The 72,089-nt window shown below is 39.2% G+C and overlaps 1 protein-coding gene and 1 long non-coding RNA gene across 7 annotated transcripts; one reads left to right on the plus strand and one right to left on the minus strand.

Moving 5' to 3' along the window:
* Positions 1-17,669: 17,669 nt before the first annotated feature.
* NDUFAF6 (NADH:ubiquinone oxidoreductase complex assembly factor 6) lies at positions 17,670-46,029 on the minus strand. 5 transcript variants are annotated; one of them, XM_069466206.1, is made up of 10 exons: positions 44,977-45,193; positions 40,003-40,102; positions 37,147-37,269; positions 36,259-36,383; positions 31,909-31,965; positions 28,392-28,494; positions 26,856-26,989; positions 25,730-25,831; positions 21,993-22,049; positions 17,670-18,586 (listed from the first exon to the last, which is right to left on the minus strand). In XM_069466206.1, exons 4-10 carry the CDS (start codon positions 36,313-36,315, stop codon positions 18,458-18,460), a joined length of 639 nt encoding a protein of 212 aa, XP_069322307.1. In that variant the 5' UTR covers positions 36,316-36,383; positions 37,147-37,269; positions 40,003-40,102; positions 44,977-45,193; the 3' UTR covers positions 17,670-18,457. The 5 variants fall into 5 exon arrangements, with proteins under 5 accessions (XP_069322307.1, XP_069322303.1, XP_069322304.1 ...); XM_069466202.1 differs by lacking the exon at positions 36,259-36,383 and having other exon boundaries at positions 44,977-46,029; XM_069466203.1 differs by lacking the exon at positions 36,259-36,383 and having other exon boundaries at positions 39,999-40,102.
* Positions 45,972-60,462, plus strand: LOC138381742 (uncharacterized). Of its 2 annotated transcripts, none has more exons than XR_011233170.1 (3): positions 45,972-46,036; positions 46,503-46,617; positions 60,023-60,462. It is a non-coding gene; the product is annotated as an uncharacterized lncRNA (long non-coding RNA). The 2 variants fall into 2 exon arrangements; XR_011233171.1 differs by lacking the exon at positions 60,023-60,462 and adding an exon at positions 50,459-50,612.
* The last annotated feature ends 11,627 nt before the right edge of the window (positions 60,463-72,089 follow it).

Genomic DNA, 72,089 nt, shown 5'->3' on the forward strand with positions numbered 1-72,089 from the left:
AGGACGACTGTACTTACAGGCCTGTGTTGTACCTGCTTCTTTTCTCATTTTTCTCTTCCCAGACCGTAAGCCCCCTGTAACAGTTTGCTAGGACTGCCAAAACAAATTACCATAGACTGGGTGGTACAAACAACAGAAATGTTTTCCCTCACAGTTGTGGAGGGTAGAAGTCTGGGATCAAGGTGTCTGCAGGGCTGGTTTCTTTCTGAGGCCTCCCTCCGTGGCTTGCAGATGGCCGTCTTCCTCCTGTGTCATTACAGTCTCCCTGTGCTCATGTCGGCGTCCTAATCTCCCTGTCTTACAAGGACACCACTGGATCACGGCCCACCCATATGACCTTTTTACCTCAATCACCTCTTTAAAGGCCCTGGGGCTAGGACTTCAACAAGGACAAAAGCCATGTGCTCTGAGTCATTTTATACCCAGAGCTCAGGCCATACATGGCACACGACGGGCACTCAATTTTTTTGAAGGAAAGAAAAGAGAGAGGTGAAGAGGAAGAACACAGGTGGGAGGGATGGTTCAGAGTCAGCAGCTTAAAGCAAGATGTGGAAAAGGAATGAGTATGAGCCACGTATGGAAATACAGAGACTGGCACGACCGGGGCTGAGTGTTCATTTCGGAGAGCTACCGGAAATGAAGTTTGTGGCGAAGGTCAGGCCCAAGCCTGAAGCCCTGCTTGGCTTGTTGGGTGCTCTGCTGAGGCATTTAGAATTTACATGGCTGCCCTCAGAAGTCATAAGCAGAGGAATAACTTGAGGGAAATGACATTTGAATGTCAGTGAAAAATCTAGCATTGAAGAACTTCCACCTAGAGATACACAGTTTTATACAGAATTCCAGAAAATCGTGAATTATACAGGGAAGGGCAGGAAACTGACTCCAGGTTGATTTTTCTAATGATATAACAGTAAGTAAGAGGACCATTGAGACTTCGTTTAAACACTGATCCCTGTTATGATATAACCAGGTCAGTATTTAGGAGGGGTGAGTCACCACCATTGGTTAGTGCTTTCAAAGAGCCAGAGTCAGCCCACCAGCCTTCTGGGTGACCCCAGCAAGTGGCTCTCTCTTCTTTTATTGTTTTGATTGTTGTGTGGTTACCTAGGTCCCCATGCACTATCACTGATCTGTATTTGTCAAAAATTCTCTTATGGTAATTCAAAATAATGCAGGGAGGAGTGGGAGAGGGCTGGGATGAAGCAAGATTGGCCTAGAGCTATTAAGCAAGAAGATTTCTAAGCTCTAGAAGCTGGAGGGGTGGGGTGGGGGTGGGGCTGGCCTCAGGCAGGCCTGGGACTGAGGGCTCCAGTCCTTCAGATCCCTCTCCCAGCTGTCTTTGTTTTCTCAGGCTGGCTGAGACGGTGTAGGACTCACATCCTGGGTGGCTGTATCCCTAATTTCCTTTGAAAGGGAAAGAGGACCCTTACCTAACCAACTAGAAAATTCTAGGGAAACACTGATGGGGTCATTTAACCACCCCTGCCCCAAGAGATGCTTATGGTTGATCTGGCTGGGAGATAAAACGCAAACTTAAAGGAGGGGCGCTAATCTAGGCTGATAAAATAATAAATGACTGTTTGGGGACATCAAATAAATTGTTTTCATTCCAAGCATTTTAAGGCTGACCCTGATGACCTGATAGCCTTAATTTTTCTGGATGGTCCTAATTTTATTTAATGTAATTTTTTCTCAAAAAAGATGATTTTTAAGTGTATAATGAAAAATTATTTATTATTGTATTATTATTGTACACCTCTGTAAACTTCATATGAATGAATGAATGAATTCACAAATATGAGAGTCATTTGTCAAATCTTATGTCCATGGTTTAGAAACCTGGTGTATTGCTCTACTTAGCATACTAGAAGAATTATCAGAAATGTCCTGACCTTTCTTCCTCCATCATTTGGGCTCTTTCATTTGTCTGTTGACCCATATGAATGGGATCCTTGTGACCGTGGGTTCTGTTTGTCCACTGTCCAGGTCTCGGGTGTTACTGACCTACCAACAATCATTGGAGGATGTGTTTGCCTAACAATTGAGAACTAATGTTTCCTATGTTAGACTCTATTTGAGGTGTGGAGTTGCTGGCTGCCTGATAATCATCATTCCAACTTGCTTTCAATGAAACTTTTGGGACTGTAAGGGAAGGAATCTGGAGTTTGCAAAGCTTAATCATAATTCTCCCCTCTTTTAGCTTCAGACTAAATATGAGGCCCTAGATCCAATGGCTTTCTCCAAAGGCCAGGGGCAGGTAGGGTAGCTGGAAAGAGGACATCAGGGCAGGAAACTGGTGAGGAAATAAATGCACACAGAGAACACCCACATCTGGGATCAGGCAATAGCAGTGAGGGTGCAGAGGAAGAGATGCATCTGAGAAACACTGTGAAAGAAGAATCTATAGAACTTGGTGACGAAGTGGAGGTACAGAGAGAAGAGGAGGGGAAAGTCAAGGATGGCCAAATGGCTTCTAGTTTGCGATAGAGGCAGAGGAAATTCTCTGCTATTAAGAGAAATGGGGAAGTTAGGGGTAGAGTGTGGAGCTGTACAGTTTTAAGACATATTGAGATTGGAGGAGATGGAAAACCATCTTTAGGTGGTTGAAAGTCCAGGGCCACTTTTGATTAATGTTCAGGAAGGTAAGTGCAGAGGGGTAGTGATAAGGAAAACCCCCATCTATTACTTGGCACAGCAGCCACCAGAGATCCCCACCCCTCACCGAAGACTGGGATCAGCATAATACTAACCTATTACCTGGCCCATCAGCATAACATTAAACCTATTACCTGGTGCATCAACATAATACTAACCTATTACCTGACACCTGTATCATCATAATACTAACCTATTACCTGACACCTGTATCAGCATAATACTAACCTATTACCTGGCCCATCAACTAACCTGTCACCTGAGACCCCCACCCCTTGGACCACCTCAACTTAATAAAAGTGGAGATTCTCCGACTCTCCAAGTGCCGCTGGGTTTGTCCTTGGGACCACCCGCTGTAACACTTGCTGTAACAATAGAAACCCCAGCCAAAAGTCAAACATGTCCCTGGCCCCAGATCAAAGACCAATCTGTTAGTGGTCAGAATTTAAAGCCCCACAAGCCAGTAACAAAAAGGACTCCTAGGTTATTTTGGCATACTCTCAAGGCCATACTTGTATGTGGCCCTGAAAATGTTGAAACCAATCAGCTGGAATATATCCATTTTTTCTTTTCTTTCTCTTTCTTTCTTTTTTAAACTTACTATGGAGAATTCTAAAAATATACAAAAGTAGAAAGAATTATACAAAGAACCCCATGTTTCCGTTATCCAGCCTCAACAATTATCAAATCATGGCAAATCTTGTTTCATCTCAACCTTCCCTCACTTCTTGCATTATTATTTGGGGGCAAATTCCAGATACCGTATCTTTCACAGTAAATATTTTGGTATGAAATTCTAAAGATAAGGATTCTATTTTTTTTTTAATAAGCCCTATGCCATTATCATGCCTTAAAAATTAACAATGATTTCTTATATTATCAAATATCAAGTCGGGTTCAAACCCCCATTTTTAAAAACAGCTTATTTGAATCAAGATTCAAATTAGGAACACAGATTGGGATCGGCTGATAGTCTTTTAAGTCGCTTTTACTCTTTGGATTTCTCCCCTCCCCCTTTCCCTTCTCCCTCAACTCCTCCCCGCCCCCCGTCTTGTAATTTATTTTTTAAGAAATGGAGCTGTTAGCCACACTGATTTTCCCACCCGCTGGTTAGGAAGAGTTCCCCATACTGGATCTGGCCGGTTGCATTCCTTTGGTGTACGTCAACATGTTCCTCTGCCCTCCACATGTCCTATAAATTGGAAGCTGTGATCGGATTCAGATCCGTTTTTATTTTAAATGCTATGCAGAAAGATACCCAGTGAAGATGGTAGAGGGAACGACGGCAATGATGGCATTAGCCAGGAAATCGCAGAAAGTGAGAAGCGTCTGAGGATCAACTCCTGAGGAAGGGCGACCTTTGAGGGGCAGGCTGAGGAGACGCCTGGGAGGAGGGGCAGCGGCCCGGGGGCTCCCGGCGGAGCGCACTGTCGCCTTCCCTGCAGTCCCTGCCCGGCCCGCGCAGGGGCGCGAGCGCGAGGGGAGGCGGCGTCGCCTGCCGGGCCTCACCTGCTGAGAAAACCACGGGGCGACCCCACCTCTCATCTCCAGAGACTTCTGACAGCCCCGGGAAAGCAGGCGGAGAGCGGCTTTGGCCTCCTGAAGCGCAGAAACGCGCCTGGCTGCGCGCGCGAGGGCGGGAGGCTCGGGGACCCACCCTCGCGGCACCGTCGGGGCTGAACGCCGCACTCGCGCACCGCCGGGCGGCCATCTGGCATCCCTCGGCCCGCGGGGCCCCTCCAGGGGACCGGGATGGCTACACGCTGGACGCCCTCGGTCTGGCGAAGCTAGGCGGTGTCCTCCTGGCCCTCAGCGTGCCCATCCCTCACTACAGTCCCGCAGCCGCCTTTGCAATTCCGCCCTGCCCATCCGCCTGCCAGCCTGGCGCCTCCGGGTAGAGGCGGGCGCTGCCGCAGCCGCCCGGCCTCCGCTCCCAGGCGCTGGAGACAGCCCAGGTTGGCTCGCTTTCCCCCACCACTTGGCCCGCTCTTCTCTCACGTGCCCGCTACCCACTACCCTCCCTGCCATGTGCCACTTTCTTGCTGTCAATGAAGGCATTCGTAGTCGCTCCTGTGCGGGGCCTTCAATGATAACTTTTGGACTTTCCCATCCAGCAGCACCGGCCTGAAAAAGCAGTGAGTTGTACCACCATGCAGGCATACCTGGTCTCAGGTGTGTGGATTAGGCCAGCTTGGCCATGGTGCCCCAGCAGTGCCCATGTGGCTGCTCTGCCCAGCCTCAATGCAGAGGCAGGAGCAACAAGTATTTCTTTGGAGAGTTCTAGAAAAAGGCCGAACACACCACAAAGAGGTCCCTTCACAAGGAAATACTGGTCAGGGCTTCTGAGCTCTTATAGGAAACTTGCCAGCTGAGAAACAACTCTGCTCCCTTTCTCTAACTGCCCAGGCGACCAAAGATCTCAGTGTCAGTTGCTGCTTTGGTTTGAAATCTAAGGCCTCTGTTACGGGGGTGACTAAGATGAGTACCAAGAGATACCCAATGCCACTAGTAAACACCAAAATATAGATTAGTGTACAGGATCCCATGGGCGCAAGCTTGCAAAGTAAGGCTTTCAGGGAATGGAGCAAAGTATAGTTAGGGTCTAATGGGGACAAGGAGGGTGCTGGGTGGGGGGGCGTAAAGTAGAGCACCCCAGTATAAAGGCCTTAGGTCTTAGAAGATGTCCAGGATGGGGAAGGCAGGAGATAAGGAAGGAAAGGAAACTAGCATTTTATTGAGCATTGAGACAGTCACTGTGCTGGTGCTGAGTATGTGCACAGATTAACTTCTGGGAATGGGTGAGGCTGGGGTTAAAATGATTGAAGTGAAAACCAGCATCTTTTGTTACTCCTCTCTCCCTAAGATAGAACCAGTCTGTTCAGAATGAAAGATTTGAAAGAAGCAGATTGAGTGGAAGGAAAAATCCCAGTGACAATGCCAACACAGCTCAACTTCTCACCAAAAGCCTCCCAAGAGGATCTCAGCCCCAAACAAGGCACAGAGCGTACAGGTGGTGCTGACGATGCAGCTGGTTCCGAGGGGCCCCAGGGCATTAGAGGGCTGAGCCCTGGAACCGAAATTACTTCAGCCTGCTGCCCTCAAGATTCCCACAGGCCACATGGCCACCACTTCTTAAAGTAGGAGGGACACATGTCCAGCACCATCCAAATTATTATAGGCTGAGGAATTTTGCCAAAAACTGCTTACTGCCAAATGAAGCCAGGCTGGGTATTTCTAGGACATGAGCCATTTTCACGGTGCCCACTAAACAGGGTGCAGCTCCCCTGAAGCCCTCAGAGAAGCTGCAAAGGTTGTGGGGATCAGCCCTGGTGAACAGCTGACCTCTTAAATCCCGTGGCAGACACAGGAGTCCCCAGCGCAGCCCTGTGGCAGTGGGCAAGTCTGCAAGGCTGGCTGGTAATGGGGGCCCCTGTGGGGGTGACGTCTGCCTTTTGCGTTAAAATCACCATATGGTGCTAACAGATGCAAAGCTAGCTGGTTTTACTGTTTAAGGAGGGTAGACTTAACTTCTACGTGATCTGGGTTATCACTAATGTTGTTTCTCTGGTATAGAAATAGCTTTTTACTGTTTGTTGTTTTTCTAAAATTATTTTCTGCCTCTGACTAATGCACACAATAAAGGGAAGGTGATTAGAGTAAAAAAAAAAAACATGGGGAAAAATCATGGGAGATGTGCTTCAAAACCACAAACCTGAGAAAAGGGGAAGTGTAGGATAGAGGGTTTTTCTGTTTTTAATTGCAGTTGAATTGCACAGCAAAGACTCATAGAAGTGAATTATGATAACAGAAATTCTCTGCCCAGCTTGTAGTTATTGATACATTTTAATCCTTATGTGTGACATTAACAGCTTTGGTGTATAATAATTATCTGCCATCTGGCCTATTTATTTCAAATAGAGCTTCTGAATTACATGGATTTTAATGTGGTTTGTTTTATGTATGTCTTTTTTTTTTTTTTTTTGAGACAGAGTCTTGTTCTGTTGCCCAGGCTAGAGTGCCATGGCATCAGTCTAGCTCACATCTCCTGGGCTCAAGCGATCCTCCCCTCAGCCTCCCGAGTAGCTGGGAGTACAGGCATGCGCCACCATGCCCGGCTCATTTTTCTATATGTATTTTTAGCTGTCCATATAATTTCTTTCTCATTTTAGTAGAGACGGGGTCTCACTCTTGCTCAGGCTGGTCTGGAACTCCTGAGCTCAAGTGATCCTCCCGCCTCGGCCTCTCAGAGTGCTGAGATTACAGGTGTGAGCCACCGCACCTGGCCTTATATATCTTTTTTATTTCACAATCCAAAATGGAGAGAAACTCAGCACTCATTTTTAGCAGTTTATTCTCTGAAGGTAAAAGAAATAAAAATGTGTTTCTTCTCTTAAAGTTATTTGTTTGATAACCTGAAATCATTAAAGTATCCAAGATAGAAAATATTAAAATTCAAACCTTAATGTTAGCAAGATTCCAACAGATAAAATCTGGTGACTTGATTTTCTCTGAAAGTGGCACAAATATGTATATAAATAGATTTAAATGGCAAACAGGCACGTACACTTATGAAGTGCCAGTCACTATTCTCAGCACTTCACAACTACTAACCCATTTAGTCTTCATGACAATTTCTAGGAAGTAGGCATTACCCCATTTTATGGATGAGAAAATTGAGGCACAGAGAGGTTAAATAACTTGTTAACAATCACTAGCAAGTGGAAGAGCCAGCATATAAACCCAAGCTGCCTGGTTCCAAAGCCACATTCTTGTCCCATATGCCATGCCTCTTAAAAAAATGGAGGCCTCCCCTTGGGACACAGAGGTAATCAAGGTACCTGCCTTGAGTTGAGTCCATGTCTGGGTAGGCAGTTCACGAGTTAAGGAGTATGAATAACCAACAAAGGTCCAGATGGGTTAGTAACCTGCCCCAGACTGTGCAGCGGTATGTGGTTAGACAGGTTTCAAATTCATTATGTAACAACAAGAACATTTTAAACTGCTCTGAGGTATTTGTAAATAAAGCTCTTAGGGGAAAATTTATATTTTATATTTTTAATTCAACAGGATTTTTGAAGCACCAACTATGTGACAATACAGTTTTAAAGTCAACCATCATACAAAGAAATATAAGGTGGTAGTAGCAGTCTCATGTAGATAACACAACTCTTACACTCGGTAATTTTAGAATCTAATAGGTAATTGAGATTATGCACACCAAAGTTTACAAGTTTGATTAATGTTGTTGAAATGCTATATGGCTCCATAACTGATTTATTGTCTTGTTTGTTCACTGTCTGTCTTCCACTACAGTATAAGCTCCATGAGAATAGCCAACTTGTTTACCTTGTTCACAGTTATGGAACAATGCCTGGCACACAGCAGGTGCTCAATAATTGAACAGTGAGGGGCTGGGTGAGTGTATTTGCCAAGCTGGTTGAGCCTGTGAGCGTAGATAAGCTCTCTGAGAATCAGATCGTGCACAATGAAGAGAAAGGCAGAATTGTGAGGAATTCCACCAACTTGAGGATGGCAGGAGAAAGACAAGACAGAAAGCAATCAGGGAGACGGAGGGCAAATCAAGAAAGTGGGGCATCATGAAAGTCAAGAGCAGGAAGAAGTTTGGGAAGTGGAGGATAACATCAGGAAATACTGAAGAAAAACTCAAAAGGACGAGCATTGGGAAGACACTGTTGAATCTGGTCTTTGGGCTCTGCAGAGAGAAATTGGAGAGGACCCCCACTTGCACAGGAACTATGGAGTAATTAGGACACTGGGCAGGAAGCTTGGCAGTGAACAGAAGGAAAGAGAGAGGACAGCGCTGGGCGTCTGCTTGCAGAATGCAAGGACATTCATTCTTAATTCAGTAGAAAAGTTTCACGTTGTTACTGTCTCAAGTGGAGGCTCCCTGTCACTCATCCTTTGTCCTAAGGGAACAAAAGAGGCCTTGAATTTCATGAGTGCCCCAGTGATGCTTTTGAGAGCTCGAGCTTTGGAATCAGACAGACCACATTCAAATCCCAGTTCTTCCTATTATTATACTAGCTGTGTCACTTAGGGAAAATTACTTAATTCCTTAAGTTTTCTCATCTGTGAAGTGGGGATTCAGTCAGTCACTGAATATTATTAAGCGCCTACCAGACATTGTTCTAGTGGGGGATTTAGCATAGCAGTGGTAAACAAATCTCTGCACAATTCCAAAAACATGAAGTCAATAGTATTTTTAAGTTATATCTTTTTTTTTTTTTTTTGTAGAGACGAGGTCTCACTACATTGTCCAGGCTGGTCTCCAACTCCTGGGCTCGAGCAATCCGCCTGCCTTGGCCTCCCAAAGTGTTGGGATTATAGGCATGAGCCAATGCGCCTGGCCTTTAAGTTATATCTTGACTCTGCTTCCAGGAAGGTGGAGTGAATGTACTTTTCCCTATTGCTCCCACTAAGCACAACTAAAAACCCTGGGCATTATGTATAAGCCAAACATAGGAAGACTCTGAAAGGTGGAGAGAAAAGGCTGACGGGCTAAGGACTTTGGTATCCAAGGAACAACCTAGAAATAAGTTTCTTGAGTTTTTGTTTTTATGTTTGGTTTTTTAGCCTCTTATACCCCAGACTTGGAGTTGGCAACCCAGAAATGCCAACAGGAGCAAAGAAAAAAATCCTCTTAAAAAAATCTGTCTAGCCAAAGGACCAGGAAAGGGGCAGCCTAACAGGACAGAAACATTTAGACTGTAACTACTGTGCAGCTAAAATGCACTGAAAACACTGCAGCCCGCACTCCTACCTACACTAGCCAGTGGGGAGTGGAAGTCCAAACTTCCTCCCTCACAGGCTGTAACAAGGGGTGACACCTGCACTGGCGTGGGATCAGAGAAGGCCACAGGGAAGGCACTTTCATCCCCACCAGGCAGTAAGAAGGCTCCTGCTCCCATGGTGTCAGAGGGGACCACATGGGGCTTCTGGACCTCCTGGCAGCAGCTACAAAGGCACTCCCTCCTCCTCCCTGCTGGCGTGGTGTCAGAAGAGGCTTAGTGGAGAGGCAACACTTTCACCACTGCCCAGTGACAATGAGGCCACCTCCCCAGCAGTGTCAGTGGAGGCCATTTGGGGAAGAGTAACGCTGCTCCCAGCCCGGTGGCACGGGCGCATGGCCAGTGGGAATCCAGAACCCCAGCCTGCATAGCGGTAACCAGGAGCCCCTCCCTCCGGTGTGGACAGAGGCAAGTGGTGAAGCTGGACTCCGCTCCCCATTTCCTGCTGGATTGCTCTTGGCATGAGAGCCAGCTAAGGCAGACGGTTTAACTAAGACAGCCTAGGAAGACAGTGCCCTGAGCGGGGAAAACAACCCTCACCAGCACCAGCTCCACCCACGTTAAATGAATCTTGAAAATGTATCTGAATGAAAATTAGTTTAGAAGGAGCTTCATTATTAGTCTGCCTCACATTCCTTGGTTGAGCCCTGGGCCCAGCATAACACTTCTCTTGGTTATTATGGTTCACGTCTGACCTAACCCCTGGGGAAACTGGACAGGTCAATGAATTAAAACTCCTTTTTTTATTTTGGACCTGTCCCAAACCAAGAGAATAAAAACAAAACAGATAGGATGATTTAGAGCTGTGTAACGTGTCGTTTTTGCTCAGAGGCATGCTAACTTGCAGTGTGGTTTTACAAAGGCCTCTAGTTTATCCTTTTCCTCTCTTCTGCTGCCTTTTCACTGTTTGAAGAGGTCAAAGGAGGAAAAGAAGAAAAAAAGAGGAAATCAAAAAGAGAAAATACTCTTTTTTTCTTGTTTTAGTAAAAGACAGTGAAAGGAAAGCCGAAGGCATTGAGTGAAATTTGATTTCTCTAACCTCTAGACTACCTGACTTTAGACAAATGTTTTAAAAAGACAAATTTATGAAAATCAAGTAGAGAGTGACTGCCCACTTCTCAAAGAGTTTTTATTTTTAATAAAATGGATTTAGGGGAACATTTCTTTAAAAAGTGAACTCCTCAAATTTATTTAAAATACTCTTCAGCCTCAAATACATATGGAAATTGAATACAGATATATGCTCAAGATGGCTTTTTAATATGATGCTATTGGCTTAACTGGGCAACCACTTGTGGATCCATACCTCACACTTTGCTTCAGATTAATTCCATGTGGATCCATATGCAAGAAATAAAAACCTAAAAGTACTAAAAGAAATCACAGGAGTAAAGTTTTCCTAATCTTCACAGGAGCAAAGAATATAAAGAATTAAATCAAAGGCTAAACAAATGGCTTTTAAATATATTAAAAATGCTCAAATTCATCCATAATAAATTAAAGGCAAATGAAACTATACTGAGAAGTGACAGTACATAAGTCCCATGTTTCATTTTACCCTGGAAATCCTAATATTGACAAAGGTTATGCTGGCTTTTCAGAGAATATTACATGTGATGGTGGCTTAAACGACTTTATTTAGTTTAAAGGCTGAGCTCAGACGGCTGGGGGCCTTAAGCACATTTGAATTGTAAGTACAAAATAAATAACATATTCCCACTAAATTAAAATAATCTTCTATAGAATAAAAATTAATAAGAATAATTTTCTTTCTTTTTAGAGACAGGGTCTTGTTCTGTCACCCAGGCTGGAGTGCAGTGGCATGATCATAGCTCACTGTAAACTTGAGCTCCTAGGCTCAAGTGATCCACCTACCTCAGCATCCCAAGCAGCTATGACTACATGTGTGGGCCACCATGCCCGGCTAATTTATTTATTTTTCACAGAGATGGGGTCTTGCTATGTTGCCCAGGCTAGTCTCAAACTCCTGGCCTCAGGCCATCCTCCTGCATTGGCCTCCCGAAGTGCTGGGATTACAGGCATGAGACACCATACCCAGTCTAAGAATATTTTTCTAATCTCATTTTTTCACACTGTATTACTAAGCTAAAATGCAGACTAAAATAACAATAAGCAGAATGTGCTATTTTTGTGTATATGTATATACACATATGTATATGTATGCTAAGGGAAAAAAAAATGCAAGGACATAGACCAAAATGTTAATGGTGGTTGTCAGTGGAAAAAATATGAACTATGTTATTTCTATGCTTTCACTCAAAAATCAACATAGAAGACTTCTGTGACCCCAAAATACATGAGGATTTCTCCTCAAAAGCAAAGAAGCAATCAATTCTGCAGCAGACATGTCCTCCAATTTAATTCCAACACTATCTACTTGGAGATAGTGTCAGATGCCACAGGTTGAGGGCTCAGTCCCCAAGACTGGCCCTTTCCACTTCCAATGCCAATCACAAGGCCCAGGTTGTTTAACCTGTGCTTCTGACTGACGGCTATAAATCAGGATTCCCATGAGCCCCTCTTTGGGTTTAATTTGCTAGAACAGCTCATGGAACTCAGGGAAACACTACTTACATTTATTGGTTACTATAATATAAAGGATACACATGAAGAGAAGCATAGGGCAAGGCATGGGGGAAGGGGTGGGGAGCTTCCATGTTCTCCCTGGGTGCCACCCTCCTAACGTGTTCCAAATCCTGTTCTCTTGGGCTTTTCATGGAGACTTCATGATTGACAACTGTGTAGAAATGTGACTGGACAAAAAGAGTATCATCTAACACCAACAAGCTAAGTGGGGAAACCCAGCAAGGCTTGTCTGTTTAGCTTTGTCATGGCTTCTCTGTAGCATTCCTTCACCCAGAGTATGGGCAGGACCCCATCTGACACAGGGGTCTTACGACCCTCAATCAGAAGGGTGGGGAAGGATTAGAGTCCTGCCTTGGGAAGAAAAAGGAACAAGTGAGAGGAAGGCAGAATAAGGTCAGAGAGAGAGATTCTGTTTACTGAGGCCTGCTTCTGAGGCCTAAAGTGCCTCAACATTATACAAAAGACTATAACAAGAGCTATGGGAGGCCGGGCGCGGTGGCTCACGCCTGTAATCCTAGCACTCTGGGAGGCCGAGGTGGGCGGATCGTTTGAGCTCAGGAGTTCGAGACCAGCCTGAGCAAGAGCGAGACCCCATCTCTACTAAAAATAGAAAGAAATTATATGGACAGCTAAAAAATATATATATATAGAAAAAATTAGCCGGGCATGGTGGCACATGCCTGTAGTCCCAGCTACTCGGGAGGCTGAGACAGTAGGATCGCTTGAGCTCAGGAGTTTGAGGTTGCTGTGAGCTAGGCTGACGCCACGGCACTCACTCTAGCCTGGGCAACAGAGTGAGACTCTGTCTCAAAAAAAAAAAAAAAAAAAAAAAAAAAAAAAAGAGCTATGGGAGTTATGAGCCAGGAACATATGGACAAAAATCAACTATATATATGTATATATATATATATAAAATAACATCACAGTGGTTACCACTTACCTTGTGAAATTATGGGTGATGTAAAAAATATTTTTCCTTTATACTTTTGTGTTTATTTTCCCAAGATTTCTGCAATGAACACATGCAAGTTAGTTGTGTAAAAAGAAAACAAACATATTCATTTTTTTAAAATGACCTCTTAGGAAAGAGTGTATTATATATTCCCCCAAAGCAAGATCTAAACAGATCTATTTTTAACAACCACGTGGGAAAGCCACAAGAAAGGGGTGGAAGCGGTGTCTTTATGTTGATTAATTTGAGAAATTTCTCAACTTATTAGTCAATTTAGAAAATTAACATCATATAAAACAACTGCAGGAAGAAACAAATATAGGACATCGTGAAATAGCTTCTCAAATCATTAATGTTGCATCCCTAAAGAAACCCTGGAGCACCCACAAAAGAGATCTTGTGGTTTTAAAAAGCTCTTGAACTTGCTCTCTGAGAAAATCATTATGTGGGCCCGTGTCTAAAACACACTGGATATTATTATATAACTAAGCAGCTGGGAAGATTAATCGTGATTAAAAATAAAAGGGAAAACACACAGTACACCAAGGCAGGACTGTTTAATGAGAAAAGGGTGACTCAAAGGAAACAGTATTTGTGCAGGGGAATAAAAAGTCAACCCATGGATTTATCAAACAATAAAGACATTCTGTCTCATATCTGATTTAAAAGGCACTGCTTATCCAACGATATGATTACATTAGAAACAATGTAAATAATATCCATGAGTATATAGACACAAAATGTATGTGTTATGAACCATTGTGGGGAAGTACTTGTTTTCAAATCACATACCATTCTTAAAAATCCAAACATCTTAAGGTGGCCAATGATTTATTTGTCTTTCCGGCCTCATTCTTCCTTCCTCACACCTTGTTTTCCAATCATACTCTCAAACGTCATACGCATTGCCCAGATGCCACATCTTTGACAAACACTTCTGGTTTCATCCTTCACATATCAGCCCAAACTCTAATTCACATTTCCTGGGAGCCTCCTACCCCACATTATACTACAGCATGTTCATTTGGACCACAAAGATTTTTGGAACAGCCATCAGGATCTACGGCATGTTCTGGACATACAAAGATGAATAAAACATTTTATTATACTCAAGTAACGTAGCTAAGTGAGGGAGAAATGTGCAAACAATAGTTATAAGACAGCATTTTGGGAGAAAGCATGGCTGTGCTTCATGAAGCTAGCCCCAAATTGTTATTAATCCACCATCCACCAACTCTCCTAAATTACTGGTCATGAACTCAAGCATTTATAGAGTAAGTAACACTAATCTATGAGTCAGGCTGAGTTTGTGGTATTAGCTCGTGCTGAGACCTGTGGCCAGTTGGAGAGTACACATCCTGTCTAAAGGCATTCAAGTTCTCGTTCTTTTCCAAATGCCATGCCTGCAAAACAAAATATGCCTGCAGGCCTAATTTGGTTCAGGTTCAGTTTGGGACTTCTGCATAATAATGTTAACACGTGTTGTTTACTACTGCTCTAAGCACTTTACATGTAGAAACTTATTTATTCCTCACAAACATTGAGGTTGATATGATTTTGCCTATTTTACAAATGGAGCAACTGAGGCTTGGGCTAACTTGCTAAGGTTACACAGCTGTGAGGCTGGCAGAGCTGGGAATGAGCCCAGGGGACAGTCAGGCTCCTCCAGAGTCCACACTCTTAAGAGTGCTTCACAACACTACACAGTACTCTACTGCTCTGTACGTAAACTCTTTCAATATCTTTCTTTTCAGCTTATGCTACAGAATGAGTAATGTATTTATTGTGCCAAATATTCCTTTCTGTTGTTGAACAAACTCTTTTAGCTGGTATATACAGATTTGATAGAAAAATTCACGTCCACCTATCCATTGTTCCATAAATTTAATCACTTTCCCTGTCTACCACCAGCTCTCTCACCTGAAGGGCCCTAATTTTTAAGAAATAACTTAATAGTTACCCAAGAAATATATGCTCATTATAAGAAAAAGTAGGTAAAGTGAAGTGTCCAAATTATTTTAATGTATTCCCCCCACCTCCTCTCCCCTCCTTCTGACCCATTTCCGATACCATTCTCAATTCTGGGTGTGTGTGGTTTCTTGCCCAGTCCTCTTTACTGGAACAAACAGTAGGATAATGTTTTGCTTTTATTTTCAATAGCTGTCTGCAGAATGTTTACAACTCTGTGGATCTTTCTGGACAAGGCAATCGATTAGGCCAGTGTCTTCAGAGAAGTCCAATTTATATGAGCGAAAACAAATCCAAGGGCACCTAGAGATTTGCTGAAATGGGAAAAATATACATTCCCAAGTCTTTGATCTTAATTCAGAGTGTTTCATTGGACCAGGGGATGTGGCCACTTTTGATTCAAAGTTTCCTAAGAACTCTGGACATTCTGTTCTTTTTACTTAAATAAGTTAAAAGCAAAAAAAAAATGAGGAGTCTTGATTTAGAGTTTAGACCATCCGCTCTGCTTCCTGGCCTTTGTACACACTGCTCTTCGGCCAGGGACCTCCCCGCAACATCAACACCCCCTCCCCAAGCACTGGCTCCTACCCAACCTTCCTGACACCATTCACATGCCACCTCCTCTGGGAAACCTTCTTTGACCTCCAAGGTGGTTAACTTCCCCCTCTTGTACGTGCCCAGTGACCGGCACTTAGTATCTGTTTCAATTGCCTATTTCTCTCTCACCTAATTTGTACTTGGAATTTACGTAGTAATCGCTTTTTTTTTTTAAACTAATTTGTACCTGAAATTTATACAGTAATACTTATTTCTGAAAAAAAGTTGTGTCCTTCAGCTTTTAAACTTCGCAGTTTATTTTACAATCTCAATAGTGGTAAAAATAATGTGCTCTGGTACTGAACTCATGTGGGTTTGGCATCCACTTCTAGTACTAATGGCTGTGTGACTTTAAACCTAACATCCCTAAGACAGTTGTATCCTTTGGAAAATAAAGACTTACTTCAATGTGAGGTTTAAAGCATAGAAGGGCAAAGTATACCACATGTTTAAGTTTGTGTTAGGTACTGTTACATTTCTCAAGAACAATTTAATTTTATCAAAAGGAGAGCTTTAACCAAAAGGAAAGAAAAAAATATTGCCAATTAACTGAGAACTACCCAAACTTATTTCATAATGATATGCAACCTACCTACATTGAGATTAATCTGTAATTTATATTTAATATGGGCTATCTGTGGCTGTCCACCCATTCTGTATCAAAGTACATCTAAATAGTTTGAATATGTATTTGACTCCTTTAAAATACCCTATTTATTTATTTTGAGACAGAGTCTCACCCTGTTGCCCCAGGTAGACTGCAGTGGCGTCAGCCTAGTTCCCTGCAACCTCAAACTGCTGGGCTCAAGTGATCCTCTTGCCTCAACTTCCCAAGTAGCTGGGACTATAGGCATGTACCACGATTAATTTTTCTATTTTTAGTAGAGACTAATTTTTTTATTTTTAGTAGAGACTAATTTTTCTATTTTTAGTAGAGACGGGGGTCTCACTCTTGCTGAGGATGGTCTCGAACTCCTGAGCTCAAGCAATCCTCCTACCTTGGCCTCCCAGAGTACTAAGATTACAGGCGTGAGCCACCACACCCGGCTTAAAATATTCTAATAAAAACTCCGAGATTTGAAAAATAAAAAAGAATGTTGGCACCCTCTAATGGAGTATCTTTTATGCCAGGAAATTAATAGTACAGTAAATTTCAATGAATAAGACTCTATTTTAATCTTCAGGAGATTGGTAATTTTAGTTCATCCAAATCTCTAAGCATCAAATTTAAAATGGCTTAGAAAGTATTTTGAAATGATTTACTTAGTAGTAAATTGGCTTCTACTCCAGTAAAGAATCCATAATCCAGTTTAGTGTTTAAACCCTTCTTTTTAAGTCCCTTAGACAGGAACCAAGATGCTTAGCAGATGATTGCTGCCAAATTTAACCTGGGAAGACCTGCAGACAATACTCCCTAACAAAGACTCTCTCTAATGAACTTTTCACCCCTGGAACATTCAGAATCCCAAGAGGAAACATGTCCCATTTCCTTGTACTTGCCTTTGAAGACAAGCTAAATGGCTCTCTCAAGCTTTAGAATTAAACAGGATATTCTTTCAGCATCAGTATCAACTAAAAGTTTACTAACATACACAACCACATTGTACATTCATTCAGTTATACATTTATTAATATCTACTTGCTCTAAATCAGAAGCCATTCTAAGTACTAGGGGATGCCAAGATGAATGTACTCTTGCCCTCAAAAAGATCTCCATTTGAATTTTATTTGCAAAAATGTAATATTTTAAGCTACTCACAATTTAAGTAGTCACTAATTCATAGCTGAAACCAAAGACTTAAGAGACATGGGATAGAGGACAATGGGCCAGTCGACAAGACCTCCAAAAATGCAGGAAAAAGAAAACTGTGGCATAATCTTAGTCTTGGGAGTCAGAAACTCATTTACATTCCAGATTGACTAACTACCAGCAATGTAAAGAATTTTGGTTTTTGTAATTGGTATGTCCTTTATAATTTAAAAGTTTAATGAACAAAATCATGCCTTATTTCATAGGGTTTTCAGGAAACTCAAATGAGAATATCAATGAAAGTATACGCACAATGTATATTAATTTTTTAAAAATGTAGCATCCTCTTAACAGATGTTCAATACAATATTGTTAATGTAATTTATACTAATACAAATTTTGTCAGTACAATTTTGTTCATGATCATGGTAATGCTGAATGACAGACTGAAGCAGTGGTATTAACAAAAAAAGTAAAAGCTTCTAGATTGGCCAGAGCTAAAGTCAAATTAAAGGTATTGCCAGTCACTGCCTTACCTTAAAGAAATGATCATCATGGATAAATTTTCACACTAGATTGTAAAGATTAAGTGTTAGGGATATAAAGCCCTCAATACAGTGACTGATACTCCTCAAATACTAACTTCACTCTTTGTGACCGTTAAATAAATGCATTTTCCAGCTGTGCTGAACACCTGAGTTTCAGCTGCTCAGCATGCAAACCCCCGCGGTAACTTGAGTCCTTTTCCCTTTCCCTCCCAAGGTGAAGGGAGGATGACAATGTTCTCTCTCCCTCCCTCTGGCTGAAGCATGGCTTACTGCCTACGCACAGCTAAACTAAGTTTCCCTCCTAGGGTCCAACTTCCCAGGGATGGCTTGGCTGACATCGTCTGGGCTGGTGGTGCCAACTGTGGGGCCTGTGGCAGAATCTCAGCAGTGTCTTGGTACCCTAGTCCCACAGCAACTTCTTAATTCTGTGAGCTACTCCACACCCATCTAATAAATTCATCTTCCCCTTAAGTAAACAGAATCAGTTCCTGTTGTTTCTAAACAGAAACAATCATACTTTTGTAAAACTATTAGAATAAAAGTAAATGAGTATCAGTGCCATGAAATTATTTTAATATCTTTTTCTCCAGGACTGAATATACAAAGACAGTGGAAGTAATGTATTCTTCTGCTGTAAAGATGGGTGGAATATATCAAAATCCACTCGTTGAATTTTCTTTAAATAGTCCTCTAGAGAAACCTGGAAAAAGAAAGTAGTGGTCACTAGATCATAAAATGATCAAATCTTTCAAAGAAACTAAAGAAAAACTATAAGTATTAAGGCTATTTTAGTTTCCCTGAAATGGTCGTCTACATAATAACAATTTAAATGAGAACTTTAAAAGTGGGATAGAAAATAAAGACATCACCTAAGAAGTTTCTATTAGGCCAATAAAACAGTATCAAGAGCTAGTACTAGGAATATCAAGCCTTTTTTGGTCCTAAAATATAATGCTCTGGTCAAGATGTAAAAGATTAGAGAGATTATGTTTGCCTGGTGTTATTACTAGATTCTCTGGAATACAAAAAGGAGGTTTCAATCAGGGAAAATCAAACATCCTCCCCACTTTTACCCCCAAATGCAGTGTGCCATAAGAGGGGAGCTCAAGGCTCAAGTTGTCTTTTCAAAAAATTACTTTATTGTGTGAAAAAGTTGAATGGGTCTCTATGTTCTTGCTAGAACACACAATTTTCAACCAGGGAGAATAATCACAGGTCTCTACAAACGTCACTCCATCCTTGCCCTTCCACATAAAGGTTGACAAAGTTTTCACCAGGATAGTGGCAGGACAGAAAACACCAAAGATGTACAGTACTCTTTATTTTTTGGTTGTATCTTTATTCATTTATAAATTTATATTTTATTTTAATAACTTTTTAGTTTTGTACTCCACAGTTCTCAGAGGCAGCACTTCCTTCCCAGTCCATGTGCACAGTGCCCCCTGGAGTTCTGCAGCACAGAACCAGAGTGACCCAACACAGGGATTATGTGTATAGGTTTTTTAGAATACACAGATGGAAAGAAAGAAAACAAAAACTATTATATTTTCTTCCAGCCCCTTGTCCTATACATTTTTAATATAGCCATGTACATCCAAACAAATTCATTATCTATGTTTTAAAACACTAAACTTACAGATAACAGGAGATACATGCATGAATGTGCACGGCTGCCTTATTTTATATTAGCAAAAAACTTGACTTGGAAACAATCCAGAAATTCTTTGATACAAAAAGATAAATTGTTCATACAATGAAATATTATGCTGCAGTGAAGAGAACCTACTACAGCTAGATGCAACATTTGCACAAATCTCAGAAACATTAAGAGTGTGTTATATGTTCTAGAAGACAAACAGAAAATGATCCCTTTTTATAAAGCTCAAAAACAAAACCAAGGAACATATTGTTTAGGCATATATAAAATGAAGAAAACTTCTTGGAGTAAAAGCAAGGGAAAAGGGGGGTGGGGAAAAAAAAAGAAAAAAAAGAAAAGCAAGGAAACAATACACACAAAATTTAGGATTCCTACCTAAAAGAGGCAGGGGGATAAGATGGGGAAAATACATGAATGCAATTTAATGGTGACACTCTAGTTCCTGGATTGAGTGGTGAGTTCATGAGAGTTTATTATGCTATACCTTGTAATATATTCACATATATGGATATATTCATTTGTATATAGCAAATATCAACAATTTTAAAAGAGAATAAAAAACTGAAAATATTTCTTTGAGACCAGCCTGAGCAAGAGTGAGACCTTATCTCTACTAAAAATAGAAAAATCAGCCATGTGCAGTGGCTCCCACTTGTAATCCCAGCTACTCAGGAGACTGAGGCAGGAGCCCAGGAATTGGAGGTTGCAGTGAGCTACGATGATGCCACTACACTCTAGCCCAGGGCAGCAAGACAGAGACTCCGTCTCAAAAAAAAAAAAAAAAAAAAAAAGAATGAGGGTATATGATAGAAGCAGTCCCTCCCTCAGGAATTGCCATGTTATCCTTCTAGTTTCTCTTGGCACAGGATAGAACCTGAGAGCTGGCCCCAGCCCCAGAGTTTCTGAACCAGTAGGTCTACAGTGGAGCCCAAGATGTGCATCTCTAACAAGTTCCCAGGTGAGGTGAAGGTTGCTGGTCCAGCGACCACACGTTGAGAACCACTGGATGGACTCTACCTGCACTTTACAATTACGGGGGAAGCTTTTAAAAAGTGTCAATGCCTGGCTCTAGCCTCTTAGGTATTATTAATTAGTTGGTCTGGAAAGGGGCCCAAGCATTGTTTTGGTTTTTTTTTTTAAAGCCCCCCCAAGTGATTCTAATGGGAAGACAAAGTTGAGAACAATCTTTATCACAAAACTGAAAAAAACAAAATCCTTAACGTTTATGGAGCTCACTTAGTATGTTAAACAGGTGATAGTACATCCACCAAATAAATGGCCATTAAAAAGGGTGATATAGAACAGTATGTGTTGACACATGCAAAAATACATAAACACTTACATGTACCTAAAAGGTCCAAAAAGATGAATGGACATTATTTCTGGGTAGGATGGAATTGTGAGGGTTCTAATTTCTTCTTTTGCTTTCTCTTACATTATTATGTGAACATTTAAAATATTTATGTATTACTTTGATAATAAGCAAACCCAATAAAGAAACAAAATGATTTCAAACGTGCAGACCTGAAAATTAGGATAGAAGAGGTGACGGGATCGAAATAAATTTTTAAATATATTTTAGGGGGAAAAGATAGACAATATCATAGATTTGGTATTATAGAAAACACATGAGTTTACAATTTTCAAAGATATACAAATCTTTGAACCTTGGTTTCTACCAATAAAATGAAGTAGCCACGCCTAGATTTATTCCTAGGAAGACTAAAAAAAGGTATGGAATGACCTAGTTCAGGGCCTGTTCCATAATGGGTACCAAGTAATGGGTAGTGATTATCATTTCTCTATATATTTTAGAACAGTTCCCAAACCTGGCTACACATCAGAATCACCTGGGGAACTTTTTAAAATCAAAGATTCTCCTAGGAACTGGCCTCCTCCTCAATCCCAAGAGTCTTATTTAATAAGACTCCAGGAATCTATATATTTTTAAAAAAGCTTTCCAGGTTATTCTGATGTAGCCAGCTGAGCGCTGGTCTGTGAATCACGGTTCAGGAACCAGTGGTACCATACGGTCAGGTCAGTACGGAGAAAAACTTAATAAATGTAAGTAAAACTTATATAGCTACACTCAGCCTAACAATCCTATGAGGTAGTTTCTTCTATTATTCCTATTTTACCTATGAGTAAACTGAGAAATACAGTAGTTAAGGAACTTAAGGTCCCACGGCTAGTAAGGGACAAAACAGATTCAAACCAATGCAGTCTGGCTGCAGACTTAGTGCTAACAACTCAGCTCAACTGCCTCTGGGAAATACAGAAATGATTATCACCAAAAGCATCATGTACCTAATGAAGCTCACCATAAGGGAGGGAAACAAAAAGAAAGGGTCCAAACTAAAGAACTGCACTGGGAACTTTACAAAATGTAAAAAGAGATCATACACATCTGCTTCACTAATTATACAGCATTCTCTGTTAATCTACTTACCGTCTGAAGAAAGGCAGGAAGTGCTTTCACAGGAACACTTTTGTGGAAGGACCTTGCCTAAAAAGGAAGAGATAAGGAAACTGGTTTGGAATTTTTCTACAAATAAACACTCTCCCTCTGTAAGTGAACACACAGCAACACCAGCAATTTAACAACACAGCTAGGGCCTCTCTCAAAAGCAAGAAAACATCTCATCTTCTGCAGATTAAAATTAGTTTCCTAAACTTAAAGAACTCAGGAAGAAGTAACCACTATATTAAAAATTCTATTCTTTCTTACAGATTGGCTTTGGCATTTTCCAACTATCTTACATTATCTTGTAGTAAGTTTGACTCTCTAGCTGTTGCAAAGGGTAAATGAAGAAATACTTGTGTTAATAAGTGCCAGCACCTTCCTAGCTTAGAATGACATTATCTCCTGTTTAAATGAATGTAAGATCCTCTTAAGTGATCTTCCTGCCTCTCTGTTCCCTGACCTTTAATTCATTCCACACAGCCAGCCAAACTAATGTCCTTGCGTCACGATTTCATTTTTACTTTCTTTAACTTAACTCCTTGGTGGGTCAAGTCTCAACTATTTATCTTGGAATTGTAAGGCTGTCATATCTTGACTCTAGGCTCATCTATCCAACCCAATTCCCTAGCACTGTGGGCTGTGAATGCCTGGTCCACTCTGACTGATGCCCACCATGCTGCATTTGCTCTTGTTTCCATGCCTTCATTTATGTTGTCTCTTATGCCAGGAAGAGCAGATACTCACCCTCTATTTCCTGACTCACTTCTTAACCCACCGCACTCTGGTTTTACCCCCAGCCATTTCTAAATTGCTCTAAGATCATCCATGATTTACTAATCACCATAACCATCTTTTCTTTTCAATCTCTCTGTAGCATGTAAAACTTTAATATTCTCCTTTCTTGCAATTCTCTTCCCCCTTGATTTTTCAAGAGACACCGGCTCTCAGTTCTCCTATTTCTTTGAACATTCTTTCCTTCTCCTTCTACCTTATAAATGGCAGTGGGCCTCGACTTTCTGGCCCTGGTCCTCTTGTCGAGACGTACATTGTCCTTGAGCAACACCATCCAAATTTAGAGCATTAATCATAGGCCTTTTATGTGGATGACTCCCAAATATATTATCTCCAGTCCAGACCTCCTTTGAAAGTCACAAGCCTGCATTCTTCAATAGCCCATCTCCCTAAATGTCCTCTAATCCCCTCAAATTCAATTATATCCAGCAGCTAATTTAAAGTCTAATGATCAGCACCAAACATACCACTGTTTTTTTACTTGTAGTTTTTTTTTTTTTTTTTACTTGTAGTTTCTTTTTTTGTTTCTTTGTTTTACTTGTAGTCTCTGAGTGGCACCATAATCATCTGTACTTGAATTCTTTGTTTAGGCTTCAACTTTCCCTCTTCCTGATCTTGCCACAGTCAAATTAGTTACCAAGCCTAGTTGGTTCTACTTCAGTTATATAAGTGCATGTGTATACATATATATACATACAAGCACATATATGAACATCTACAGTCTCTAAGCTAGATAGTCTTTCTCCCTCTCCTAATTGTCTCCTCACTGATCTCCCAACCCCCAAACTCTTGTCTCAAACTCAGAGTTTTCTACTCTGAAACACTAATATTACTGCTTTACTTAATATTGTTGATGATGATGATGATGATGATGAAAGCTAACTTATATTTCACTTACTATGTGCCAGGCACTGTTATAAACTCTTTATATATGTTAACTCATTTATCCAAGTAACCCTTAAGCTAGGTGCTAATATGATCCTCTTTTACAGATAAGGAAATTGAGACAGAGAGAGGTTAAGATCACATGGACAGTAAATGGCAGAGCCACAATTTAAAGTCAGGCTTCTGGTTTGAGAGTTTGCACTCTCATCCACCATGCTCTAAGGCCTCTCAAAAGCCCCTAAAACTTCATAATCTTCTTCATCCTTCCAGCCTATTTTCCAGCACTGTATTGCACATAACCTATAAGCTAGTAGTTTTCAAAGCTGGCTGTTCAAAGTCATTTAGAAATTTTGATTCCTGGCCCCTTCCTAGGTTTACTGTACCAATCTCCATGGAGCGAAGCCTGGGAATTTGTATTTCTCAGGTGTGTTACATATCCATCAAGTGGGACTACTCAGGTTCCCACACAGATCCAAGGTTTTCCTTCCTCTTTGATTCTGTCGTATGCTCACATCTTACCCTAAACTCTGCTAGTCCTGAGTAATTTCTCACCTAAAGTTCCATGTATTTTATCTATACTTCTATCAAGGCAGAGAACTGTGTTAGATTCTTTAGGAAATTCAAAGGAAGCTTAAGAGAGAGTCCTTGTCCTCAAAGAGCTTACAATTTGATTACTTATTTATTTAGTATTTCACAAATATTTATCGAGTGCCTATGATGGACCAGGAACTTGAGATCCTGAAGAATACCGCATAGAACCAAAATCACTTATATTCCATGGAGTGGAGAGGCAATAAACAAACTTTTAAAATGTCAGATAGTGAAAAGTGTTAAGCTGGGTAAGGGGACTGAGGGTGATGGAAAGGGAGACTATTATTTTAGATAAGGTGGCCAAGAAAGATCTTTCTGAAGACATTTGAGCACAGACTATCGGTGGGGAGAGGACAGAAGGTAGAAAAATAGCAAATACAAAGGCCCTGAGGTATGCAGATAAACGACCAACTCTTCAGAATACACTGATGGTTAAAAAAAAAAGTTCACAAGAAGAACCAAGAAAAATTAGCATTAGGGGAATCAAGGAAACAAAAAGTTTCTACCAAGTCTTCAGGAGCCACTGACATCAAGGAATCGTTCAAGGAGAATCAGAAGGGAATAACATCATGGAGATGAAGGACAATTTCAAGAAAGAAGTGGATAGTCAACAGTGTCAAATCCCAAACAGAAAACCAGGTAAAGTTTGAGAAAAGATGAAGAACTAACTCTTGGGGAACAACTAAAGTGACATGCAGGAGAAATAAGGAACAAGTTCAGAAGCCAAGTCAAAGACCCAAAGGAAGGAAAAGAAAGTTTCAAAGAGAAAAAAATGTCTATGGTGTCAAAAAGGACTAAGAGTTATCAAGAACAAGTTTTAAATGACCATTAAATTTGGTAATAAGGAGACTATTTACTAGTGATTGTTTATTAGAGTGGAGAGGATGGAAGCTAAATCATAGCACGATGAGCAGTGCCACGGAGGTGAGGCCCTGAGGTAACAACGAATGAAGACCACTCATTCAAAAAGTTCCACTGGGAGAGAAAAAGATACACCAAGTGGCCACAGGCTGCCTGCTAACTCAGAAGGCAGTAACAACAAACCAGAAGATAAATGGGGCAAGTTATCAGAGAAGCAAACTGAAAACACCAGCTGGGGACTGCTGAGGATATGAGGTCCTAGAAGAGGAAGAAGAGGCTTCAGCCTTGGCAAGGCAAAAAGACACCCCGTCCTCTGAGAGAGAAACAGTGAGTGGATAGAACACAGAGTAGCCTGCCTGAGAAAGCTCAACCTTGATTTACCCAGTAAAGGTGCATTCGTGTGCTGAGAGGGACAGAGGGGAGAGTTTTTAAAAGTGAGAAAAGTTAACAAAAGTCCCTGAGATGAATCTACTGGCAATTCAATGAAAAAGGGAATAAAGACTGCCAAGTTGGGAATACCATACGTGCTCTGGGAATAGCCACATCTAGAAATTATAATTTCCTAAATGATTTGACAAAAAGGGTCTACTTACATGCTCTAGGTGCAAGTGTGCCTGGCTGGCAATGTCATATATTACATTTCTCACATTTTTATCTTGGTTCCTTCGTAAAACATCCTCTTGTGAAACACCATGCTGTGTGGGAAAAATTATGTTAGGAATCTAAAAGCGCAATTAAAACTAACTCAGCTTAAGAAAATAGGTGATAGAACACTATTTACAGTATAATGCCTCTTTTTCTTTAAAAATACATGTAGGTGTATATATATGTGTGTATATGTGTATACGCATGCATATATAGATAGACACACACACACACACCCCCCTGGAACATTCAACAAGATGTTAATTTATGACTGCTCTAGGTAGAACAAAAATACACAAGAAAACCAATATACAAAAAACTTAAAAGAACAGACGATAACAAATCTCTGGGGTTTTTTTGTTTTTTTTTGAGACAGAGTCTTGCTCTGTTGCCCGGGCTAGAGTGAGTGCCGTGGTGTCAGCCTAGCTCACAGCAACCTCAAACTCCTGGGCTTAAGCGATCCTACTGCATCAGCCTCTCAAGTAGCTGGGACTACAGGCATGCGCCACCATGCCCGGCTAATTTTTTTCTATATATATTTTTAGTTGGCCAGATAATTTCTTTCTATTTTTAGTAGAGATGGGGGTCTCGCTCTTGCTCAGGCTGGTCTCGAACTCCTGACCTCAAGCGATCCACACGCCTCGGCCTCCCTGAGTGCTAGGATTATAGGTGTGAGCCACCGTGCCCTGCCAGTGACGAATCTCATACAGAAAACCAAAGTTCTCAAAAACAAGATTTTTTAAATAGATTACTTCCTCCAATAAAATAAAATAAAGAACAGCCTAGGGTGAACACTAGGAATAATTACTGCAATGGCTTGGAAGAGAACATGAAGCTATACCAAATGAGGTTCTCTGAACCTTCTTACTCATAGCTCCTCCAGAGACCTAAAATGCCTGACAGATAAATTCTGACTTGATAACTTTGGGGCAAAAAGAGGAAGACCATGGGCAGTAAGCAATAAGCATTCCTTTCAAAGTAGTTACTCAACTAGACTAACCAAAGAACCAAGAGGTAACTTCCCTTCCTGCATTCCTGAGGTAAATTATTAGAAGGTGCAAATTACAGCCTTACCAGCATACAAATATCCATGGGAAGGAACACCTTTCTTCTGCTGCCATGATACGGCGTTGCTCTTAAGCAAGTGACAATGCCTTGTGCTTTTCCAATGTGACTTGCAGCATGATCTGCATGAAGATCCTTTATACCTATGATTTCAGAAATTAAACAGGGCTGCTCTATTCTCTTTAAGTGCATAACAAATCGATAGAAATAGCATAGAGAAATCACCTAAACACGTAAAAGTAGGTGTTTACCCTATTCGATATCTGAAAAACAGGATTTATAAGGGAAGAAATGGGCACAAAGACAAGTTGACCATTTACCGCTAGCAGGTATATAAATGTCAACTTCTAAATAAAAGAGTTTTCCTCAGACTATAGCACACCAAGAACACATTTAGAATTTTAATATGCTATCATGGAAAAACATCGCAAGTATTCCATTTCTTCTCCTCCGTGCAATTTCCATATGACTTCATTTTAAGTATATGCTTAATAAATGTTCTGTCTTTGCTCCTTCCTTTCATTGTGATGGCAAACATGTCACTGGGCTGCAGGCAGAACAGGCTTGGCAAATTCAGTGGTGACCTGTATTATTCTCTTAGGGTGGCATAAAGATATATTAATATTACCATCTTCAAATGAGATGGTACTGTCCTTAACCCAAATAATTTCCTCATTACAATAAGACCTCACTAACTTGGAGCAAAGTCAGAGAAGGAATAGAATCATCTAGGTTTTTTTTAAAGGAGAGGAGAAAGAAAAATCTCATGAAAAGTTTTATAAATGCAGCTTTATTTCTTTTACTTTCTTTTTTTTAAACATGGGGAAGTATTATTGACAGAAAAGGAAGAGTCAAGCTACAGGCCTGTAACAGATGCTACAGTAAAAAAGTAAAGCGATCTGTAATTCCCAGATTATTAATTACAGCATTCTCACGAGGTAGCTAAAGTATTTGTATGAGAGCCTGAGTTTTGGATTACTCTGCCCTCCAAAGAAAGATAATATACACATATATTCCTCTTCTTGCTCAGAAACAAAACAAAACCAAAAATGCTGGGAAAAAAGTCGTTCCTTCATAGCTAGTAATAATACAAAGAAAAACTTCAGTGCTAAACTGGTTAGATTGTCAAACTATGAAAGAGTAAAATTTTTTTTTTTTTTGAGACAGAGTCTCACTCTGTTGCCCAGGCTAGAGTGAGTGCCGTGGCGTCAGCCTAGCTCACAGCAACCTCAAACTCTTGAGCTCAAGGGATCCTCCTGTCTCAGCCTCCCGAGTAGCTGGGACTACAGGCACGCACCACCATGCCCGGCTAATTTTTTTCTATATATATTTTTAGCTGTCCATATAATTTCTTTCTATTTTTAGTAGAGATGGGGTCTCGCTCTTGCTCAGGCTGGTCTCGAACTCCTGAGCGCAAACGATCCGCCCACCTCGGCCTCCCAGAGTGCTAGGATTACAGGCGTGAGCCACCACGCCCGGCCAAAGAGTAAAATTTTAAAGGTGTTTTATTTGAAAAGAGAAGTATAAAATAGAAAAATAACTTACCCAATATTTCTAGTGTTAAATAAAGAAGAGAGCTCTGTGTGTTTTCAGCATAATTTTCTAGTTCCTGGATATTACGATATGGTTTGTCATCCAAATTTTTTTCCTACAGTCAAAGAAAATGCAAATAAAGTTTGTTTCACTGTCAATATTTTATAAAAGTGCTATTTTTTTTGTCCTAAAGAACTCAATTATAAAGAATAAAAATATTTAGTATAAAATAATATACAATAAGATTAAAATAGCATTAAAATCTTAAAAGTTCTATACATTCAATATTTATAAATCACCCCTAAAAATAAACCTCTGGAATAATCCTAATACACAAATCACCATGGGCATGAAATGGGCTTAATTTTTAATTCCTTCTAAAGCCCAAGGTATCAAGAGAAACTGAATTTACTGAGCTCTTACTTAAGCACCTGAGGCATTATCTTTTTAATCCTAACCTACCCCAAGAGATAAGGAATTAATACTTTCCCATTTTACAGATGAAGAAATTGAAGCATGAACACATTAAGTAACACATCCAAGGTCATAGTTAATAAATGGTGGGGATGGAACTCAAACCCACATATTTTGATTCTTGAGCTCATGTTCTTCTATTCTCTTCCAGAAAACGAAGAGAATAGTAACCAGGGCCCCAAGAGTAACCAAGCTTAATAAAATAAGAGGGGTGATTACTTAAATACACTGTATTCAAGAAACAGAAAAATGTAAATCTTAGAGCAAGAACATTTAGCCACTTTTATGATGATACATTTACAAAGACTCTATCCCCAGCTCTACCCCATTTTTATAAATCAGGAGAAACTCACATCAGCAATGATCCCAGGAAAAAAATAAGTCCTTCACATATTTTTAATTGAGACATAATTCACATACCATAAAATTTGTCCCTTTAAAGAACACAACTCAGTAGTTTTTAGTATATCCACAAAGTTATGCATTTATCACCACTATATAATTCCAGAATATTTTCATCATCCCCAAAGGAAACCCCATATCCAGGAAACAGTCACTTTCCATTTTCCCCTCCTCTCAGCCCTGGCAAACCACTAATCTACTTTCTATCTTCACGGACTTGCCTATTCTGGACATTTCACAGAAATGGAATCATATAATATGCAGTTTTTTGTGTCTGGCTTCTTTCATTTAACATAATGTTTTCAAGGTTCATCTGTGCTGGAACATCTATCAGTATTTCATTCTTTTTAACTAAACAAATTATGAATAATACTGCATTGCATAGATATACCACATTTTAACCACTCATTAATAGGTTATGAGTTCTTTCCACTTTGGATCTGTTATGAATAATGTTGCTACGAACATTTGTATACAAGTTTTGTGTGGACCTATGTTTTCATTTCTCTTGGTTAGTATGAACCTAGTAGGGTAATTGCTGGGTCTATAGTAACTCTATGTTTAACTTTTTGAAGAACTGCCAAACTGTCTTTCCAAATCAGCTGCACCATTTTACAGTCCCACTAGCAACGTATGAAGGGTTTCAATTTCTTCACATTTTCACCAACACTTATTCTTGTTCATCTTTTTTATTATAGACACCCTAATGGGTGTGAAGTGGTATTTTATTGCTTTGATTTGCATTTCCCAAATGAAAAGATACTGAACATCTTTTCAGATGCTTATTGGTCATTTCAATGTCTTCCTTGGAGAAATGTCTACTCAAATCCTTTGCCCATTTTTAAATTAGATTGCCTTTTTATTGCTGAGTTTTAAGAGTTCCTTATATATTTAAGAGACTACTCCCTTATCAGATATGTAACTGGCAAATATTTTCTCCCATTCTGTGGGTTTTTACTGTATTGAAGTTTTAAATTGTAATGAAGTCCAATTTATCTATTTTTTCTTTTCTTGATTGTGCCTTTGGCATCATATCTAAGAAACAGTTGCCTAACCTAAAGTCATAAAGACTTATGCCTATGTTTTCTTCTAAGAGTTTTACAATTTTAGCTCTTACATATAGGTTTTTGATCCAGTTTGAGTTAATTTTTGTATATGATGTGGGGTAAGGGTCCAAATTCATTCTTTTGCATGGGGTATCCCGTTGTTCCAGCACCATTTATTGAAAAGACTGTTCTTTCCCCACTGAACTGTTTTGACACCCTTGTCACTCAACTGACTATAAATATGTGGGTTTATATTATTTCTGGACTCTAATTTCTATTCCACTGATCTATATGTCTATCCTATACAATACTACACAGTTTGAGTACTTTGGCTTTGTAGTACTCACATTTGAAATCAGGAAATGTGAGTCCTCCAACTTTGTTCTTCTCTGTCAAAATTGTTTTGGCTATTCTGGGTCCCTTGCGTTTCTATATGAATTTTAGGATCAGTTTGTTAATTTCTGCAAAAAAGGAAGCTGGAATTTTGATAAGAATTGCATTGAATCTATAGATCAATGTTTGATCCCAGTACTTTACTCTTAAATAACCCCCTTTCAAATGCCAAGTGTTATTTTTCATTAAACAAAAAAGGCATCTGTCTTGAGTTCTCTAATTTTCTTTACCTGATAAAAACAGAAAACAAGACACCAGAAAAATAGGTTTTCTTAGTGCTAATTCACCCTGTAGGCTTAATGAACAATTTGTCTTCAATGCTTAAGTCACTACCGAACTCTTTTCGGCTTATAATTATTATTACCATAGTCTATAGTTATTAACAGATTATATCTAAATAAACTGAGTAAACTAACATTTGCATGACAACAGTATGTGATAAATATCAGGCCAAGGAGAACACCGATACAACAATATATCAGAAAGATTATGCAAGTTAGGCCAGGTCACAGAGTAATTCACAGGCTGGGTTGGACCCAGAACTCAGTTCTAAGAATTTAGTACAGGATTCCATTCATTGGAACTATCAGACTTTCTTTATTTCCCTCTACTATTTGGACACAGATCCAAGTACTGAGGTATACCTAAAGGTATGTGTATGACTAGTTGAGTATTTGATGATATCAAGGAATTATTAGTAATTTTTTAAGGTATAATAATCATATTGTGGTTATGTTTTTAAAAAGTCTTTATCGTTTAAAAATACATATGTATTTGTAGATCGAATGATAAAATGCCTAGGATTTACTTTAAAATATTCCAATAGGGATCAGTGAGGGGAGTTGGTAGAATATAGATGAAATAAGATTGGACATGTATTGATAACTATTAAAGCTGAATGACAAATACATGAAAGTATATTACAGTATTCTCTCTACTTTTGTATAAGTATGAAAATTTCCATTTGAAAAAACCAAAATAGTTGGATTTGGTTGTGCAACACACACATGCCTCTGCCTTGGTGCCTATCTCTGCCTGTCTGTCTTAAGGTGTGCGTTGCAGGGGGCTGAGGTGGGTGGCATGCAGGGATAAAGTACGGATAAAATGGCATGGTTCTCTAAAAGCTTCTTTCCTCCAAAACGTTAAAATACTTTCTCCCTGAAGATGCTTAAGTAGGAAAAAAAAAAAACAAGACTTGAACAATTTCAACTTACTCTTTCATCAATAATCTTCATAAGCCATCTTTTAGTTAGATTATGTCTTTTGACAGCCTAGAAAAACAAGAGTGTTGTAAGTTTTTAGAAAGTACTAGAAATGACTTCTGTAGATTTGAGTAACATAAACAAACCAAATGCAAAACTAAGTAAGGAAACATTTATAATAATTCATCACCAGATAGACATTGTGTTAAAGAATTATCAGGGAAAAAGAAAATGTCCCTAGAGAATATTTCAAAATATTTCCAAGTAAAGATATTTCTAATACTTTTTCACTAACCTGTCTTTTTTCCCCCAATACTATTACTAATTTTTTTTTGTTTTGAGACAAGTCTCACTCTGTCACCTGGGCTAGAGTGCTGTGGTGTCAGCCTAGCTCACAGTAACCTCAAAGTCCTGGGCTCAAGCGATTCTCCTGCCTCAGCCTCCCGAGTAGCTGGGATTACAGGTGCAGGCCACCACACCCAGCTAATTTTTCTTTCTTTCTTTTTTTTTTAATTTTTTAAGTTCTTATTTCAGCATATTACGGGGCTACAAATGTTTAGGTTCATATATTGCCTTTGCCCCACCCGAGTCAGAGCTTCAAGCTTGTCTATCCCCCAGACAGTGCACCGCACCCATTAGGTATGAATATACTCATCTCGTCCTCCCTCCTCCCAGCTGCCCGACACCCGATAAATGTTACTACCATATGTGCACTTTGGTATTGATCAGTTAATACCAATTTAATGGTGAGTATATGTGATGTTTGTTTTTCTACTCTCGTGATACTTCACTTAGTAGAATGGGCTCCACCTCTATCCAGGATAATACAAGAGGTGCTAATTTTTTTGTTTCTATTTTTAGTTGCTTGGCTAATTTTTTCTATTTTTAGTAGAGACAGGGTCTCGCTCTTGCTCAGGCTGGTCTCAAACTCCTGACCTCAAGTGATCCTCCTGCCTTAGCCTCCTAGAGTTCTAGGATTACAGGCATGAGCCACTGCGCCCGGCCAATACTGTTAGTAATTTAATGATTCCACTTTCAAAAAAAAGAATTAAATACTGAGTTTCTCTACTATGTGATACACCCTGACTTCTATGCTCACTTATTACACACAAAATTTTTTCCATAGGATAAAGATTCTATTTAGCAAAAATAACCACTTCTCTGAAAATGAAAAGAGTAACTAAAGCTACAATAAAAATAATCTGCAGGATAAACTGTTGCCTTAGCAAAGTAAAGACACTCCAGCAGGAAATAGCACATGCAGTGCCCAAACACTGGTCTCTAATATCATTTCCCCCAAAGGAATCAGGGCTCTAGAGAAATGGGTGATTCTAGAGGAGGGGGAAGAAAGAAATTCAAGATAATCTTTGAATCTTACTGCACCAGAAAATAAGAAAGTGCTCCAAAAAGTGATGAAGGCATGTCACAAGGACATAGGAGCCAGTTTGAAGCAACTCCCACTGCCCAAATCGGGGACAATTAGAACACCAAAATAATTAAGTACATGAATGAATTATAAACTATTAGGAGGCCAGGTATGGTGGCTCATGCCTGTAATCCCAGTGCTTTGGGAGGCTGAGGCAGGAGGATCGCTTGAGGCCAAGAGTTTGAGACCAGTCTGGGCAACATAGTGAGACCCGTCTCTACAAAAAAAATTTTTTTTTAAATTAGCTGGGCACATGGTGGCTCATGCCTATAGTCCTAGCTACTCAGGAGGCTGAGGCAGGAGGATCCCTTGAGCCCAGAAGTTCAAGGTTAGAGTGAGCTATGATAGTGCCACTGCACTCCAGCCTGGGCGACAGAGAGCCTGTCTCTCAATAAATAAATAAATATAGATAAATAAATCCCTGTGCTAGTCATTTCTATTAAAAAATAAACTATTAGAAAAAAATAGGAATTCTTCAATCCACACTAATAATTAATAAGCAAATAAATAAATATAGAGGAGGGAGAGCTCGTTCTTGAAGTAGAATGTTAAGTGCCAACTGGCAAATGTGGACAGAGTGCTGGAGTAGAGAAGTTATTATTTTGCAACCTTAATAGTAAAGACTGAATCAGATAAGAACCATCAATGGCTGCTAAGTTTAGGGAGAAATTTTGATGAGCAGGATATTTGCATAGTCATAAAGTATCTCCCCAAAGATGGCTGATTAATTGCAAGGCAAATTATAATTATACAGTGGGAAAACCAAGCAAAATCTTGACTGGGTGATAAAAATTAACAATGCCAGTAAAGGACAGATAGACAAAGTGTACCTCTAGATGTGATACCCTAGAAGGACACATCACCTATGGAATAGTCCAGCCAAGAATCCATAACCTGAATCATGAGAAAACAGCAGAAAAATCCAAAATGAGTGTTCTATAAAAATAAAGGGTGGGGGGGGCTACACTCTTCAAAATTGTCATTGTCATAAAAGACAAAGAAAAGCTATGGAAATGTTCCAGATTAAAACAAACTAAAGAGACAAGACAAACTGACCTGACCCAAGACTGGATCCTATACTGGAGGGGAAAAAAAAATGCTATAGCAGGCATCATTAGGTCATCTGACAAAATTGGAAAATAAATGGAAAATTAGATAAAAAGTGTTGTATCACAGTTAAATTTACTGTATAATCAATAATTTTTCTGGTTACATAAGAAAATATCCCTATTCAGTGAAAATATTCACTGAAATTTTTAGGATAGGGCCATAATATATTTAACTTACAATCAGATGAATCAGAAAAAAATTATGAATGTGAATATACATACATATACAGGGAGAGAAAGGGTAGGGGGAGATGGGGTGGGGGGAGGAGGAGAACGGGCAAGAGAGGGAAAGGGAAAAAGCACACATGTGAGTGAATGTACACAAATGATTAAACAAATAAATAAAATATTAACAGTGAATCTGGGTAAAGGGCATAGAGGTGTTCTTTGTACTATTTTTAATTCTGTAACCTTTCTTTAAGTTCGAAATTATTTCCAAATAAGTTTTAAAAACGTTGGTTTTTTTGCCATGTTAACACTAAGTATAATATAGTTTCACAATAAATAAATACGGCAGTGAAACAAAGTCTTAGGGATATCCTATATTTCAACTAAGATAATCAGATGTCACTGATACTAAAATGTAAAGGCTAGCATGCTCATCAATGCACATTTACATGACAAAGGGTGTGAGTATGGAAAACAGAGCCCACATTGGCTGGCAGGAACCTAATAGAAGCTAAAAGGGCTTCACAGAGTTAGACCCAAAGTACTCTCAGCATTACTGCTATTACATAGCAGGACTCTCCCAATAGGCCTCTCTCCCAAATCCCAGGAATCAGCCAACGAGTCATTACAGACTCCTGCTCTTGTTTTATTTTATACGTGTCTGAATGGGATGGGCATGTTTGATCTTTGTAACCAGACCAGCAAGTACCATGGCTGGCACATAAAAGTACTCAATAAATATTTAATCAATGAAAAACCAAAGCTCTATTTACTCAAGACTGAAGCTATGATGGCTGCAGTTCTTTGACTATAAAATATAGTTCTGTTTGATTCCAAAGAAAATCAGAGATCAAGTTAAAAAATAAATATTTAAAGGAATTTGGAAATCTGTTAAATAAAGTATTGACTCTGGAAAATGAAGCCAAATAGAATAAAAACCTTGGCTATAAACATAAATTCAAACGGCATCTAAAATTTATACACGGAGAAATAGAGAACCCCATATGAGAAATTATCAATATTCAACTATTTTGTACCCTAAAAATACCAATGAAACAGTACAGCCGAAAAGTGCTCTCTAGACAACACACTGCCATTGTTCCCACTATTTAATCTTACAAAGAACTAACTCAGTACTCTTCAAAGAACCAGTGGAAAGCTTCACTGGAGTCACAATAAGAATACACTCCAACAGAACGGGGAAGCACAGAGAACATATTAATACAAAGAGAACAACTGCTCTGAACACTACCTGCTCTTCCAAATATTCATATTAACCTTAACACTGGTCATATCAGAAAGCTAGCTAATAGTAACCATCAAAATTTAAGCAATTAAAATTGTACAAATTGGCAATCCTAAATCAGCACATATGTAAACATTCTGCAATTAAGATATATCTTCTAGTTTTGTAAGAGAAGCCAAGGAAAGATAAATTTGCATTGAAGGAACCTCCAGTATTCTACTATATTTCCAGACAAAAGCCAGAACCTTCAATCCAAGTCTTAACATCAACCTCCACTAGAGTCAGGTTTTTGTATAAAATAATAAATAGACAGGGGTTCTGAATTTTAGAGAAACTTTTCTCTTTACTGAGTCACCTAGGCTGAGCTTCTTGAAGTGGGATGAACAGAGGTAAAGAACTAATCTAATACTCACAGCTTCCCATCCACTTTTTCTTCTCAGTCCCCAGTGTCGGGGGATCTGGCTTCCCATCTTTACTGGGGCTCTGTGAAGTCAATCTGGGGCCCAGAAACTGGGCCTGCCTCTGCTGGTGCACAGACCTGAGAAAAGGTGTACCACTGTCAGGTCTGTGGGTGGCTGCTGTTCCAGAAACCCTTTTTTGGCAATCATGATATTGCAATGGGACACACATCAGTGACAAAAGGCACCTAATTCCCTTCCTCCATTCATAGGTTAGCTTATTGCTAAACCACACATGGCTATTTATGAATAAGGGACCCATATAGCTGCTTTAATATAAAACCATTTACTATATACATCTAGCTACACAAATAATACTCTAGCCCATAGGTTTCTATTCTCTAATACCTAAAATTTATCAATGAAGAGACAATTCTATCAAATTAGACAAGGCAGTCTTAGATTTGTGTCTGGACAATGGTGAGAGTAAGTGTCCCTTCACAAAAGATTAATACTTGTTACTCTACAGCCCAGAGTCTGAATTAAAACACTGGTGTAAGGAGCTGTTGGGCAGACAGAACAGAAAATTTTACCTGCCACTGCATCAAAATTTGCAGGATTTAAATTGTGCAGCAGAATATGTGGAAAATACTTAAGTAATTTATAATATAAAGAGACCAGATTCTTTTTTCCTTTAATATAGAAATACATCAAAGACCTGCGCAAATTATCAGTGGATACTTTTAAATTCCTCTGTCAAAACTAACATAGACTTGAACATTACATGAGCCTAAGAATATTTTCAGGATAGATTCCACTATAATCACCACTATACAAATTGTATCCATCAAAAAGTAGGCTCAAATAATATTCTTACAAATTAAAAGTAGCATTTTTGTTTACCTTCCATAGTTCAATGGCCACAGGCTGATGTGGTGGATTGTCACAGTATATATCTTCCAAAGTTTTTTTCCAAAACTGCATTCGCATCAGTCCAATTGTCTTCTCAGAGACTGAGTCCTTAACCTGTAAATAAGGTTTAAATACTTTAATACACTGCTTACAGTCTCAAAAATCAGTATTTTTGAGGAAATTTTTTGAGTTAATGGAACTGTCCTATATCATGACTATTATAGTGGTGAATACAAGAGACTCTACATTTTTCAGAACCTATAGAACTGTGCCCAACAAAGAGTGAATTTTACTGTATGTACATTTAAATAAACTCATTCATTAATTTTTAAAAAGAAGGTTATTACACTGTCTCCCTTAATCACTACTGATTAGGAATGGCCTTCTTAGGTTCAGACAAGAATCATCAATGCAAACTCTAAACCTAGGAGGTAAATTTTGATGAGGACCATGGTCTTAAAATGTCTCCTCACAAACTGCTTATTAGTAGCAAGGGAAAAGATACTGACATCTTGACTGGGTGACCAAAATTAACATTAGCACAGAGAGGCAGATGGACATTTCATGCCTCCTTGTGATTCTCTGAAGAGGACATGAGCATTTAGGTAATATTAGGCTAGGAATTCATAACTTTAACATAATCATGATGAAAAATAAAATAAACCCTAAATGAGAACCATTCTGTTTTTAAAAAGGAACAGTATTGTTTTGAAAAAATATCAATGCAATAAAAGACAAAGAAAGGCTATGGAAATGTTCCATATTAAAGGAGGCTAAAGAGACATGAAAACTAAACACAATACATGATCCTAGATTGGATCCTACATAGAAGGAAAAAAACAAAACAAAACACCATAAAGGACATTATTGGGTCATTTGACAAAACTGGAAACCAGATGGTAGACAAAATGAAAGTATTATGTAAATGTTAAATTTAGTCCTTCATAACTGTACTGTGGTAATGTAAGAGAATATCCTTATTCTTACAAAATACACACTCAAGTTTATAGGAATAAGGGCTATGGTGCAGTCAAGTTACTCCAAAATGATTCATAAAAAGAAAAATGTGTGTGTATACATATGTGACAGAATGATAAAGCAAATGGGGCAAAATATTAACAAAGGGTCTATCGGTATTCTTTGTACTATTTTTACTTTTCTGTATGTGAAATTATTTCTAAATAAAAAATTTCTTTAAAAAAAAATGATCCTGGTGCTGGGTGGGTTTCTTAGCAATGTTCAGTGTTCAGATACCAGTGGCATATACTACAGCAGCAAGAGTAATTCTTTCAAAACATGACCAAGAGGTGATGTCCCTCTGTCTCTCTATGCTCAGAGCCCTCAAGTGGCTGACCATCTCACTCAGTCGAGGCGGCTGCAATGGTCACCAAGACCTTACCTTTCTGACCCAGGTGCCCCTAAACCTGATCTCATCGCATGCTCCCTGCTGTACCAGAATGGCCTTCTCCTGTTCTCTGAACACATCAGGCACACCTGCACCTCAGAGCCTTTGCAATTGCTGCTCCTTCTGCCTAAAATAAGTACAGCTCACTCTCTCACCTCCTGCAAATCTTTGCTCTAATGTCACCTTCTCAGTGAGGTTTTTCCTGACCACCCTACATAAAATAGGAACCTCTGCTGTACCCAGCCTTCCTTATCCACCGTATCCTGCTTTATTTTCCTCCACAGCACTTGCTGTCATCTGACACATTACACGGTTATTTGTTCACTGAGTGCAGGGACTTTGTATATTTTATTCATTGCTATATCCCCAGGACCTAAAACAGTGTCTAGCAAATTTTAGACACTCAATATATATGCTGAATGAGTGAATAAACAAGACTGTGTGTGCAAAGTAGCAAGATGCTCCCACAAAGTAGCAGAGAATTCAAGGGGAACTCTGGGGTTTTCTTAAAAAATGAAACTTAAATCATTTAAAAATTATAATGGAAGGCCATACTGGGAACTACTCATGGCTAAATTGTGAATGACTTAACACATTGATGTATAGTTTATACCTGGATGACCCACGACTTCTAGGGATATACCAGATGAAAAAATAGCCAGTCTATTAGACTCTCTGCAGATTTATAGTTGTGAATCTCAGTTGTGCCTCAGTGGTATATCTACCCACATCCTTTTACTTGTTCCTTATTCACCTATATCATATGTTCCAGAGAAGCTGTGCCAAAACTTGCCACTCTCTCCAAGACCCCAAGCCCTCTCCTGCTCCCTCACTCCTAATATCTGACCTCCCCATTTAATTTACTGAGAAGACAAAGGCCATTCTACTTACACTCCCTCATTTCCATCCTCTATTTCAATTCAATTTGTATCTGCCTAAGTTCTATTCTAAAAAAAAAAAAAGATCTCACCTTCCTTTATAATTCTTAGACCAAAGTGAGTTAGTTTGATCTGAAGTATGAGTTTGCTATAATTGCTTCCATTCTCCACTCACATTAAAACTAAAACCTCAATTTAAAAAGTGCTTTGAAGAACTGTTATATGCATGTAAATTACGCCATTGTAATAAGAATAAGCAATAATACTCAAATTAATTTATTCGATTAACAGATAAATATGCCATGTTAATTGTATAGTTTTATAATATCCTCAGAAAAAGAAATAAAAAATTCCAGGATGGCATTTCCAGAAACATCAAGTTCATTAGCTAGTTTTATTTTTGGTACTGAATTGTTAAGCCTAAATAGCAGAAGAAGGAAATCAGCAGCAGAGACCTTATACACATCTAACATACAAATTACAACTATATTTTTTTCTTGTACAGCATTAAACACATTATATCACTATTTTTCAAATAATATTTTAAGGTATCTTAATACCAGCCTGAGCCAGTTCCACATTAAAGGCCCTCAGTGCAAAAGCAGAGCTTCGGGATTCTGCAGGGAGCAGCAGGGAGCATAAATAACCTTCATAATCTCGTTTCCTATAACAAATAGACAAAAAAAAAAAAAAAAGATAGTTACTTTTCACTTTCCAAACTGCACACAAAAATATCAAAATTAACTGAAAGAGACTTCAGAATAGGCCTGACATTTCTTATCTTTTATACCTATCCCTCTACAATTACAAAAAATGTATCTGCTCCCAATCCCAGACTACCTAAAAAAAGAAATAATCTCTATTAATTTAATTTGAATTATATAGTGCTTACAATCTTAAGAGTTTCAGAATCACATTGGGTTTAGTAAGAATTCAAATGAGCTACAAAAGTAGAAATCAAGTTAAGAAAATAGTTCAAGCAACTATTGGTATGAACTCATGGTTTTTAATACACAGATAGATACATAAAAAGACAAAGAGATAAGATGCAGAAACCAAGAGAAGAGTGTGTGTGTGCACACATGTTTCCTAGCAGGATCTGATGAAAGAATCTAGAAGCAATTATGTCCCCTGGTATCAATGAACACACCTACCACCTAAATCTTGGTTTCTACAATGATTCTCCACTGAAACAAACTAGGGCTCCTTGGAGGAATGACTGATCCCAGGGCTGTGGCAAGAAAAATATGAGATAAGCCTGAAACATCTTCTTGAAGAGAAAGCAAAAAAATGTTTAAAGAATGAAGGGGACTTGTCAAAAGAACACAGAAACTGGCCTGACAGAGCTCTCATTGGTCAACTCTGTAGCAATTTCAGCGTCCAAAAAAAAAAAAATAATGATAGTAATAGATAATAGGACTCTATGAACACATACTGATATAAATTAATGAACAAATAAATAAATGGGAAGAGAAGGAAAAGCCTGACAATCAGCATAATGCCTACTAATAAATCTAGAAAACATAATGTAATTTTTAAAAATCATCACTTGATAACTATCATAGTAATAATTGATTTAGGCAAAAATCCTCAAATAAATGCCTGAAAACATTAAATAGGTGAAAGTTTGATGGAAACAGAATATTTACATAGTATTAAAGTATCTCCCCACAAAGCATGTATTTCTTACTAATTAACACTATTGTAAATTAAATTTACAAAGAGAAAATAGGAAGATACCTGCCTTCTCAACCAAGTAATAAAAAGTTAACATCACAATAATAAGACAAATCAATGTCATGTGCTTTCTGATGTGATACACAGAGAAAAAGGCAAGACATTACTTCTGTGATATTCTGCTTAAAATGTATAAGTCATCAGGAAAATACTAAAAACCCAACTGAGAGAGATTCTAAAAAGTAACTGGCCTGGTCTCTTCAAAAACTGTCAAGCTTATGAAAGATAAGGAAAGACTGAGGAATTTTTCCAGACTGGAGAAGACTAAAGACATAACTAAATGTAGCACATGATTTTAGATGGATCAAAGACATAATGGAACAATCAGCAACATTTGAATAGAGTCTGTGCATTAGAATGGTAATACTGGATCAATTTTAATTTCCTAATTTTGATGGTTGTATTGTGGTTATATGGGAAAGTACTCATATTTAGGAAACACACACCAAAGTATTAAGGGGGGTAATGGAGCATCATGTTCTTAAATGGTTCATAATGTTAACAATGAGGGAATCTGGTGAACACTATACTGGAGCTCTGTGTACTATTATTATAGTATTATAATATTTCTGGAATTTTATGTAAATTTGAAGTCACTTTGAAATAAAAAGTTAAAAAAAAATATAGACCCTACTATAATCATTCCAGGAAGGATGACTTAAGTATAAAAAAGTACTTACCAGACTGCCTATCAGCAAGTCTACTTTAATTCTAATACACTGGAACCTTACTGTAACATTATTTCCTATAAAACAGTATTTAATAGAAGATGAGCCCAATCTGGACCTCAATCCATGGAGTTTAGGCACTCAAATTCAGATCACTCCCACTTTTCAACTGGTTCACATTTTGTCATGTTCCTAACAGAGAACTTAAGCCCCTTCTCGCCATTCCCTTGACAATTTCCTATAGTTTCCACATAAACAAAAGGAAGAGATCATGAATAGTAACCCTGCTATCTCAAGATAGTGGTACTAAAATGATCTCACCTTAAGCAGTTTCACCTACAAAATGGTTCCCCCCAAATTTCTAAGGACTGTGAGAGCAAAGCAGGTCTATAGTTTATATTTTTAAATTTTATTTACTATAAAAAAATCTCTGAACTTCAAGTGTTTAAAACACTTGAAGTTAACACGAAACAGTGAGGAAAACACTGAATGGGAATCAAAACTACAATGTTAACTTCTATCATTCAACTAGTTATTGACAGAAATGACACCTACCACTCATGTCTACTTCCCAATTTGCAAAATGAAGCTTGATAACCTATGTGTTCCACATCTCCTAAAAATAACCAATATGTGAAGTACTACAAGCTTCTTACAGGGAAATGAAAAATGAAATGAAGACATAATAGAATATTTTGGAAATAAGCAATATTTAGGAAATAAGATACTCTACACAGATAAGGATTTGCCCTGCTAACAATTTTTTAAAAAAATTTTGGATGGAAATTTTTTTAAACAATATTAATATTATCCCTTTCACCACATTAAACAAGATATATGGACTAACCATTTCTTCATCACTCAGGATCATTGTTATAAATATCAATTATTGGACGATAGATATATAAGAATGTCCTAAGTGTCTAACCAAGGTCCAGTTACCTGAGAGCTGTCCCAGATAGTGAGATAGCCATATTATGGATATATATACACACATACACACACACACACATATAACAAATGGCTTTATATAGTAATAGGGCCGATAACCTCTCATTCTCACATTTATTCATTGCCTACCGTGTACCAGGCACTGTGCTAGATACTGAAGACAGGTACCGACTTCAACCTAGTACGAAGAGGCACACATATGAGAAACAAGCACATGGGGTGTTAGTACTACTGTGCTACTACCATGACCTGTGCCATCAAGGCACAATGAAAGAAGTGGTTCCCTAATGAGGTCGTAGGAGGATGAAGATCATGAGTGCACTTCCACACCTACAGCCTAAGGCTCCTTGTTTACTCTCCACAAAACCAAACTCCAGGAAGCCTATGTGAATTAGGTTTGAGATTTTCCCAGGAACCTAGATTCCTAGGAGAGAGAGGGGATGACTAACCTGAATTTACGGCCTGGTATTTTCCCTGACATGTGGAGACCCTGCACAAGATGCATGTCCAAAACAACCCTGCACCAACAATTTCATAGGCCAAATCTTGCAGAGATTGTTGACGGTTAGAAGCCAGAAGTTCTAATCTTCCTTTGAAGTTTCATTTTGGTTTTATTTTTAAAACTACTTTATTAAGTATTTGTTATGTGCCAGGACTCTGCTAAGCATTTTTATATACATCATCACAATTAATCCTCATAACCAGGATATAAGGTATGAGTAGATATTTGCAAATGAGCAAAACACTGAATCTTTAAGTAAATTTCCCAAGTGATAGAGCTGAGATGAGTAACTCAGATCAGGTCTGTCTGCAAAATCTAGGTTTTTTAATAAATCACTAGAATCAAGAGCCTCTATTCCACACAAATAACAGGACAGGTTAAGTACCTGGCCCTTTATAAATATAGTACATATATTTAAGAAAAGCTAGCATGTGAGTGAAGTAAAAATAAAGAATTATATACTTAAATATTTGTCAATCCATAGACTATCATTGTAAGAATACATAAGAAATGTGTAAGATTGATTACCTCTGAAGAGGAAAGTCATGACACTAGTGGCTATGGGTGGTATGCTCTGGTAACCTGAACTTTTTATCATCAAAAGATAATAACTTCAAAATACATAAAAATAATACAACTTGACAGTTTAGGATTTACAGGTTTTAATACCCTGATTTCCACTATTGTTACCTTGCTTCTCCTATAAGTAATCAAGATATAAGGTGGGGGGAGAAATACAATTTTTAAAAAGTGATTACAAACAAAACAGTGAAATACATGTATTTTGTGTTAAGCTACTTTTTTGCTAAAATGCAATTCAAAAAAATTGGATTTACTTGCTCTATTAAACCCAAGGTAGTTCAGGTATGTGTTCTAGTACTTTTGAGGAGTCCTTAAGACCAGTTACTTTGAGACCTTATGATACTCCTTCAAATGAAAGGCAGCAGAAGGCCAGCCGGGCTAAGCCATGGGTACTCAGCAGTCAGACCAGGATTCCAAGTGAGGCCCCTGTCTGGAAGAGCCAGGTAACCTGATTGATCCAAACCACCTCCACGAATGATTAAGAATCAACTCTCAAGTGCCAGGCTTTCCCAACGCGAACAAACCACTTCAAACTCTTGACTTCATGAGGCTATTCTAGTGAACCTCATGCAAATTCCCTAATCACTATAAAACCCCGTTTACTTGTCTATCAAATGAGATAATAATGATTTATATTGTATTCACTGTGTCCTTACTATGTGCCAGGGATTGTTAATATTCACAACGCTAAATGGTAGGTCTACATTTGTCTGTCACAATTGGCAATAAAGTTTATATAAATTACTCGTAAACTACTTTGCATACTGCCAGACACAGAAAGAATTCAAAATTGGCTACTGCTGTTATTAAAATTACCAGACGTTTTGTGAATAAAAAAGGTTATGCATGCAAAAACGTTGAGTTAGGTTAAAATTAAAGTTCAGGCAAGATGACAAGCATAGGCGGACGAAGGAATTTTGCCGCAATTTGGTGGCCCATGTGAATGTTTATGTTGCTTTACTCTCTCCGCGATCACACACCCAGAGGGTCGCGAGGAAGGCGCTAGCCCGCTGGCGCGGGCCGGATATAAACCCCAGCGCCGCCCACCCGGACACCCAGCTCCTCTATCTCCCGCTTGGGCAGGCCGGGCTCGCTCACCGCAGCAGCTCCAGGCAGTAGTGGTCAGTGCCCGAGGGGCCCGGTCCGCTGGCCGCGGCCACACTCCGCCCGGACACCATGGGCCCAGGCATCCGCTGCACGTGCGAGCACAGACCCCAAGGCGGCCGGCGGCGGAACAGGCCGGAGACACCGTGCCCCAGCGGGTCCCCGGCCGAACCCAGCATGGAAGCCGCCATGACACCCGCGCCACGTGCCCTTTGACCCCGCGCCATCGGCACGCAGCCACGCCCCCGCAGGTCCCGCCGTCGGCCTTTCACTCCCGGGAAGTCGGTCCCGGGACTCCGCTGGGAGAAAAGCCAGGTGTCGCTGTGGTTCTCTGCATCTGGGCTGCCGCGCCGCTCTTCGACCTTGGTTCCAGGAAAGCCGCGCCTACGTCCAGTCGATCCCTCCCGGGGTTTTCAACCTCCTACTTCTATCCAGAAGCGTCCCCAGAACGCCTTCAAGAAGGGTTGAGCGCCCGCTTCTGAAAGAAGTAACTACCGAAATTACGTCCTGCTACCCCTACGTCTGATAGCCCCATGAGAGCGGAACATCTTGTTCTGTTCCTCAACAGGAACACTGTGTCTCAACCCTTGGCACTTTGGGTTCAACAGCACTGTCCCGGCTCCCGCGCGTTGCTGGAACTTGCCGTACCTAGATGCCCCGGCATGGTGAACACTCTAGGGGCGAAGGGGAAGATTCCTTTTTGCCCTCTGAAGAAAGGTTCGCTGAAAAATCAACTGGCAAGAGGCAGATTAACTGGAGAAAAGGCATACAAATTTAATGTGTATACATGGGAGCCTTCAGAATGAAGACCCAAAGATATAGGATATTGCCGTGTTTACGTTTAGGTTCAACAGAGTATGGACAACTGTGTATAAATATGACTGGATGAAAAGGGTATGATCTAATGCTAATGAACTGAGTGGGGAAACCTGGCAAGGCCTGTCTATTCATAGATTCTTCTTGGCCTCTCTTAGTATATATTCCCTCTTTTTGGGTGTGGAGCAGGACCCCCTTTGGAATGGAATGGGGGTCTTAAGACCTACAGTTAAACAAGGTAGGTCAGATAATTTTTTTATGGCCAGTTTTTATACAGAAAGATGAGGGGAAATTAGGGTAATATTTTTAGGTTTTATGGCTGGCTTTGGGGAAAAGGGGTTTTATGATCTGCCTTGGGAAAGGGGGATTCTAGTTTCTATGGCTAGCCGGGCGGGGTTGGGGGTGGGGTAGAATGGGACTGAGAAACTGGAGGGCCAGAGAAGATCAGAGAAAAACTTTTGCTTTTGAGGCTAAATCTGAGGCCTTCAGTTTGGGGTAATGTTTTCTGAGCTCCACCACCACCAAACTCCCACACACGCATTCCCAAAGGTCTCTGGCAGTGTTGCTCCGGTGGGGAACCACTGGCCAGCCACCTCACACTGCCAGGAGAAAAACACAAAGATCCCTGAGAGAATCAACACTTTAAGCCATGATCAACCACTGCCTTTAGCTCACCTACTTGTTGATTGTTTCTCCCACTACAGGCTAAGTTCCATGAGGGCAGGGTCATTATTTTGTTTCCTGCTCTATCCCTAATGCCAGTCAGTAAAAACTGTAGAAGATGAAGTGCCTGGATTCACATGAATAGGAAGGAGTCAGGTAAGATTCAAACATTCAAAATAGCTGTATTTTGAATACAGCTTCTCTGGGGAGGGAGGAGAAGTGGGGCAGGCCATAGGCCAGAGTCTGCTTTTCTGGGCTTCCAAGGTCCAGCATGGAACTCCAAGGAGTCAAACTTCTCAATTTAAACCTTACCTTCCAGGTCCTTATAAAGATGCATTTATCAAGGCAGGAGGATAGAGTTTTTGACAGTTTACTAGCTTGATTTCTAACTTTTAAATATTTGTTCACATGGTATGTTGGCCTCCTTTGGTACTCTTACCCTTAAGCCCTCAATTGTTCGAGTTGTATCTAGTTGCCACCATGGCCTGGTCCAAGCCAGCAGCTACCTATACCTGGATCCCACTGACACTTCCTGCATCCAGATTTGCCCAAACTGTTCATGCTGCAGGCAGACTGGTTCTTTCTAAAATGTACATCTGATCATGGCCCTTCCCTACTTGACAGCCTTTAACTGTGCTTGTATACAGTTCGTCCGTTATGTGGTCTTTATTTACCTTTCTGCCTCAACTCTGGTCATTTGCCATTGTGACTCCAACTTCCTGTTTCTGCTTAAACTCATGGGAGAGCACCTTGTCTGGACGTAGAAACTCTAACCAATTCACCCAACTTTGGTTTTACTCCCTGAGACTGCCTCTCTTCGTACTGTGTGGTAGCAGAACCACAGTCTCTCCTGCATAGCATCCTCTCTTCCCTCTGGGCTTCTGTCCTTTGGCCCTGACAGACACATGTTAGTGTTTTCAATGCCCACATGCTCCATTCAAAAATATATATATCCATATTTCTAATTCTTACCTCCTGCCCAACTGGATTTTTCCATCTGGACATCTTACCATTACTTCAAAGTCCATATATCTAAAAACCAAATTAAACCAACTCCTCTTTTTAGTCTCTTTATTTATTTGGACAGTGTCCGCCTTCTCAAAATCAACCAATGGAGACACTTTGAAGTCATCTTTACGTCTTCCCTCCTAATGTAATCTAGTTAATCTAATTAATTCTTTTTCTCTGTGTATCCATGGCAGCATAGCTAGTCCAAACCTACCTGGACTCAGATCCTGGGCCTACCTCTGACTACTTTGTGATATTGGATGGGTTACCTACCTTTTCTTATGCCTCAGTTTTCTCACCTATAAAATGTAGGTAATAAAGTTGTCTCCATTTTATCCTACCTCATAAGGTTGCTATGAGAATTAAATGAGTTAATATATCTAAGACAACTACAACAGTGCCTGGCTCATAATAAGAACTCGACACAAGTCAGCTATGTAGGGAGAACATTATAAAAGACTTTTCAAATGGACCAAAAATATTGCTGGGTGTCTCCAATGGAAAGCTAGACATTGTCCAGATTATTTGCTTCTATGAGGTCTTTGCATCTTTCATTGTCTTTGAACTATTTTGGAACTCTGTAAATTGTGAAATATTGACAGCAATGCAAATTATTTCTGTCCATAAATGTGCGAATTGTGTCCAATGGAGATTCAGTTGATTACTGTTCTATGGATATTGACTAGTTTTGCCAGTTTTACATCTATTAAGCAGATTTATTTATACATTATTGACTGCCTATATATTATGTCTGGTACTTTGAATACTTCTTTGAACTGATTATAACATCTTACTGATTCCCTCATTAATTAATGAGCTACATGAACATTTTGATTTGTTCATTTTATCTCTGTATGAAAGTTATGATTATATGATTTTTGAAAAAAATTATTTTCTGGCCAGGTGTGGTGGTTCATTCCTATAATCCTAGCACTTTAGGAGCTGGAGCAGGAGGCTCACTTGAGGCCAGTAGTTCGAGACCAGCCTGGGAAGCATAGTGAGACCCTGTCTCTGAAAAAAAAAAAAAACTATCTTCTAATAGCTATCATTAGCTATTATTAACTTTGCTTTCAATTTACTCCCATTACCCAGTTTCACATCTTTCTAAGGAACCTGTTTCATTTGTTTGCTAAGTAGTCTCCAGGCCAATGAGTCTATAGTGAAAAATATAGCCATTTCCAGTTATCACAGATGTATACTAAAGATATTATGAACCTGTGTAAACCTGAAAGAATTCCAATTAATGTCAATCAAGGAAAATTAAGAACTTTGAAAATTGTGCTATAGATAACATATTGTCTCCAACTAACATTAATTGAACATCTATTATTTCTAATCTTAAAATTAATTTTTTATGCATACTACTGCAGCCTTTTTTTAAAGAATTGTGAGTACATAAAAATATTTCCTTAGTCTAATTCCTTAGTATCAAAAACAATATTTTTGAAACATGCATACACTTTATTCAGAGTTATAATCAAGGCAGAAACTGAGTGCTTGAGCAAAAAATTAACATTAGCAACATAAATGACCACAGAAGTACAGTTTGTTAACTTGGCCTTTAGTTGTGACATTTGCTCACTGTGTCCTCTTTCACTGTGTACACTGTCTCCATCTTGGAAAGTATATGACTTTGTCCAAGATGATTATAACTGATCTATCTATGTAGTTACGGATTAAACAGAACAACATTTCTTTTCAAGCTTTAGCTCAATAAAAACTGCCCTTTGGTTGATTGCTACATTTTAAAGAATGCTATCTTATTGTTCCAGAATATTACTCCACCTCTTATTTTTTCCATGGCCTTTGTTAAGAAGTGTGCTCCATTCCTTACATTTTGAGTCAGACTCGCCTGTCAGCTTTTACATGACACCTTGTGTATCCAAAGAGTGTACACCAGACCACAGCTGGTTAGACCTCACTGGAGAAGAACTTCCACATCTCTTCCCTCTCCAAAGCCTTCAGGGATCAACTGACTTCTCCTCAGGCCATTTTGTTTTATTATATGTTTTCCATTTTACTTATATACATGTTTTATTTATATATTTTATATATATATGTCAAAGGTTCAGCGAAGGAAACCTGGAAAATATAAGCAAATGTAGAAAAAAGTCATGTTGAAACCTATAATTCAAACAATGACTATTCGCATTTTGGTATTTTCTTCCATTTTTTTCTATGCATAGGCTTTTTTGCTTGTTTTTATCATTGCTTGTACAATATTATTTGATTAGCCTAACATCATAAACATTTTCTTATGTTATTATTTTATTCATTTAAAAATATTTATTAAGGCCGGGCGCGGTGGCTCACGCCTGTAATCCTAGCACTCTGGGAGGCCGAGGTGGGCGGATCGTTTGAGCTCAGGAGTTCGAGACCAGCCTGAGCAAGAGCGAGACCCCATCTCTACTAAAAATAGAAAGAAATTATATGGACAGCTAAATATATATATAGAAAAAATTAGCCGGGCATGGTGGCTCATGCCTGTAGTCCCAGCTACTCGGGAGGCTGAGACAGGAGGATCCCTTGAGCTCAGGAGTTTGAGGTTGCTGTGAGCTAGGCTGACGCCACGGCACTCACTCTAGCCTGGGCAACAGAGTGAGACTCTGTCTCAAAAAAAAAAAAAAAAAAAAAATATATTTTTTAAGAGTCTACTATGTGCCGATACTGGGCTAGGATGCCAGGATGAACAAATAGACATACTCCATGTCCTCAAAGATCTTATTTTCTAGTGGTAAAGACATTAAACAAACAAAAATCATTACAAATAAATGTATAATTACAAAATGTGATAGCTGCTATTGTTTTGTTTTGTTTTTAGAAACAGGGTTTCACTCTGTCACCCAGGCTGGAGTGCAGTGGCACAATCATAGCTCACTGTAACCTTGAATTTCCTGGACTCAAGTGATCTTCCTGCCTTAGCCTCTAGACTGCTAGAACTACAGTCATGCACCACCACACCTAGCTAATTTTTCTTATCTTTTTGTAGAGACAGGTTCTCGCTGTGTTGCCCAGGCTGGTCTTGAACTCCTGGCCTCAAGCAGTCCTCCCATCTGAGCCTCACAGACTGCTGGGATTACAGGCATGAGACACTGTAACTGGCCTGCTAGTATATTAATAAGGATATATGTTCAGCTGTTCAAACAAAGACACACAAAAAAACAAGGTAGACATTTATTTCTCTCTCAAGTAGTAGTTTGAATGTAAGCAATCCTAAGATCATGAAAAGTCCTATATCCCAGAAAGTCCCTCAGTCCCAAGTAAACTGGATGGTTGCCACCCTACTGATCCTATTGTTGTCAACATTTTTTTTTTTTTTGAGATACTTACTCTGTTGCCCAGGCTAGAGTGCCGTGGCATCAACCTAGCTCACAGCAACCTCAAACTCCTGGGCTCAAGCGATCCTCCTGCCTCAGCCTCCTTGAGTAGCTGGAACTACAGAGATATGCTACCATGCCCCACTAATTTTTTCTATTTTTAGTTGCCCAGCTCATTGTTTTCTAATTTTTAGTAGAGATGGGGTCTTGCTCTTGCTGAGGCTGGTCTCGAACTCCTGACCTCAAATGATCCTCCTGCCTTGACCTCCCAGAGTGCTAGGATTATAGGTGTGAGCCACCATGTCCAGCCTATCATCAACATTTTATAGAAAACAGAAACAAGGTATGGAAAGGTCAGGTAATTTGCCCAAAATTACGCAGCTAGTAATTGGCAGAGGCAGGATTTGCACCTAGGAAGTCTTCTCCTGAATCTATCTGCTTCATCTCTACGTTCTAGTTGTTTTTTTCTAGTACTTCTGGTTTCTCCTGTAGTACTTGTATAATTTTACTCTTTTACATTTCTTTTGTTTTGGAGAGGTAAATGTTATGAGGGTATGGATCCAACTTTTTTCTTTATATCTACTAGTTGTCTTATCATCATTGATTCAGTAGTCTACCTTTCCCACCTTTGATTTGAGATGCCTCATTTTTCCAAGAATAAACTCATGTATGTATTTTTGATCTATGCTGTTCCATTTGCCTATTACTGTTCTATTACCACATCTTTTTAAAATATGTATAATCATCTTCAATTAGCTGCCATTTATTGAGTACTTATGATGTAGATGATTTCACATTTAATCTCACTTAATAATCTCAAAAATCTATATGATAAATATTATCCCCATTTTGCAGAAAAGGAAACTAATGCTTAAGACTTGACTTAAATCTTAAGACTTTACTTAAATCCCATAATTATTTAGTAGAAGTGGGACTGACTCCTGAAATCCTCAATTTACTCCATTAACAACGTAGTATCTCTCCGAGTTTTAACATTTTGTTTCCAGAGTTTGATTTCTCTAAGGCTCAGCGGAAAATAAGCAATGGCTTTACAGGGTTAATAATTAAGGATTAACTTCTTGAGTACCTCTGAGTTTAAAAAAAAATGGTTAGTTTATGTGCTATCATAGGTCTAGTTAAAACACCTTTTAAGACCTTATTTAGTTTTACTCATTCTACCAATTCTACCATTCTACCAATATTCTTACCAATATTCTAACCAAGTATTTGATTTTGGCCAAGTCACTTAAACTCCTTGAGCCTTCATAATTTACTGGAGCCTTTGAGAGTTAAAAAGATCTGGGTTAAAATTCTGCCTCTCTCATTGTCTGTGCCTCCACCCTGGGCAAGTAACTTAAGATCTCTGAGCCACACCTGCCTCCTTTTTTAAAGAACACTCTCTTAGCTGCTGTAATATGAAATACTATAGGCTGGATGGCTTAAACAACAGAAATTTATTTCTCACAGTTCTGGAGGCTGGAAGTCTTGAAATGAGGCTGCCAGCATGGCTGGGTTCTGGTGAGGGCCCTTCTTCTCCTGCCTTCTTGCTGTGTGCTCACATGGCCCCACACCTTTTAATTTTGAGATTTTATAGTATGTTTTCATATGTGTCTGGTAGGGATAGTCCTTCCACATTACTCTTTTCCTCTCCCAGAGTTTTCCTGGCCTTTCTTGTTTGTTTTTCCATTAACTTTTAGCATCAGCTTTTCTATTAAAAAATTTTCTGAATGTGTATATTTATATATATATTTTTTATACATATAATATGTGTTTTTTATATATAGTATATATATTAGAATTATATGAAATTTATACCTAACTTATGGAAAATTGTTTTTTTATTATATTGAGCCTTCATAAATATTTTTGATGACAGCATTATAGTTCATCTTATTGATAAATTTAACACATTAATTTAACTAACTCAATTATTCAATCCTTATATTTTTTCCAATTAAATACTTCTTAGATGAACTATTATTAAAAAGGAAACAAAAATGTTTTTCTATACTGGTGCAATACTTCCGACACCAAACATTTGGGTCTTACAAACCAAGTAATTCTAACACTACCCAGAGTTAGTACAGACTCCACAGCTTAGGGGCTCAGTCCCACAAAACTGCCCCCCACTTTGGATGCCAATAGCAAGGAGTGAGTCCGTAGGTTACCCATACTTTTGTCTGACTTGGCTGTAAATCAAGGATTCTCAGGACTCTCCTCCTCAGGTTTGATAATTTGTTTAATGCTCACAGAACTCAGGGAAAAACATACACTTACCAGTTTATTATAAAGGACATAATAAAAGATACAGGCAAACAGCTAGATGAAGAGGTACATAGGGTAAGGTTTATGGGAAGGGGTGCAGAGCTTCCATGCCATCTCAGGTGAGCCACTCTCCCAGCAACTCAATGTGTTCACCAACCTGGGAGCTCTCTAAACTCTGTCGTTCAGGGATTTTCATGGAGGTTCATCACATAGGCATGATGGATTGTTAACTCAATCTCCAGCTCCTCTCCTCTCCCCGGAGCATAGGGGTTGGGGCTGAAAGTTGCAAGCTTCTAATCAAGGTGTCTGGTGACCAGCCCCCATCCTGAAGATATCTGGGAGCCACCAAGAGTCATTCATTAGAACAAAGGATGCTTCTATCACCCAGGGAATTCCAAGGGATTTAGAGGCTCTGTAAAAGGCACCAGGGTCAAAGACCAAATATCATAACAAATATGAAACAAAGATGTTCCTGTCACAGGAAACATCTCAGAAAATTATGAGGTTTTAGGAGCTCTATGTCAGAAATCAGGGGTATAGACCAAATATATATTTCTTATGTCACAATTATAGTTGAATCTTTGTTCATATCTGTGAGTGTTATCTTATAATACATTCCTAGAAATAGAATCACTAGTCAAAGCTGTGAATCTTTTTTTTTTTTTTTTTTGAGACAGAGTCTCACTTTCTTGCCCAGGCTAGAGTGCCGTGGTGTCAGCCTAGCTCGCAGCAACCTCAAACTCCTGGGCTCAAATGATCCTCCTGCCTCAGCCTCCTGAGTAGCTGGGACTACAGGCATGCGCCACCATGCCTGGCTAATTTTTTCTATATACATTTTTAGATGTTCAGGTAATTGCTTTTTTTTTTTTTTTTTTTTTTTTTTAGTAGAGACGGGGTCTCGCTCTTGCTCAGGCTGGTCTCGAACTCCTGAGCTCAAACAATCCACCCACCTCGGCCTCTGAGAGTGCTAGAATTACAGGCGTTAGCCACTACGCCCAGCAAAGCTGTGAATCTTATTGAGATATCTGACATTGCCAAATTTCTTACCAAATAAATTATGTACTCCCACAAACTATGAATGAAAATATTAAATTTACTACGTTTTAAAAAATAGTCTTGCTACTCTAATAGGAAAAAAGTGATATCTCACTTAATTTTCACTTGATTATTAGTGAGATAAAACATTTTTTATTTGTTGACTACTTATTTATTTTTTTTTTTTTTGAGACAGAGTCTCGCTCTGTTGCCCGGCCTAGAATGAGTGCCGTGGCGTCAGCCTAGCTCACAGCAACCTCAAACTCCTGGGCTCAAGGGATCCTACTGCCTCAGCCTCCCGAGTAGTTGGGACTACAGGCATGTGCCACCATGCTCGGCTAATTTTTTCTATATATATATTTGGTTGGCCAGATAATTTCTATTTTTAGTAGAGACTACATATTTAATTTTCAGTATTCTATCAATATCTTTACCCATTTTTTTGTTAAAAATCTAGTGATTTATTTCAAAGTGTAAATTTTCTTCCTTACCCATTTTTGTTTTGATGGTTTTAATATTTTTGTTTTTGACCTATATGAGCTTTTATTAAGACTTTTAAGCCTATTAAATGTCATATTTGTATCTAATAATCAGTTTGTTATTTACTTTTGTTTATAACATGTTTTATTATGTTTAATTTTTTTATTTTAAGAGATGTACATAGTCACTGAGTAATAAGTTCTCTCTTCCTTAGTCCACTCACTCCTACTGATAAGAAATATATGTGGTGATGTTTTTCGACTTTCACAATTTTTACCTTTTTATGTTGTCAGATCTGCAGAACTTTTTATTTGTTAAAGACTACCATTTGTTTGTGTTTAGAAAGACCTTCTTCATACAGAAGTGAGGGGTGAAGTGGAGTCAGCGTGAATATGGAGAAACCAGTAGGTAGGCTATTGGGGTTGTCCAGGTAAGAGATTCTTATGGCTTGGAACAGTGGCAGTGAAGATGAAAAGAGCTGGATAGATCAGTATATAATTTGGAAGTTGACTTGCCAATTGATTGATGGGGAGGAGGTAGTAAAGAAAAGAGAGAAACAAATGGTGGTTCCTACATTTTTGACATAAGCAACTGGGATAAGGGGATGTCTTTTCCTGAGCTGAGGAATGGGAAGTCTTTAAGGGGTGAATGAGGATATTTTGGTGCATGATGCTTTGCAGATGCTATTTGTTGAAATGTGATCCCCTTTAGCAGGATCCTTGAGTACAGGCTGACACATCCCTCAACTTTCTGCTGCTGCTCTTGGTCTACATTTTTTGACCTGCCATGTTCTAATGTGCTCGCCTACTTTGGAGGAATATTCTTTTTGTGCTTACAAAGTGTTCTTGAATTTGTCTCGTGTTTCTTTGATGGCTCCTTCCTGGGTACTAATGCGGGCTGGGTTTTTCATTACCTAGTCAGTGGGGTGCTTCAGGAGGAGTGTCTCGGGCACTGGAAGGTCATAAACAGGGGAGGTACTCCTGAGTGCTTTCTGCTTTATCAGATTGTTGCAATGAGGGCCCTCGGGCGGTTCTTGAGGGCTGGTGCTGCCTCTCAACACCAACATTTGTTTCAACATAGGGGTCATCAGAGGAGAACCAGGCTAATAATGAGTGTATGCCCTGGAATAGCCAGTTTGGAACTAATCAGTAAAAACACCGTCAGTGAATTTTGTTGTTATTGATGTGACTGTGCATAACAGTGCCCAGTGAAGCTTCTAGTCCCCCTTGAACTCCACAAACAGGTTCAGAGGACACCATTATTTCAAAACATCAAAGCAACATCAGGGTGCCTACTACAGGGGAAGAAATTGCACCCCACCCCCAGTGCAATCAGTTTGATACCTACATATGACCGCTTTCTCTTAATGACCCAGAGAACATGTCTCTGACTTCCTGCCAAAAGGACACATACCAAGTTGTTTTTTCTAAGAGTGCCAGTGGCTTGTGTGGAGCTATTCTACACACACTCCTTCCTGATCCTTCTGGCAACCAGCAGCATGTGGTAAGAAGGGAAAAGGCTCTCTAGAGTTAGAAATGTGGTCTGTGGTCTTGGAACAGTTTTTCTGGGCAAACTAACTGATCCTTCTATGGAGATAAGCAGTCTAGCTTTTTCAAAAATTATGTTCTAGCTGATCCACAATTCCATTGCATAACTAAAGGTCACACCTGCAGCTAAATTAAATATGTTTGTCACTAAGGATATTTCCATCTGGCAAACAAAATGCTGTGGGATTATGCTGTTCCCTTTTCCTGGAATGTCTTTGTATGCTGTATCTTCAAGGAGGCCATTTGGCGACATTCCCAAATCCCCGGCCTTTGACCAGCCACCTATGCCCTCTACAGACTCCCAAGAGAGCTGCGTAGAGGGACAGCCCTGGCACATGAACACTGTTTATTACACTGTTCTTACAAACCACTGCTGAGCTTGTCAGGATCACGTCAAAGGCAAAAAGACACAGAAAGACAAATCCCCAAAGATGGTGTGATTGAAGACCTAAATCAAAAGTGACTAAGCTGCAACCCAAGGCTTTCCTGAGATTTGGGGGTACTGAAAGAAAGCCTCAAATTTGTCCTTGTCATCAAAAAATTCTAATGCCCTTTTCCCACTTCATGAACTTCTACTCATCCTATGAACCCTTGTTCAAATACCCCTCCCTTTCTGAATTTTCCTTGACCACAACCCCATCCAAGAAAAATGAGTTGCTCCTTTATTTTTGATCCTATAGAAATTTGTGTGTTTCTCTTTGATCACTTCACCAGCTCTTATTGTGGTAAACTGTTTACATGGCCCCCTTCCCAGACTGCCAAAGGTAGACACTGTCTTGTTTTTCTTTTTATCTTCAGTGGCTGGCCAAGTGCCTGGCATTGGGAGGTATTCAGTATATTGTTCTGAAAGCCAACTTTTTTGCCACTGGAAACAAGGAATGTAGTTGTGCAGTTTGTGCACTGTGCAAGCATGCCCAGCCAAGGAAGCAAGAGGGGCTGATGTGGGGTTGTCTCTGCCCGGAGGAAGGGGAGCCTTTCTCTTCACACAGAGGCACATGTTTGTAGGGTTACGTGAGCCCCGAGGGGGTACCTCCTAACTTACACCAAGATACCTTATAGGCTTGCAGTCTTACCAACTGAAAGAGTAAATCAGACTTAGCAACTTTAACAATGGCAGAATATGAAGAAAATACAAAGGTAAAAGGAATATTTCCCTTTGTGAAAAGTTTCCACTACTTATTTAATAGTCAAGCCTTAGAGTTATCAGATTTTAGGGAATTTATCAGTTATGAGCATGAAAAACTTGAATGTATCATGCTTTTTGTAGTTTACTTATCCTCAATTACCACTTTTTAAAAACATAGAATTATACAATTTTAGACCTGAAAGAAAGTTGTCTATTGATTCAACAAACATTTTTCAAGCATTTAGAATAGTTACACACTTAGTATGGACCAGGCACTAGAAACAGTAATAAAATTGGCCAAAGTCAAATACCTATTTAGTGGCAGGTTTTTCATTTGCTAATAGAGTGCCTACCTTACTATTCTGTCAGAAACAAGAAGAGGCAAAGTGTTCATTATGTTAGTGCAATTGTAGTTTTAGCCATTTTGCTCTTTGGTTTCTGCTGTGGTCTTATATTGCCAGTTTTTTAATACCAAAGCTGTCATTTCTTTATTTTTTTCTCTATCTGTTCCCACCCACCTACCACAGATAGACCATGAGCCATTCTGGGGACATCACCACTAAATGTTCCATAGATTTAATGTACAGAATCATACGTGTGAAGAAGATTGATGGTGGTCCCTACACAAGACACAGATGAGATCTGTCATAGTTGTCACAGGGTTATGGGTGGGTTGTCTTTGCACAAGTTGTTTCTAATCAGAATTAAAGAACCAAAGCTTAAAAATAGTTTTTTATATGTATGAGATGATTTCAGGTTATTCCTATAATAATGTCATTCCAAAGTGGGAGAGAAAAAGGTGTAGTTACAGCTATATACCAGAAACTGCAACTACTGTCTATGCCATAGCCCCTGAGTCAAGTGCCCAGGGCATATGGCATATCTGTGAACATTACCCCATCACACACTGTGTGTGTTGTAGGAGGAAGTGGTTAGGATCCTAAGGACTTATGATGTCATTTCTTCCTCTCTTTCTTCTTGTCTTATTTCTTCATCTCATCCTGTTACTTTTCTTCCTCATTCTTCTTTTGGCACCTGCATTAGGTTGCTATCCACAAGTGTACCAAGAGCAGTTCAATACAATTTGTGTTTACTGAGCATCTTTATACTTGTGTTTTTATTCTGATGTCTGGGATGCACATCGCCTCTTTCCCACCCCCACCTGCCTTCTTTCCAGATGTTTTCTACAAATTAGGAGTTGAGGGAAGGGAGCAAGTCTCATGCTTATTTGTATTTAGCTCCTGACTTTGTAATATAGTGAATAGTTGCTCAATACATCTTTCTTACGTGAAAGTCAACGAATGAAGGCATGAATGAATAGAAGGTAATGGGAGGTAAAAAGAAACCTTCACTCTATCCATGATAGTTTATTTATTTAAAAATTCTGAACCCAACAAGTCAAAATATTAACATTCTAAATCAAAGTGGTAGATATATGAATAGACATTATCTTATTCTCCATGTTATTTTTCATGTTTGGAAATTTCTGTAATATTAAAAAAACAAGATGAGTAGTGGAAATGACTGCAGGATGACAAAATGCCCTTCCTCAGGGATGTCACCATTTAATTAGGGAATTGTCCGAAGTGCACATGATTGTGGAAGTCTATTGGATTGTATATTTTTAGGAGTTGACTAGCTAGATTAAAAAAAAAAGAAGAAAGGAAAGGAGAAAAGCAGGAGTTGGCACTACCTGTCCAGTTTGTAGGGTATCCTAGGAATCAGCAGATAAATACTCTTGGTATTTTCTCATGCACGTTCAGCGTCTGTGAACTATGAAATATGATCAAGAAGGACTGGACAGAACTAGGCAGGCAGTAGACTATCGGCTAGCTAAATCCCTGGGGGCTGTAGAGAATTGTGGCAAAATATCTCTTACTTACCTTTTCAGGTCAGATCTTCTCTTCCTCTTCTCCATCCTACTTTCTCTCTGGAAGGCTTACCTCTGTGGACCACATGGGTGGATATGCATGACTTCTGGCTTCAAGTTGGGTTCATCTGGAATCAAAGGGAAGGAAGGAGGGAGGGAGGTCAGCTTACTTAATCCCTTTATGTTCCTGCAAGGTTGTCTCCAGCTGACCCTGTCCCTTGACTAAAGGTCACTGTTCCTCTGTCATATAGAGCGGCAAGTCTGTATGCACCCCCACCCCAGTCTCCTCATCCTTTTGGGCCTACAGCTCATTAAGAAACAAGCACCGGATGCCTGCATACATACACCTTTGAAGATGGTCCCTTTGTATGTAAAGCACCTCCAGATTATTCTCTTCTGAGTGTGCCATCTTTTTCCTGTTGGGACTCTTATTGATCAAGGGCTTGGACCAGGGGTGGGGAACCTACGGCCTTAAGGTCACATTGGCCTTCTAGGTCCTTAAGTGCGGCCTTTTGACTGAATCCAAATTTTACAGAACAAATCCTTTTATTTTTTTATTAATACATTTTTGTTCATCTTTATATATTTATATTTTATTTTTTAAATGAACATATTTGAAATACTGGAGAATGAAATAAGTTTCAACGAAATAATCCTCTTAGATTGACTGGCACAATTAGAACATTAGTAAGCCGTAAGGGCTAAATTGACGGCTGCTATACTCATGATTTAGTTCTAACTTCCCCTGGCTTACTGGCGCCACTACTGCATGAGGCTGGTTGGAGAGAGTTTATGAGGGTTGAATATGTCTATTGTCAGCTTTTGGCAACAGTGCACTGTGTTTCTATTTGGGGTGGAACTTGTGAATAGTCGCACAGTTCAACGGTATCTTTTAATTCTGTCTGCTTAACAGCCCATCATGTCAAAGAAGACCAAGAGAACAGCTGAAGGAAGAAAACATTTTTAAAATGGGGATTGGGAATTGCAATATTATCATGTTTCTGCTAAAGATAAGATGATTTGCTTGCTTTGTGATACTGCAGTATCAACATTGAAGAAATTCAATGCTCACTGGCATTATAGCACACATAAGGACCACAAATATTTTAAATTAGAGTGAGAGGTACAAAAGGTTGTATTGCAGAAATTAAAAGGTGAAAAGTAAAAGCAAAGACAATTCTTTCAAGCAGCAAAAAGACCTGGAAATAATACCACTGAAGCAACTTATAAAGCAGCTTATATACTCGGGGAAAAAAGGGAAGCCATTCAAGCACATAGAAATTGTGAAAGAATGTGTTGTCAAAGTTGTAGGATGCTTAGATCCTATAACATTTCAAAGTACAAACACTTGCTTTTTTCAAGGAGAACCGTAACTGATTGGTAGCATGAATTAGCCTTAGACTTAACAGAACCACTTCATGCAATACTAAAAAAGGAAAAAATATATTAATTGCTTTGTATGAATCAACTGATGCTACTGACACAGTGTGAGTTTTATACTTCATTCGGGTCATAACAGAAGATTTTCTTTGCTGTGAAGAGTTACTCACTTTGGGCACTCTTGCAAACAGCACGCAGGGAGTAGATACCGTCAACAACTTTCAAGATAAGTGTTGTGAAGTTGTACTAAATTTGGTAAATTTAGTGACGGTGCACCTTCCATGACAGGAAAACATGAAGGGTTTATTGCACAGATAAAAAAAGTATTAACAGATCCAGTGCTCTCATTTCTTTTCATTGTATCCTGCATCAGCAAAATCTCTGTGCTAAAGCTACTGTTTTAAGTGACACTTTGCAACAAGTTGCAAGTATTGTTAACTATTAGCATATTCATGCAAATGCAACTTGGCATGGTCAGTTTCATAACATGCTAAAGTTGACAATGAGGTATTCAGTGTGGATTTGCTGTGTCATTCTAAAGTGCATTGGCTGTTGCAGGGACAGGTGTTAGCCAAAATTTTATCTCTGCAAGGACAGATAGTTAAATTTTATGAAGAACAATCAGTAATGTGGGTTATTCAGAGAATACTTCTGTAGGAACACAGAATATATGATATATTTTGAAATGATATATGATATAATTTGAAATATATCAGAATATGATATAATTTGAAATCAAAATGAATATATCTTTGCAAGGTAAAACTAAGTCCATCTATATATATGTGGCCAAAAATCCAAGCATTTCAAAAAAAGCTATCTTTTTTCAAAACACTTCTCCTTCAAAAGGAAATTTCATATGAACATTTTCCCCAGTTAGCAAAGGTCATTGATGAGCAGGACAATATATGCAAATCATTTGAAGAATACACAGCTGGTATAGACCTATTAATTGGATAATGCAATGAAAGTTTCACTGACCCTGAGAATCATGACATCCCACTCAAATTACCATTTCAGCCTCATCTAATTGATATCACCAAGGCACCTAAAGAACTACAGATGGAATTGATTGAGCTCACAGTAGATGACATTTTAAAATCATTGTTTGATGCTAAGAAAGATCCGATTGAAATATGGAAAAATGCAGTAGAATACTCACACCTTCAGCAACATGCCCAAAAAATGGTTTCTTGCTTTTCAACCGCTTATTGCTGTGAACCTGCATTCTCCTACCTCACCCAGATCAAGATGCCATTAAGGTCACAAATGGCTGATACCCATCTAGAGGATCTGCTGAAACTGTGGACATCCATACTGCAACCAAGTATTCAAATGATTTCCAACAAAAAGCAGACACAACAAAGTCATTAAAAGGTTAGTTAACTTTAAAATTAACAAATAGTTTTCATTTTTTGAAATTATTAAGTACATAATAGTTAGATTTTTACAAAATAATGTACACTTTAAAGTATATCTAAATGAAATTTCTTGAATGTGGCCTTGATTACAGCTAAATTAATGCTGCCTTCCAGCATGAAAAGGACTGGACCTTTCCCACCCCTGGCCTGGCCCATGACATCCAAGTTTTAACTCCTCACCAGTGGTTAGCACCCGGTTCTCCATCCTTCACTTTGCAGTGCCAGAAGAAAATGTCAGAGAATTAACTTTAAATATGAAACTCCTGTCTATACCTGGTGTCTTCAGCTCTTTCAAACTCATTTCTTCCTCTTTTTCCTACCATGAAGTTATGGAAACTGAAATGTTAAATGACTGCAGAACACTTGAAAACGTATTTTCAGCATGAAATAATTACAATCATCCTTTAATAAATTCCACCTTCTGAACACTTTGGTTACTTTGCGATCTTCATATATTAACACATAAATGTATGTATAGCATAATCAGAGGGGGAAAATCTAAATATTCAATCTACTAGGCAATGATGAAAAGGAAATACGTATGATTTAGTTAATTTGAAATAAGCATCTGGGATAATGTTAGTGGGGCTCTCACCAGGAACAACTGGTGATACCCTAAGCTCTTTAAGGCCTTTGCACTTGCCATTTCCTCTGCCTGGAATATTCTCCCTCCCTCTCCCACTCTTGATCTGGCTAATTCCTATTTATCCCTTAGCATTCTGCTTAAATCTTGCAACCTCAGATAAGTCTCTGACCCCAATCTAAATTAACACACTCTCCTCCCACCTCCTGTTAATTTTTCTGTTGGAAACCAGTTCTTTTCCTTTTTGGTACTTACCACAATATAAAAGTTTTTTTTTTACTTGTGTGTTCATTGCTCAATGTCCATCTCACCTTTGAAGAGAAGAACGAGGTTTGCTTGAAAACCTATATTTGAAATTTCTAACACAGTGCCTATCCATATTAGGGGCTCAATCAATAGTCATCAAATAAATGAATACTCAAAGTTCATAGAAAGTAAGAACCACTGGCTTTATGAATTATAACTTCATTTATTCTATTGCTATCAAAGGTGAATTATTTGCTTGCCTTAAGCTTAAGAGTATGCCTCAATTGGGGCTATTGGGCATTGTTCCCTGGATAAATTAATATAAATGTATTTATATTTCTACTATAGATTTCAATTTTATGAATCATATTTTGTTCCAGGAAGCCACAAGCCCAGCTAAGACCTTGTCATAAATAGGCTTAAAATAATAAGTCTGTCCTTAAAGTTAAAAATGTTTTGCTTTGTGCCAATCATTCACACATGGCTCATAGGTTCTGACATGGTCTGACCTTATCTGCTCCTTCGTTCTCGCATTTTGCTCACCCTGTATCAGGAACTCTTACTTGGTGTTCTTTACACTTGCCATACAGTGGGGGAATGATTGCTATTTTTGCTTGCTCAGCTTCCTTTCTCCCTTCCTTAGGTTACAGAACCAAGGACCACCCTGTATGTCCTCTCAGGTTGTACACTGCACAACTCCAGTATATCCCATTCATATAGACTGTAACATGGATTAGAGTCTGGAGCTGTGCAACATGATGGCTCTGACAGAACTTTTCTTTTGGTAAATGCTTTTCATGTACCTAGACAGTCCTACCTGTGGGTCTGCTCCCTTTCCACAAGGTAGACATGTGATCCATGGCAGTCAATTGGAGTACTATCTGTGTAAATCATCATTGATTATTGCAGGACTAAGCACATGACATAAAGCAGCCAACCAGCACTTTGGGGGGGATTATGTAGATGGTGGAAGAGAGAGAATGCCTCCTGAGATTTCCAACACTAGGAAACACCAAAGTCTAGAGCTGCTAGGTGTTCTTTTGCTACAATATGATAAAAGCCTGCCTGCAAATGAAGTCAACACAGAGGAAAGCAGAGCTGAAAGAAGGAGAAAAGAAGACAGATTTTTGATGACAATTTCCCCAATTTCCAGTTCTGCCTACACTACTCCTGAGCTTTTTGGTTTTATGAGCTAAAAAATTCCCTCCGTTGCTTAGGAAAGTTTGAGTTGGATCTTTGTCACTTACAACTCCAAGAGTCCTAGCTAATACAGATGGGTAAGAAAACTGTAAATTGGGAACTTAGAACTTGTTTCCTGCTTAACAGAAAACTGGAGACTCTACTTGTGACAATGATGATGTCATTTCTCTGCCCAGAGCCCTCCAGTGCCTTCTTGTCTTACCCAGAGAAAAAGCCAGCAGTTCACATTTGTCTCAGAGGTCCTGACATGGTCTGGCCTTATCTGCTCCATCTTTCTCTCTCTTTGCACACCATGCATCAGGAACCCTGACTTGGTGTTCTTACACTTACCAAGCGTGCTCCTACCAGAGGGCCTTTTAGATGCTGTCCCCTCAGCCTGGTATGTGCTTCTCACAGTTATCTGCTTAACTTAATTCCGTTATCTCTTCATGTGTCAGCTTCCCTCACCGCCCCCCACCCCCTGCCCCATCTAAAATCTTACTTTCCTTCTCTGTATTAGTTTCCTAGAGCTGCCATAATAAACCTGCCACAAACTGGGTCTCTTAAATAACAGAAATTTGTTGTCTTGCAGTTTTGGTGGCTAGAAATCTGCAATCCAGGTGTCTGCCTCTTGCCTAGGTTTCGGTGGTTTGCTGGCAATCTTTGGTGTTCCTTGGCTTGTAGAAACATCACCTCAATCTCTGCCTTCATCTACACATGGCATTATCCCTGTGTGTTTGCCTGTGTCCAGATTTCCCCATTGTATGAATAAGGACACTAGTCATGTTGAATTAAGTCAACCCAAATGATCTCATCTTGACTTGATCATCTGCAAAGACCTTATTTCCAAATAAGATCACATTAACAGGTGATAGGGATCAGGACTTCAACATCTTTGGGGGAAATACAATTCAGCCCATAACCCCCTCTTATACTGCCTTATTTTTCTTTGTAGTATGTATCACCATTTGACATATCATTGTTTTTACTAGTTTATTTTCTCCGTCTGCCCCCGACTAGGATATAAGTTCCATGAACAAGTTCCACAGCACTTAAAACAGTGCCTAGTATATAGGAGGTATGCAATCAATATTTGTTAAATGAGTAAATACTAAACAGAGAAATAGGCGCTCCTATTTTAAGATACTACAGTCTGAAACTTCTTTTTTGCTGTAATCAACTATTTGAAGAAAATAAGACTTCTCAGATGTCATTCACATGTATATATTGAGTCTAAAGATTCAATGGAGATCTATCCAAAATCTCTACCACAAACTAACAAATACCATTCCTTTGAAAACAGAAGCGTGGCTAGAAACACTCTGAAGAAGAATGGAATTTGGGAGTGATAGGCTGATAGGGGACATGGGAGAAGGGATAGAAATTGAATGAGGTTAAGAGTGGTCAATCTCTAGCAAAACTGAAAGTAGTAACATTTTGCCTGACTTCATAATAAAAGTATGCTAGTGGCCTTCAATGGAGTTACATTGTTTTCATTACCCATTAAAAAGTATTTTTAATGAGAAAACAAATTTAGCCTGCTGCACATATTAGAAGTACCCCCTGTGGAATTTATTGAGATGTATCATCTGTATGTAACTTTATCAGGTGGTAACATCATTATCTGTCTTTCATCTGATGCCCCCCACTGGAATATGAGCTGAGGGGCAGGGAACTGAGTCTTGGCAAGCCTTTATCACAGTCAAAAGACAAGTGGTAAATTAAAAGAGAATATGTGCTACATGAACACACTAAAAAGGGTTAAGAGCCCTTACTTACTTACATAAGGTTTTTATAAACCAGTAAGAAGACAGATGACCCAGTGGATCAAAGGAAGTGCAGATGCCATATAAACATATGAAAAGATGCTCAGTAGCCAGGGAAATGCAAATTAAAATAGAAACAAAATTGAATTTTTGCCCATCTGAAGTTGAAAAGATTGACGACTTTCAGGCTAGTGATGTACAGATAATCAGATATTCATACTTTTGGGGATGAGACAGTATGTGGAACTATATATTCAAATTCAAAATACACTTACCCTTTGAACTGAAAATTCCACGGGTAGGAACGTATCCTACAAAAAAGACAGCCCTCATAATGACACATACCAATAGGGCTCCAGAATTTCAATATAGGAAAGACATAAGGGTATCCATTTGGTTTTAAACAAATCAAAAATGTATTTCTTATACTTCTGAGTTTTTAGAATAAAATTCCAGCTGTCTACAGAATTAATTATAACATCCCAATCAACATTTATCAAATGTCAACAAGATGCAAGAGATGGTGTTTGAATCTCTAAAATTCTGTTTTAGGAGTTAGGGTATGACTATTTAAGATTACTCTTCAGCTTCTATACCACTTCCATCCTAAACCTATCTATGTAAAACTTTAAGTTCCAAAGGTGAGCTTAAAAGGTGAGAGGTCAAAAGTGTGTGCACCAGGAGGCCACTCCCTATATCTAGGGCAGTAAAAGTCTCATGTTGCTCCCAAATTTCACTCTCTGTTCTCACCATCCCTAACTGGTTTCTGTCTGTAATAAAAAGGGGAAAGTGCTACTTAAAGCAAAAATTTCCCACGGCCATTTTCTCATATTAAGGGAGTGGCATATTTGTATCCAGGAAGAATGCCTTAGTGGGTCTCTTTGAAGATGACTCCCCCCACTGGAAAAGAAGGATTATTTTTATTGTGCTGCATGGCTCTACATAACAAAGTGGAAAGAACTTAGACTTTTCTTTGGAAAAAGGAGAAAGTGAGGGGCAGGACAATGGGTAAGATATGAAGAGTTTTGAGAATGAAAGGGGAGTCTCCTCCAGAAATGTGGTGACACTTCGTAGCCCAGCTGGAAGCAGCACGGCTGGGACAGCCTCCAGCTTAGAGCTCCCTCAAGACCAGCTTCAGCTTTGGAGCTAAGATCCTGGTCTTTCAGGGCAGCCCCTGGCAATGAGGGAGACAGGTGGTAGGCAAGGGCATGCACATTTCTGCCAGACAGAAGATTCCTTTCATGTGCTATCTGTGCTGGGAGCTCCCCTGGTTTTGCCGGAGCCTTTGTCAAGTCTGCATGTGTCAGATGGCTCCCCCTGTCCAAGCCTGCTTCCCTCCCCTTTGTCTTGACAGCTTTTACTCACAAAACCTTTCCCACCCTACCCTGTCTCACGGAGAGCCCGACCAGCACAGCTAGAGACCCCTCATTTGAAACTGCTGAAGTTTAACGCTAGTGAGATTTAAAAAAAAAAACTCTGAAAGCAACTATTTCTCATTTTAATTTCAAGGTTGGGAATTACAACTGAATGGTGGCCAGTTCTCTGCAACAAGTCATTATGAAATAGAAATGAAAGGAAAAACCCCACAAATTTTGCTACAACATTTTCTAACTTTTATGAGCAATAGATTCCTAATTTTAGAATTAGAAAGGATCTTGAAGTTTATTCTAATTAAAGCCCCTCACTTTGCAAAAAAGCCCATGTCTGTAGAGCCCTTGAAAATTGTAATCTAGGTCTCTAGTTTAAAAAAACAAACAATAAAAAACAACTGTGCAACTATCTTAGTAAAAACAATTACTGTTCCAAATGATTATGAATTCTGTTTACATTATTTAAAATTACTTTAATACCATGTGGTAACACCCAGCTAAATTAACTAGTAGCATTTAAGTCATTCGAGTAAAAGATAAAGTTCACTTTTTAGGATCTAATTTCTTTCAGTTGTATATATTTTTCTTTATATGTTTTCAGTTTATCAGTTGTGTTTCTTAAAGGTACAACTAAGTTTTCTTTTTCAGAAAAGCAATACCCCTCACATAGGGCCACTTGGCCTTTCTAACTTATGTGCTGGGGAATTTGCAATCATATTAATTTGGTGCAGTGTATTTGGGGGTGGGGGTGGGGTATTCTGTATTTTGTTAAGAAGGAAAAAACACTTTTAAAAATGTGTAACTTTTAAGAGAAACAATAATTATTACTTACGTAATAAACTTTTAAATATATTAAGGAGGAAATTGACATTTAAAATGGGTGTTGTGTGTATTTAATGGGGAAACATATTGGTCAATTCCCTTTATTCTCTAAACACTCCTTTCTCTGCCCTCTTTTGCAATGTCTGCTGAAATTACATCTCCACTTGGCTCTTTCTCCTTTACAAAAAGGAGAAGCTCAACTTCCTACCCAGACTGCTTAACCTTCATTAATCCACTTTCTGTTGGGGCTGGCCTGGAGGGCAGATGAGGTTATGGTGAGATTTCTCAGCCTCTTAGGAAGACCATGACCCCTAAACCTTTCTCTGTTGCTGCTTCGAGTATCTCTTCAGCACCATCCACCCTTTCTCTCCTGTAACCCACTGACCCAGTAAGTTCCCAGGGCAAGATAGCTGATGATCTAAATCCAACTATATCTGGTTTCTATCACCACCATGGAACAGCCAATTCATCTATGCAAAAGGGTAGTTTCAGCTACAAATTACACGTAGATGGTTGAGTATCTCTTCTGTGCTACTAAAATTGAGACAGAGTGTTTCCAAATCAAAGGGAATCATGTGGGTTAGAGATATTTGCTTATGTATGAATGTGTCTATACATGTGTTGGCTAACAGTGGTAGTGTCTATGATCACAGCATAAAGTTTAGGATATTTCCACAGCTATAAATGCTAGTGTAGCCCATACAAATGGAAAATTATTTTCCAGTTTAAATCTTAAAACAGTTGAAATGTTTGGTTAAATAGTTATTAACCAATAATATTGATTACTGTTTTTACTACTAGCTCAGGATAAATAGAATTCCTTTGTAAGGAGCTTGTGATCTACATAAGACATATTAAACTGACATATATAAAAATTAGCTAAGAAAAACCTAGGGAAGAAACTGGTCTTAGAATCTGTCCTGTGTTGCACTTACCTGAGCTGGGATTATTCAAAGTTTTTCTTTACACAGTTGAAATGGATAAGACTTGATGATCATCATCTTTAATTCATTATATATTATTAAATAATAATGTACTTTCCAAATATTAACTAAATATTCTCGGCTTATGGTGAGGGAGCGGAGGAGGATAAAAGAGTGCAGAGCCAGGAGGCCATCCGGTCCAGTCCTCACATTTATACAGGGATGGGAACTTGGGCTTTTGACATTGCCTCCAAAGGAGGTTACACAGAGATACTCTGATGGGATTGCAAGAAGACACCCTCCATCCAAATTTAAAATTGAGATCCATGAATGACTAAGCTGCATCACCTTCAGTATTGGCAGGGGCAAAGGAGGGGGTTCCCCTTGGCCCTCTGAAGGTTCACTGAAAAATCACTGATGTAGGTGTACATTATCTGGAGAAAAGACATCAAATTTATTTAATGTGTAAACATAGGAGCCTTCAGAATAAAGACCCAAAACAGCAGGGGAAACTTTCTATTTTTATGCTTAGGTTCAACAAAGTATAAATAGCTGTGTAGAAATACAATTGGACAAAAAGGGTATGATCTGGCGAGGCGTGGTGGCTCCCACCTATAATCCTAGCACTTTGGAAGGCCGAGGTGGGAGAATTGCTTGAGGTCATGAGTCTGAGATCAGCCTGAGCAAGAACAAGAACCCATCTCTACAAAAAGTAGAAAAATTAGCCAGGCATGGTGGCACGTGTCTGTAATCCCAGCTACTTGAGAGGCTGATGCAGGAGGATCACTTGAGCCCAGGAGTTTGAGGTTGCAGTGAGCTATGATGACACCACTGCGCTCCAGCTCCAGCAACAGAGTGAGACCCTGTCTCAAAAAAAAAAAAAAAAAGAGAGAGAGAGTATGATCTAATACTAATGAACTGAGTCGGGAAACCTAGCAAGGCCTGTCTACCTAGATTCATCGTGGCCTCTCAGAACATATATTCCTTCCTTTTGGGTATGGAGCAGAACACTCTCTGGAATCGGGGTTGTAGGTCAGATAATTTTTTTATGGCCAGTTTTTACACGAAAGATGAGGAGAAATTAGAGTAATATTTTTAGGTTTTATGACTGGCTTTTGGGAAAAGGAGTTCTGGTTTTATGATCTGCCTTGGGGAAGAGGGATTCTATAATAGTTTCTGTGGCTAGCCTAGGGGAGAATGGGACTGAGAAACAAGAGGGCAGGAGAACGTCAGAGAAAAACTTTTGCTTTTGAGGCAGCTTCTGAGGACTTTACTTCGGGGTATTATTTTCTGAGCCCCAATAGTATGTTATGAATTTTAAAAATTAAATCTTGAGGGCCTGCAACACCCACATATCCAGTGGACGTTTGTAAGTGACAATGGAAAACATAAATGGTGCTCAGTTTTTTTAAAAAGCACGTTATAAAATCATATACGTTTCATCAGCCATCTGTATCTGTGGGTTCCTCATCCAGAGATTCAACCAACCGCAGATAGAAAATATTTGGGGAAAAAATCCAAAAAATAACAATACATGATTTAAAAAAACAAACAAAAAAGTGCCATAAAAATTAAATCTTTTAACTATCTTCTGACTGGCACAACTATTTTGTGTTGTAATTTTCTTATATTAAAGGCATTCATTTGTTAAAATGTAAACGTTCAAAACATTACAGTTTTTTAAGTCTTATTTTAGCATTGTTTAAAAAGTTAATGTACGAGGAGCCTCAAAAAAATGGAGGCTGCCTAGGTCTCTGTCAGCCTTTGAAAGCCTGAAATCATTTGGTTAGAATGCAAATATTTACATGAGGTGGTAGGCAGGAATGAATTGTATGTTTCAAAGGAAAATTCAGTACATGCTTTTTGTTTTTGCCTCTATGTTGGATTTTATGGACTCCAATGAGTCTTTCAGTCTTACTGTTACAAAATGTTAATGCGCATTTAAAATAGACAGCATTGTGCCTTTAGAGCATACTTCCTTAGTGTGAAGTCACTAGCTTGCCTTGGTGAACTTACAGAAATAGCATGTGGGTAAAGTTGTGACTGTTCAACCTGAGTAAACTGCATGAGGATGAACAAGAGTTCTTAGACACTGAGGCCTGGAGTCTGAAAATAAAAACTGATAGATGAGGTTCTTTGAAAGATAAGTCTAACAAAGAGAGGAGTGACAACTAAAAAAATAGGAAAATCAACTTTCATGAGTTAGAAAGGAAGGTTCATTCTGGATGCAGGTCAACAGAGGTCATTATTTGAATTATAAATATCTTGAAAAGGAACTTCTTGTCTGCCCAGTTCCTGGAACTACATTGTCTCCAGGGGAAGCTTTCATAGTTACTCCCGCAAACCCAGTGGAGTGTTAGAGACAACCATTTTGGTACCTCTTAACAGGTGGAAATATGAAGCCAGCTGTCCTGTCAGAGTGGGGAAATTATATCTTTGACACCAATAGGGATTGGCTGACCAAAGGCACTTAGAGAAGAAAAGGGAGAAAAAGACACAAAGGGCACCAAAAGTAAAAGGAGGGTTTGAGTCTGAATTCCATCTCTGCCACAGGGTTAATGTATTCCTAGTGGTCTTACTCAAGTGCTTAAAATAAAGGCACAATTAAAAAAGGAAGGCTCATATCATCAGACCTACCCTGAAGAGCCCAGAGTTCTAAAAGCTGTTTCTTTTGTAAGATGAGACGGTGGACTATGTTAATATTGATGAGAATGATGCAGTTAAAGAGTGGTTACAGAAGACTGGAGGGATCCCTAAGGGTCCCCAGCTGGGGCCGGCTGCAGAGGGCCAGAGCAGGGTGCAGGATTGGCCTGGGGCAGCAGGAGGTATCGCCCCTAAAGCAAGAGGAAGAGAAGAGATGAGGTCCCTGGGGAGTGGAGGGGGTTCAGTTCTCTTTGTGAAGCAGGAGGGGAGAGCCACCATTTAGGGGCTTGCAGGGGAGTGGGAGGGGAGGATAGAGGTTCAAGAGAGTGGAAAAGGCTTAAAATCATCATGTGGAAAAGTGAACAGAGAAGCAAAGATGAGTTGTTGGCTGTGCTGAGGGCTCTTTGAAGGTGGACCATCTTGATTTTATCATGCACCAGTTTGCCCTGAAACATGACTTTCTGCAGCACTGCTTAACTACTGGAGTCAGATATATGGAAAGCATAGAAAGAAGCTTGCCTAGGGTTAGGGTTCTCCTGAATGGTACAAAACCAGGGGTGCAGGAGAATTTAAGATTGAAGAGGCAGAGGCCCTGGGGAGTGGTTGCTGAACAGCTATTCCAGGCAGACTGGGTCAGGAGCTAGGAA

The sequence above is a fragment of the Eulemur rufifrons genome, chromosome 3, assembly GCF_041146395.1.
Source record: "Eulemur rufifrons isolate Redbay chromosome 3, OSU_ERuf_1, whole genome shotgun sequence".
Lineage (NCBI taxonomy): Eukaryota > Metazoa > Chordata > Mammalia > Primates > Lemuridae > Eulemur > Eulemur rufifrons.

Excerpts from the sequence above, each read along its gene's own strand:
- NDUFAF6 (XM_069466202.1), bottom strand. The coding sequence starts at position 45,209 with ATGGCGCGGGGTCAAAGGGCACGTGGCGCGGGTGTCATGGCGGCTTCC. Across the intron at positions 40,103-44,976 it reads TACTGCCTGGAGCTGCTGCG|GAAACGAGATTATGAAGGTT; the intron begins GTGAGCGAGCCC and ends TATTTGTTATAG. Across the intron at positions 31,966-37,146 it reads TGGCCATTGAACTATGGAAG|GCTGTCAAAAGACATAATCT; the intron begins GTAAACAAAAAT and ends TTGTTTTTCTAG.